Below are 69,804 nucleotides of genomic sequence, written 5' to 3'. Positions count from 1 at the left end.
AAAAAAAAAAAAAAAAAGAGAAGAATTCTAAAAGAATATAAATTGAGACATTTTCTATATGCAAACAATACTTTTGTGGCAACCAGAATTCACAATTAAAAGTAAAAGCCCCAGATTGGATAAAACATTTACAAAGTTTGTAGCTAAATATATGCTTTTCCTTGCAAATTATGAAGCATTGCATTTATAATCATAGCAAGGAGTGCATGTGTTAATTTGTGAGTTTCTTTGTGAGAGCCACAGCAGCTCCTTAGTCTCCTCGTGATCCCTGGGAATTAAAATCCAATCGCACACAATTCCGAGGTCTGTGTCCCTCAGGCCTCTCTCCACCATGTACTTCTGCCGCTTACTTTCTTTGAGGTGGGAATCTTCAGGATTCTGCATTCTCCAGGCCAAGCGGCAGCATTATCCGCTCCATCACTCCTGACCATGGTCTCTAAACAGCCAGCAGTTTCAGATGAACATTGTCTAACCTGGAGTTTATATTCTGGTTTCCAAAGGATCATATTTTTAACTTCATGTAAGTTGTTAGAATCAAAACAGAGTATGTGACTGTGTTAAAACAATCCAAGGCACAATAAAATGTTTAAGAGTTTATTTTAGGAAAAAGCAGTTCCTGAATTGGGGCCACTGCAAACCTGAAGGGGTTCAGGAGTTCCACTTTGTCAGGCTGTTAAGGCATCAATAACTTTTCTATTTTAAAGCAAGATTGTGTTGCTGGAGGAGAATCTAAGGTGTCAGTCTATGAAAACAAAAGAAAAACAAAGGTTCATGTATGGAGCAAATTACGGTCTTATTCTCAGGATCCAGAGGGCAGAGAGTGGAGATTTCTAGACTGGAGCATGAAGCACCTTTTGGTGGTGGAGTGCAGGTGGCAGGTGCATGTCTGGATGTGGTATCAGGTGATGTCCTGGGGAACTCTCCCAGTGACTCACAAAGCAGCACCCGTGAAGATTGTCCATGGGTGATCTGTTGTAGTGAGTTTTCTGATGAAGGTTGTCCATGGGTGATCTGTTGTAGTGAGTTTTCTGAAGTTTAAAGTTATCCACTTTCAGCTTTCAGGGCTTGGGAAAAGGACAGTTTTAATTTCCATAAAACTAGAAAATTCCAGGATTCTATTCAGTTTGCTTTTTAAATCTAGGTTAACCACTTAGCTTGGGCGATTGGTGTTTCGCATGCCAACAGCAACAAACGAGAATCTTTAGTATTTGATTTATTTTTGCCAAAAGGAAAGAAAATTGGTAAACGAATGGTTTTGTCTCTTCCTTATTCGAATTCATTTTTCAGATTTTCAGATTTGTTTTGCTTTTCTTTTATCATCACAACTGCTATGTTTACGTGTGCGTTGTTGCTCTGAGAAATGGCATTGCATCAGAAGCACAGAGTGAGAAGTCTTTTATTGCTTAACATGTTTTCTTTTTCAGGTAAAGAAACACTTTCAAACTAACTCTTCAAACCTCTTGTCCTCCCTCATATTTTAAAGGATTGTCTGAAACGTTCACAAGTAGAAAAGAAGTCTTTTCTGTTAATGTGCCTATGACCTAAACTTATGTTTTAACAGCTTCAACCGTAAGTTAGCCTACTCTTTAGGCTGACTAGTCAGTGCGATGGTTTGGATGTGGGTTGTTTGTTCCCACCAAAACTCTTGTTGAAATTTGATCCTCAATATGGGGGTCAGTGTTGGGACATGGGGCCTAAGGAGAGATGTTTGGGCCATGGGAGCAGATCCTTCACGAATGGCTTGGAGCTGCTCTCTGGGTAGTGAGTGAGTTCTCGCTGGAACTGGATTAAGACTCGATTGGTTCTCACAGAAACGGAGAAGTTCCTGCGGGACCGCGTTGTTATAAAGCCGGGACGCCTCTCAGGATTTCCCAGCTTCCTGGTGCCTGCTTCCCCTCAGACCTTCTCCGCTCTGTGTGAGACAGCATGAAGCCCTCTCCCGAGGCCAGAGTCACACCTGTGAACTTCTCAGCCCGCAGAACCATCACTAAGTAAACGTCTTTTCTTTATCAATCACCCAGCCTCAGGTATTCTTTTATAGCAACACAAAATAACGAAAACCCTCAGAATGTGGCAAGTTGTCACTATGGTTTCATAACAACAGCTGATTTTCATTAAGCACAATGTGAATTTAATTACTTTTAATATGACTAAAGGTGTGTTGGAAAGTTTTTGTAGCAATTTTTTAATTAAGTCTATTACTCCTTCTGTGCCATGGAATTCTGATCACTTTTCATAATCTTCTCTTACAGTCTCATAACCCATGAGTGGTAGAATGAAACTATTTAATAGTAGCTTTTTAACTGTTAAGGCTCTAGCGTTTGAGAAAGTCAAAATTTATCAATTTTTTTTTTCTAGTCTGGCTATTACAATGGGCAATTTTAACTCCGGATGACTCACTTAAGAGAACATTTGTTAGTTGGTGGCAGAAAAATAATTACAAAGAAAGGTCTTTCATTTATTGTGGAAAGACCTCTATGCAATAGGCAGACAAGAAAATGCATTTTCCTGCTCCCCAAAGACGAGCACGGTCAATCAGTGTCTTCTACCATAGGGTGGGCATTTGAAAAAAGGATTGTGCCATGTAGACTTAGTTCTGGGCATTTTAAAAACGTTTTCCTGCTGTGGAAAGATACCATTAATTGCTCACATAACAATGATTCTTCCTTTATACCTTGTCCATGGGAACTTCATTTTGTTCTAGTTTAAAATGTTCCCGGTTAAAACACCATGTTTCCTAGCCTCTATAAAGAGGAGACCGCTGGACATAGTTCTGACTCATAAGATATAATTAGAGACCACTGTGTGTTTGTCGGGCAATATTTTTAAAAGCACTAAGTGCAGAGGACCTGCTTGTTCTTGCCCTTAGTCCTGTATGTCCCCTGCCTGGTGCAAAGATGTGATGTGCAGAGAGCGGCAGCCATTGTGGGCCACTCGAATTCAACCCTCATGTTAAAGAAGTCAGCACAGACGGGGCAAGGGGGGTCTAAGGAACAGATGGCATGACGCAGCTGCCACAACAGTACTGAATGTTCTCCCTCCATAGTTTCTGAAATATGAGAAAAATAAACACTTCCATAAACACATATGCTTCTCCTATTTGAGTTTTCCCTCATAGGCAGCCATATGCAATATCAAGTATACAAACATCTGTCAATTTTAGTATTTCCATGTGCTTGTAAAATGGTCAAAAATAGCAAGTAGGCTACCACTGCTTATAGAACTAAACTGGCTATTGAGATGACCCAATTGACTCCTGACTGAATTTTTTAATAGCGGTTCTGGGAATCTGTACTTTCCCACAGCCTCAGGTAATGGTAATCAACACGGCTGCATTACCATGTTTTTGAAACTACTACAAATAGAATTTGTGAAACTGCTACAATTTTGTGAAACTACTACAAATAGAATTTTCACTTGAATAATATCTTAATGACTGAACTTTAAAATACACAGATGGTAGTGAATCAACAGCTTAGGCTCATTGTGTCCATGCAGTATATTGTTGCTCATGGACTGAGGCTGAGAGAGGGCATAGAATGAGGACAAACATTCTATTGTTCATCACTTCAGATAACATTTGAGCATCTAGTATGGATTAGGAATTGAAGATGGAAAGGTACTCCTCAATGAGTTTGAGATTATTTCTCAAAAAAATTTAAAGTAAAATTTATATCTTTTGCATATACTGTTGGTATTATTGATTTCATTCAATTACCCTTGCATCTAAACCTTGTTCAGACACATGAAATATAAGAAAGAAGCAAGATCTTTTTTTTCTTTCTTTCTTTCTTTTTTCTTGAGTTGGAATCTTGCTCTATTGCCAGACTGGAATGCAGTGGTGTGATCTCAGCTCACTACAACCACCAACTCCCTGGTTCAAACGATACTCCTGCTTCAGCCTCCTAAGTAGCTGGGATTACAGGCATGCGCCACCATGCCCAGCTAATTTTTGTGTTGTTAGTAGAAATGGGGTTTCACCATGTTGGCCAGGCTGGTCTTGATCTCCTGACCTCATGATCCTCCTACCTCAGCCTCCCAAAGTGCTGGGATTACAGGCATGAAACACCACGCCTGGCCAAAGCAAGATCATTTTATGTGTATTTACATGTTGCATTAACAAAAATACTTTAATATCCTATACACTGGATTCATAATTGTCTGTCTCCATAAATTCTTTCTTTCCCTGAAGGAATAGTATATACCCAAGTTAAAAAGTACTTTCTCTTCCAGTCTATAAAACCTCAGCAAGAGGCAAACTAATGTCCAGATGTGTTAAGGAAAATCTGAAAAATTTCAGGTATATCCTGGAGAAAATGATGTGGGTAGTGGGTTGGAGGGACAGCATTACAGGTATTTCACTCATTGTAAAATTATTTCATCAGTATCGACTCAATACCAGGTACTCTTGTAGCATCAGGGATAGAGTAGAAATGAGACAGGTTGTATATTTGATCTTACGTTGTGTCCCTTCTAATGAGGGAGAAAGACAATATATACAAGACAAAACTAAACGTATTAGTAAGGGAATTTCAGATTCTGACTCATGGTTTTTTTGTTTTTGTTTTTCTTTTTTTGAGACGGAGTCTCGCTCTGTGGCCCAGGCTGGAGTGAGTGGCGCGATCTCAGCTCACTGCAAGCTCCGCCTCCCGGGTTCCCGCCATTCTCCTGCCTCAGCCTCCCGAGTAGCTGGGACTACAGGCGCCGCCACTGCGCCTGGCTAATTTTTTTGTGTTTTTTAGTAGAGACGGGGTTTCACCGTGTTCGCCAGGATGGTCTCGATCTCGTGACCTCGTGATCTGCCCACCTCGGCCTCCCAAAGTGCTGGGATGACAGGCTTGAGCCACCGCGCCCGGCCTCTGACTCATGTTTTAAAGACAACAGAGCAGAGCAATTTCAGAGTGAGTGGAGAAGAGTCAATGAGATGAAGTGGGCTGGATGGCTGAGGATGGGAAATTTGAGCTGAGGCCTGAATGACAGAAACCTCCAGCCCTGCAAAGTTCCCTGCGAGGAAATCCCAGGCATGACACCTGTCTGTGATGTGTGTTCTGTTCTACGGTCCTCGGACATCCCGTCTGTGATGTGTGTTCTGCGTCTAACGGGTCCTCGACATCCCGTCGGTGATGAGTGCTCGCGTCTCCGGCCTCGCGACATCCCGTGCTGCTGATGAGGTGCTGTTCTACCGCGGCTCGGACATCGCCGTCTGTGATGAGGGTCTGGTTCTACTGGTCCTCGCGAAGCCCGTCTGTGATGAGCGGTCTGCTTCTGGCCTTCAGACATCCCGTCTGTGCATGTGTGGCTGTTCTACGGTCCTCGGACATCCCGCTGTGATGTGTGTTCTGTTCTACGGTCCTGACATCCCGGCTGTGATGAGTGTTCTCGCTTCTTACGTCCTCGGACATCCCGTCGGATGTGTGTTCTGTTCTCTACGGCTCCTCGACATCCCGTCTGTGATGGGTTCTGGTGCTACGGGTCCTCGACAGCGCCGCTGCTGAGGTGTGTCGGTCTACGTCCTCGACATCCCGTCTTGTGCATTGTGTGTTCTGTTCTACGTCCTCGGACATCCCGCTGTGATGCAGTGTTCTGTTCTACGGGCCTTCGACAGCCCAATCTGTGATGAGTGTCTGTTCTACGCGTCTCGGACATCCCGTCTGTGATGTAAGTGTTCTGTTGTCTACGGTCCTCGGACCATCCCGTCTGTGATGTGTTCATGTTCTACCGGCTCGACCATCCCGTCTGTGCGAGAGTGTTCTGCTTCTACGGCCTCGACATCCCGTCTGCTGATGCCTGTGCTGTCGGTCTACGTCCTCGCGACATCCCGTCCTGGAGGAGTGTGCTGGCTACGGTCCCTCGACATCCCGCTGTGCATGAGTGTTCTGTTTCTGACGGTTCCTCGACATCCCGTCTGTGCATGAGTGTTCTGTTCTACGTCCTCGGACCATCCCGTCTGTTGATGGAAGGCTTCTGTTCTGGTAGCGGTCCGCGACATCCCGTCTGTGATGTGTGTTCGGTTCGACGGGCCTCGCGACAGTCCCGTCTGTGATGGCTGGTTCTGTGTCTACGGTCCTCGCCGACATCCCGTCGGCTTGATGACGGTTCGGTTCTTACGGTCTCGACATCCCGTCTTGTGATGTGTGGTTCTGTTCTACGCGGCCTCGGACATCCCGTCTGATGAGTGTTCTGTGCTACGGCCTCGACATCCCGTCTGTGATGTGTTCTGTTCTACGCGTCCGCGACATGCCCGTCTGTACTGTGTTCTGTTCTACCGGTCCTCGCGACAGCCCGTCCGGTGAGAGGGTTCTGTTCTACGCTCTCGGACATCCCATTGTGATGAGTGTTCTGATTCTACGGCGTCCTCGGACATCCCGTCTGTTGATGTGTGTGCTGCTCTACGGTCCTCGGACATCCTGTCTGTGATGCGTGTTCTGTTCTACAGTCCTCGGACATCCTGTCTATGATGTGTGGGACATTGAAGAACAAGGCTCCAGGAGGATCTGGATGCGCCAAACCGCCTGCCTTTCTCTGAAGATGCGTGTCAGCCTGAGCACAGTGACTCACACTCTTCATTATTGCTGTCTAGGGTCTAGCACCATTCCTAGCACTGCAGCGATAACTGTGAGAAACAGATTTCAAAAACATTAGCCAAACAACTTGAAGGTTTCTTTCGTTGGGGAGGAGGTAAGTCTGACAGAAGAGAAATGACACTGGAAGACCTCAAGGCTGATGCAGGAGATAGGAGGAGAGACTTCCAGACATACTTGTCTAAAAGTTGAGGAGATGATAAAGAAAATGCCAGTACACTCAAGATAATAAGAACAAGTAAAATTTTGATGATTAGCGGACAGTGGAACCCATCTTCAGCAGGTGAGACTCAAATATATTTATGTCACCCTTGGAGCCACCAGAGTTTTCTTATAGTATCTCAAACTTGCTTATCAGAAAGTTGTAATTTCTTTATCTAGGACAACTGGAAATTCATAGATGGGCCAAATGAACTGAAAGTATAAACCCCTGGAAAGACTAATATAAAAGCATTCTCCAAATATTTATCTTCATTGTAATCATGACCCAATGCATTTGAATAATCTTTCATATTTTCAGGATTAGCATTCATACAAAGTTTATTTTTTCAGGTTTAAAGATGTCCTAGTGAGTGGGGCTTTGGAGTATTGGAAGGAAAGTTAAACGTCTGTTCACCTCACACTTACAATCTGTGGGACGGTTTTCTATTTAAATTATCTCATGTAATACACATGAGTCCCAGGAGGCATGTGTGTCACTAACCCTACTTTGAGGAAACTTATTTTGAGAGTCTGAGAGTTGCTCTAGAAGTATGTGTGTGTATTTATTTTTATAGTACTCAAAAATAAATTATTTTGTGGTGATAGATCAGAACTGAAGAATACAAGTTTAGTTTCTGAAGTCAGTGTTTCCCCAGCCGAGGCCCACAGAAAGATCCTCAGAGCTCCAGTTGTTTGCTTTGGGTGGGGATTGTATCTTACTCAGGACCGGGAAGGGTTTGTATGCACAGCACCTGCAGTTGGGTGATAAGAAGTAACTGCGGGCTCTGTGTGGAGGAGTCAAGCTGACTAGGCAGAGGAAGGTATGTAAAAGTTTCCTCTGAAAGGCAGGAAAAAAATTGTTTTAGAAAAATGGTAGTCTCTCCAGAATATTTGGGCTTGCTTTCTGGTTCCATGCCAAACTTCAGAGCATGTGAATATGCTGCTCTCAAATGTAGCATTGTATGAAAAAATGATGGAGATGATCTGATGGTCCTTCTCCTTTAATCCCATAGGAAGGAAAAGATTCTCTCAGTCAATGGGGGAAGGGCAGGGATCGGAATAGATTTTTTAATATTACTGGGAAATATACGTTCTTCATTCTTACAAAATCACTATTTGCAAAAAGCATTGCACTAACCTTTACATCTTTGTTCCTTTCAAATATGAAAATTTAATGGCTATGATGTTGGTTATGATACATTTCATTTGTTAAAATTAAGCAATTTTACTTGCATCTTAAACTGTGATGGAATGGTAATTTTCCTGGCTTTTAGTAGCTCTAAATCAAAATTGGTCAAGTCAATTTAACCATAATTTAGTAAAATAAAACATTTCCCTGTGGTCTGACAGCTTCCATGAATAATGCATCTTTAATAGCTGTCAATTAAGGTAGTTTTTAGAGATTTATGATGGAGGCATAAATATCTCCAAAGGTGATTTATGGCACAGACTCAGACAATGCTTTGGATAAAGCTACTCTGATGGCATATAAATTACTATATGGTGTAAAAATGATAGAAAACACGTTGTAAATCTGTATTTGCTGTTTCCTGTTTCTTTTTCTTCCGTTCTTTCACTTGTCATTCCAATATACAAATCATAAAATTTTAGCGTTAAAAGGCATCTGAGACATTATTTGGACTAACCTCCTTATTATACAGATTACATACTGTAATAGGTATTCTGTATATATTATATGAAATGTGATGTAATTAGAGAGTGCTGTGACTCCTTCGAATGAATTCAGAAACCTATAAACATATGCACCTGAATCCCATAAAGAATCACTATAGATTATGACCAGTTTGCACTTTGGGAGGCCGAGGTGGGAGGATCGTTTGAGTTCAGGAGTTTAAGATCCCATCTCTCTGTCTCATTCTCTCTCTCATTCTCTCTCTCTCTCTCTTTCTCATACACACACACACACACACACACACACACACACACACACACACACACATATATATATTTGCTAAAGGAATACGTTTAAAAGTTTAATGTTCAACAACAGAAGACTGAAAAGTCAAAAAAGATAGGAAAATGACTAATAAGATAAATACTCTGTGGTAAAAGCTGCCATGGCAAACTTCATGCACCAGCAGGCAGATCCTTTGCTATGTGGCTGGACAGAACCCCCCTGTCTCTCTGCCCTGTGTGTATGCACCACCCTCTTGCTAAGCTGGGGGCTCTGTGAATACTGAGACTGCTGCCTTTGTTTCTTCTTCTCTGGTTCACTCTTTTCAGTGCATGTTCTGAGTTTCGTGCAGTCCTCTGAGTTCTTCCCTCAGGTCCTGAGGAATCAGCTCTCAGATCCACGAGAGAGAATATAAAGAGTTTTCATCAACACCATTGTTTCCTGGAGTATGATAAGCAGCTCCCATTCCTGGTCCACAGGTAGACTTAGAAGCTTGAGGAATGCTCATGAGATCAATCGGAAAATTGATAAGATAAAAGGAATTTCTTCTGGGAGGACCCTACGATGCTACATCTGTCAGGGAAGTCTCACCAAGGGCTAATGAAATGTCAAACTTACTCTGGCCCATTTAAATAAACTCAGCATTCGTGCAGAAGTCAACACAGAAATGGTTTACAAAGCCAAGTCAGGCATCTGTATTCCATCTCTTGAAAGTCTCCAGCTTCCTGTCCCGTGTTTGTTACGTGAAATCTGTCTTCCATCTTTTCAGCTACTCTCCCCTTCCCCACTTGATCTTCCATCCATGGAACCTGCCTAGACCTTCAAACCAATGCTCCTTTGTTTGACTTGCTAAGGTGACTCTGACTTGCACCATACTTCTAGCATATGACTTCCTTCTGCATTAACCCACTTACAGCAAAATCCTACATGAAGAGTACTTTTCTGTAACACTGGCGTGACCCACCAAAACACAGAACAGAGGTCATAGATTGCCCATTAATATTGTATTAAATACATCCATAAGCCAGACTGCGAGGGTTTGTAGTTGACTATGCGACTGGAAGTAATGTACTTTCCCCAGCGCATCCTCAGCCGCCTCTTCGGTGGCTTCTTTTTCATTTGCTATTTGCCATCTACTGACACCATAGTAGTATAATTCCACCGGCCCCACTAGAGTTTAGAGCTGCCGTACATTCTATACCTGACTTATTCGTCTACAACTTCCCAAATGAGAAATCAGTGATCAATTCAGAAACAGATTACAATGATATAAAACCCACTTCACATCTAGGAAACAAATGCATGATTCATATGTTCTGCAAAACTACTACTTTTATGTTAAAAAATTAAACTGGCCAGGCGAGGTGGCTCACGCCTGTAATCCCAGCATTTTGGGAGGCTGGGGAGGGCGGATCACAAGGTCAGGAGATTGAGACCATCCTGGCTAACACAGTGAAACCCCGTCTCTACTAAAAATACAAAAAATTAGCCAGGCACGGTGTTGGACACCTGTAGTCCCAGCTTCTGGGGAGGCTGAGGCAGGAGAATGGCATGAACCCAGGAGGCAGAGCTTGCAGTGAGCAGAGATCCCACCACTGCCCTCCAGCCTGGGTGACAGAGTGAGACTCCATCTCAAAAAAAAAAAAAAAAAAAAAAAAAAAATTAAACCAAGAAGGACTAAGTGGTTTAGGAGATAAAATGTTAAAAACCAGGTATAGGAGAGATAAAAGTGGTTGTTGCACAGTGGTGATGCAGGACCACCCTCAGGAGACCTTTCCTCTTTTACCCCCTCAGACACATGAGGACTTTACCTGTGCTTGCATGCTGGTCCCTCAGCTGAGGTGTGTTGGCTGTGGGGGAATCTTCTCCATCACTGGAGGCTGGGTTGCAAGTTGTTATCGTTTGGATTTCTGAGAAGTCTAAACGTGGCCGCTCAAATTGTTGAAGTTTTGGAAAGTTAAATAGGGGTTGGAGAAGCAAGTAGCTATTAAAATTCTGAGCAGTGCTAAAGATCAGGGGAGAATTAAGTAAAAACTTGGTTGGGGACAGGCAAAGAACTGGAACAAGCTCAGGAGAGAAAAGGAAAGGATGGCCCCAGAGCCATCACTGAGCATAAATCAAAGTTGTCAATAGGGTGATGTCTGCAGGAATAGTGTATCAGTTAGCTCTTCCTGCATAACAAACCAACCCAAAATGTGGTGGCTTAAAACCACCACCATTTCTTGAGTTCACACTACTGCTGGTTAACAAATTGGATGGGACTCAGCTGGGGAGATTTGCGGGGTCAGCAGGGTTTATGCAGGCATCTGTGGTCAGATTCCAGGTTGGCTGTGGCTGGGTGGTCTAGCACGGCCCCGTGTGGGATGGTTCCTGTCTTCTCCACTAGGTCTCTCTTCCTTTAGCTGACTAGCTCTGGCTTGTTCATAAGCCCCTGGGCAGGGCTATGAGAAACAGCAGATACACACGAGGTTTCTCGAGGACAGGGGTCAAAATAGCTCACGTGAGCCTCATTATATCAGCCAGAATAAGTCACAAGACCAGCCCTAATTTAAGAGATGAGGAAGTAGACACTCCCTCTTGATGGGAGAGTTGCAAAGTCATTTTGTAAAAAGCATGAATTTAGGGAGGCAAAATGATTGCAGACATTTTTATAACAATATATATCCCAACGAGTGACAAATGGATGAGCAGTTAGGGGCAGCCTGGATCCAGAACACATCTTTAGATCATACACTTTGCAGATGGCGCTCTTGCCCCGAGGCTCTTCTTCAGACCAGTTTTTGAGTGAGATTGGTTTGGTTCCCTGCTATAGAATTAAATGTAAATGAATAGTGGGGGTAAGAGACCAAGCAGGTGTCAGACATCTCCCATGTAAGAGTAAGATGCCTTTGGGGGTGCTGTGGCTAAATCCAGGTCATGTGTGCATCACCCACACTGTGTGCCTGTGAGACCCAGGAACCTGCAGAGTATCCTCTTCTTGGAACTAGAAGCAGGTGCTGTTTTAAAGCTCTTCTCCAAGTCTAAAACTCTTCAACAGTAACACATGTCGTACAACTGGAAGATACATCATGTGTAAGGAGAGATAAGATGTGTCTGCAGCTCCCTCCCATTCTCTCCACACCCTTCCATCCTCGTTGCTGCCTTGACAGGGTTAAGCAGGTGTCACTTCTCGAAGCACCTTAATGCTCCTTGTCCTGAGGGCCTGCAATGCTAGACCTTAACTGACCCATTGCCCTAACTATGGCACTCACCCCTCTGAAGACCTTTCTACCCCGTTATCCTTGCTTTTCCTCTCTCCTGTGAATGCCCCTGGCAGAGGCTGCCTGCATCACCAGGCCCTTGTGTTTTGATGGACAGTCCCAGAGTGGGAGCTCCTCAGGGCTGGCTCCAGCTGTGTGTTTACCGTGTGGGACGTCTGGTACCCCACACAATTCTGAGCTTTGCCTTCCTAATTCAAAAATGAAATGCAGCCAGGCACAGTGGCCCATGCCTGTAATCCCAGGACTTTGGGAGGCCAAGATAAGAGAATCACTTGAAGTCAGGAGTTCAAGACCAGCCTGGCCAACATGGTGAAACCCCGTCTCCACTAAAAATACAAAAATTAGCCAGGCATGGTGGCATGTGCCTGTAGTTCCAGCTAATTAGGAGGCTGAGGCTGGAGAATTGCTTGAAATCGGGAGGCAGAGGTTGCAGTGAGCCGAGATTGTGCCACTGTATACTGCAGCCTGGGCAACAGAGGGAGACTCAGTCTCAGAAAAAAAAAAAAAAAAATGCTTACTTGACTAGTAGTTTAAGTTCTTCTCAAAATAAAACGACTTGCTTTGGTTTGACAATATTATCAAGGATTTTAGTCATTCAAAAAGAAGGTAAAGAGTTCTTTGTTCTACTCGTTACCTCTCATTTTGACTCCTCATTCAAGTGTACATTCAATTCATCCATTTACTTTGAACAATAATAAAATAGAAGTCAGCAGGAAACTGGCACTCTAGAACCTGAACTATCTGAGAAGGCATAAATTCCCTAAAATATAGTTTAACCATGGAGTTCAGCACCAGGTAAAGAAAAAAGCCTTTGAAGATCTTTTTTCAAAAATATATGAATGGTAAAAAACCAAATGCTACTTTAAAAATAATATTTTATTGTGGTAAGAACATTTAACATGATGTGTTCCCACAACAAATTCTTAAATATGCAATATAATAGTCTTTTTTATTAAAAAACAGTAGAAATGGTGTATCACTATGTTGTCTAGGCTGATCTTGAATTCCTGGCCTCAAATGATCCTCCCACCTCAGCCTCCCAGACTGTTGGAATTAATAAGTGTGAGCCACCATGCCTAGCCAGCATTCTTAACTACAGGTAAAAATACCTTTAACTATAGGTAAAAAAATAAAAAAAATAAAAAAGCAGACCTCTAGAAACTTAATCATCTTATATCACTGAAACTTTATACCCCTTGATTAGTCATTTGAACATGAAGAAGATATTTAAATTTCCTACTGGCTTCCAGACTTTCCATCTCGTCTGAACAACCATGTTTTCAGACTATGTTTTAAATGGATAAAATGTTACCACTTCAACTTATATCTTCAAAATAAATTATAAAATCTACTTTTAATATTTTGGATGTTCCTCTTTAATGTGTTAATGTTATTGATATAAATAACTATATCCAACAATTGAATTATGATTTATTAATACATTCAAAATAAGTTAGACACATCCCTAAGCATACTATTTCTGTTTTTAAACAAAAGTCATTGAAAACTCATGCAATTGCTTCACCTCCACTGTAGAAGAAGATTAGGAAAGTAAGTGGAGCATTTACATGGAGGTTGGATCTCATCCCAAATCAACAGGAGTTCATAGCACTTCGTAGCAGTAACAAGATAGATGGCATTTTACCAGAAACATTATTTTTTTTGAAGGAACTTTTCCAGGAATAAAATCCTAGCATCAAAAATACGTATTTTCTGGTGACTATCAATTTCGCTGAGAAATGCAATGTTTTCAAAAGTGCTATCAACTGTCTACTATGAAGTCTACAGCAATTAAGTACAAATGTGCTGTCCTCCCCTCCTTCCTCCAGTGCCATGCCCGCTCTGGACTGACTCCGATGAATGGGGAAGATGGACAGTTCCTCCGGGCTGGATGAAGGAGGTAACTGCACACACTGTGGCAGGGCGATCACCCTCTGGAGGACACAGTTTTCCTCCAGTCCGGCCACAGGGCTGGAAAACTCTCCATTCTGTACTTCTTTGGGGTAAGAGCACAAACACCTCAGTTAAAGCACATCTATCCTGTGTGCACTGAAACGGTCGGGTGCTTTTTGCCTTTCTTTGTGTTACTATGAAGTAGCACATTGATCGATTTGTGTATGTTCAACCGTCCTTGCATCTCAGGGATGAATCCCCTTGATCAGAGTGAACACATATTTTTGAAATGCTGTGGAATTTGTTGAGAATTTATGCATTTATATTCAGCAGTGACATTGGCCTGTGTTTTATTTGTGCGTGTGTGTGCTTGTGTGTGTGCGTGTGTGTGCCTGTCTGTCTGTCTCTCTGGTTGGTTTTGGAATCAAGGTGAAATCAAGGTGAAGCCAGTGGAACAGAAGAGAGAGCTCAGAAATAAATTCACACAATTCCAGACAACTGACTTTTACAAAGCTGCCAAGAACACACATTGGGAAAAGGACAATCTCTTCAATGAATGGTCCTGGGAAAGTTGGATATCCACACGCAGAATAAGGAGATTGGATCTCTACCTCTCATCATCACCAAAATCAACTCAAAGTGGACTAAAGACCTAAATGTAAGACCTCAACCTATGAGGCTACTGGAAGAAAATATAAGGGCAGCACTTAATGATATGAGACAGAGCAACAATTTTAAAAATAAGACCTCGAAAGCAAAAACAACAAAAACAAAACTAGACAAATGGAAGTATGCCAAACCTAAAAGCTTTCACACAAGAAAGAAAAGAGCAGAGTGAAGAGACAACTTGCAGAATGGGAGAAAATATTTGCAAATTATACACCTAACAAGGAGTTAATATCCAGGATACACAGGGAAGTTGAACAACAGCAAAAAACAAAACAAAAAACAAAAAAGCTAGAAAAGGAAAAAAGAAGACAAGAGAAAAAAAAAAACCCTAATTTAAAATGGGCAAAGGACCTTGATGAACATTTCTCAAAAGAATAAATTCAAATGGCCAACAGATATACGAAAAAATGCCCAACATCCCTGCTTATTAGGGAAATGCAAATCAAAACCTCAATTCAACACCACCTCACTCCAATTAGAATGGCTGTAGCAAAAAAGACAAAACAAAAGAAGAGTTGGCAAGGATATGAAGCAGAAGGGACTCTTAGACGCTGTTGGTGGGATTGTAAATTAATAAAGCTACTATGGAAAACTGTATAATTTGTGTTAATTAAAATGCAGTATCTGTGAAGCACAATAAGGCAAAGCATCATAGAAAAAGTAAAGGAACGTGCTGCAGAGATGCAAGCATAACCTTCCGGAGATTAAGAAAAAGCTGTCCAAACTAAAAGAATAAAACATGATCATGACTCTTCTCTAGCAGGAAGTAAATGAAGCTGATATCCCCCCTATTGATGCAGATATTAGTGAGCTGCTGAGTTTGTGCATGTAGTAGCATTAGATGGACTAGAAGTATATAATTTGCTTTGTGCTAGATGTAAGCACAATGACGGGTCAGTCAGCCTTCTGACCTTTAAAATAAAAGATTCAGTGGAGAAGTACAGTTCCAAAACACAAAATAAAGAGCGGTTTCCTCTCTGCCTGAAATGGAGAACACAAATTCAATTCCCATGTTACAGATTTTTTTAAACATCGTGCTTTTTCTACTGTATTATATTAAATATTTAAATGTAACTTTGACAACCTGGTGATAATTAAGAGACCTACTAATTTAGAAAGAGAAAGAAAAGGATTGGCTCAGGTAGCAAGACGGACTAGATCTCTGATTGAACAAGTATCCGGGGATCATGCTGGGAGAGTGTGATAATGAAGTCCTCCTGGGATTAACCAGACCATGCGGCTGTGACCTGACAGCTGCCCTCGTCGTGCCCAGAATCCCACATCAGGCTAAAGCCAGGGTCCAAAGGCACCACCTCCCTTCATTGTCTGCCCAGATGCCGGAGTGAAAGTTCACAGTCCCAGGGCGTTCTCGTTTCTTTTCCTGAGTACCAGCTAGTTCTGACGTTAGAATTGTTTATTCACTTTCATAATTCATACTTCACATTTTATATAATTATATATGTATACTTGGTATGTAATGCGATTTAATATTTAATACTCAAATCCAACTGTTAGTTTATCTGTCTGTTATCTGCATGTTGGTTAGGTTCATGACGTCAGGATCATGAGGTCAGGAGTTCGAGACCAGCCTGGCCAACATGACGAAACCCAGTCTGTACTAAAAACACAAAAATTAGCCGGGCATGGTGGCGCATGCCTGTAATTCCAGCTACTCAGGAGGTTGAGGCAGGAGAATCACTTGAACCCAGAGGCAGATGTTGTAGTGAGCTGAGATCAGAGATTGCGCCACTGTACTCCAGCCTGGGCAAGAGAGCAAGACTCAGCCTAAAAAACAAACAAACATAAAAGGTAAAAATTCAGATTGTGTAACCTGAATTGATGACAGTATGACAGAGCCCAGGAGCGGGGAGGAGCAACTAGTGGGACCTCTCCGGTTACAGAACAGCAGCGAAACACTGGAAAACACAAAGCTCATTCATTCATTCATTCTTTCATTCTTTCATTATTCATTCACATAATAAACATCTCCTGAGTGATGACGCTAAGCCAGGCAGTGCCCTAGGGCTGCAAATGCAGTCATAAACTTAATACAATTCTTCCCATCATTAAATTTATACTCGAACGGGGGGACAAAGATAAAACATCAAGAAAAAAATTCTATTTTAATAAAAACTGTAAACCCTTGGAATGTTTGCAGGAGGGTGTGCTATAAAAATAAGTTAGACTTTCTAAAAAGATTTAGCTGCCTGCTCTAAAATGTGCTACTGGGGAGCAAGGAAGGAAGAAGAGGCCAGGTAGCAAGGAGGCAGATTCAGGGTCCAGATGAATATTTGATGAAGAAAGCTTTTCCTTCTCCATCTGAGGGCTTTTTCCTTCCTTCTCTCCCTCCTTTTCTTCCCTCCTTCTTTCTTTCCCTTCTTCCTTCTTTTCTTTTTTCCCCTTCTTTTCTGTCTTTCAAACAGAAGAAAGAACTTCAGATGCACTGACTTTGAGGAACCAGTTAGACTCGTGTACCCTGCCTGATCACAGGCTATGGCGTTTCTTACCCATGGGATGTACTTTCAAATGGGGAGGACAAATAGGAAACAGCTATACATAGGTACAATAAAAATCCAGGGTTATTTCTGCAGTGAAAAATGCATTATAAGTGCAATGGTAGATGGATTTATTGCTGAAAGAAAAAACAACCAAATCTGGATGGATTCTATCACTCACCTGGCCATTGGGTTGGTGTTCAGGGGAGAGAATACCATGGGCAATTGGGTTTACCTTGGATTTATCCCCACCTTGAATTATTTGATAGAAAAGGGTGATTACCTCGCCAATGCCTCCTCAAGAGGTGTCTTTTCATTTGCATTTTCAGTTTTGTAATAGTTCTGCACAAGGTTATAATTTCTATCTTTATTTTTCCTGGATGAAGAAAACCAATGTATCTCTAATTGGCTGACTTTAGGAGAAAATACATAAAACTCACCAGGCATCAAATGTACTTATATCTCGGAAGTTCAACAAAAGCCACAAGAATGGATATTTTTCATATTTAAAGATGTAAACAAGTGTGATGACAACATATAGGACTCTGCTAGCTATTGTCCACGTGAAGAATATATTTTTAAAATGATCCAATATAAAGTAAAAAAAATGGAATAAAGAATAAAGTCATAATGAAATCTTTGTGCTGGCCTTGCTGGATCTGGCATTGATGTGGAGGTATCCTAAACACATCTGCTTTCAGACCTAAATAGAATCTGATTTGACTAACAAACGCCTGAGCTGTTTGTTTAATTCCTTTTACAAAGTTGAAAGCAAATACTTTGAAAATGTTGGTAACAAGAATCAATCCAACAAAAACTTGCTAAACATTCTACAACACAGAGAAAGGTCTATCTGTATGTTAACCTGCCTCGGAAAAAAACTGAGGCATAGAGTGAAGATTGCAAAGTTTTCATCCATTCACAAAGCAGTCCTCTAAAAAGAATAATATATTAAGTAGTAAAAAATCAGTCATTTTTTTTAAATGGGAAAGATATAAAGATGTGCTTAAACCTCAGGGAAAAATCTTTCCTATTGTAAGGTGTTAACACAGTAATTTCATTTGGAGTCATTTCTTATCTTTCTTTTCCTTTATTACTCCTTTATTTTCTTCTCTTCTTTATAAAGCTGGAGGATATAGCTTTTAAAGAGGCAGGAAATAAATTCAAAAGACTACAAAAGCTTGGCTGCGCTAAGTCATTTAGCAGAGCACAGAGGTATGAATTAAGAAAATAAAGGTGCTATTTAAAGAGACTTTAGTTGAGGACGTGGCCCCAGATAGCTATAGGTAATGAAGGGAAAATTGCTGTCTTGCACAGGGCCTTGAAGACGAAGATGTGAAAATGTGAATGTCAGGTGGAATCCTGCAGGATATTAATGAAAGGATTAGAAGGATTAGAAGTTCAGAAGGAAAAAAAGGTTAATTTTGTAGCAACATTTTGAGCAGGATTAGGAGAGGAAAAATTGAAAACAAGGCCAAATAGAGAAGAATTAGGTCAGATAAAATCCTAATATGAAAGGAAGGAAAAACAAAGAAAAATTATACCTGCAGAAATTAAGATTATATTGGGCATTAAACATTGTGAAATGGGCATTTCTGTTGATATATTATCTGGGATTTTATAATCCTTACTGGACAGAGTCAAGATGTGAATCTGCCTCTGTGTGGTTTCAGATCTGGAATATTTTCCAGCTTTCGTCTTATCGGTACACACCACGTCCAACATTGTTATACATGACAGTTTCCCAAATCCAGTGCTTACAGACACGTTAATATTTAAAAAGAAGTGTTTATTCTTTGTGAGTCTCAAGGGACTGGCTATATGTAAGATCAACTAAGAAAATTAAGGTCATGATTGTCTAATTCAGTGATGACTTTATCATGGGCATTGTGAGGTTAAATCCCCTTCAATTCTCAGGTGAGCTGTGAGTAATCTAATAACGAAGGCTAGAGAAAGTCATTGTCAACAAAGCCGTTGGGTAGAAAAAATAGACTGTTACTAGTATCCTGACCTTATCATTTGGCCTGTTTTTATAACCTTTTGTTTTTGTATGAATTGTCTTTATCTCAATCTATTTGTAAATTATATCAAAGAATTACACCTGTTCTTCTAATGATATATTTTGTCTTGTTGTAAAAATTCATTTTAGAAATGAATTATTAATTTTTGTTTATTTTGGATAATTTGCAAATTATCCCAAGTCTGCAATTCTAGGGACTTCACATTTCAGTTTATCCAAACCAGAACCCAAGGCTGAGGTTAGACTGGCATCTGCTCCAAGCATGCAGGGGACTCCTGGCCTTGCCTGATCACATGATGTCCTCTCTTTTAGGCATAAAGCTTGGTGGCTTTGGAACTTCCGCACTGAGAAGTGACCCAGCTTTCTCTCTTCAGTGACCAAAGGAATTTTCCAACAACTTTTGTCAGCTATTTCTTTTATAAAAGGGCATTTGTTTGTAGCAATGATTTTTTGGTCTTACCTGAGTTCCTATTTTGTCTTGAAGATATTTTTTCACATTTAGGTTGTTCCAGCTATTTGTTGCATACGGAGCTCTTCATATTTGAGAAGCTACATCTCAAGACCTGGAGAATACGTGCATTCATGGATATCTGTGTCTGCAGCTCCTCTGCATAGCTTCCCACATGTTGTAGAGAAGAGTAAAGCCTCCTCAAACGCAGACTGCGAAATCCTTAGGACTTGGTTGGCAAATGAACGCTTGTGTCCACAGCTACAGTGTGGTCCAGCCACATTCTTTATCCAGTTCAAAATGACAACAGGTCTTGAAGAATCAGAGTGTTAGAAATCACAGAAGATATAGACCGATAGAGGCATGAATTTTACTCCAGAGACTCTAGTGTACAATAAAAGACACATTACTTTATGATCTTCATGAATTCTTCTAGGATTCTGACCTGGAAAAACTGATGAGGGATTCAGTCTTACCCATTTGGAGTGGAGGGTGCTTTACACGGGTCAGGGAGGTCTATCAGGAAAAGGGATTTCTTGTGTTTTGGCCATTCTTTATACCTTCTCTAGTCCCTGGCCCCGGATGGCTTTGCTTTTGCCACTGGCCTCTTCCAGCCTTGCCTGGTCCTGGATGCAGCTCCCCTGAGGCCTGCAGCTGGGAGGCCACGTGACTTGGTATTCTGCAGGGCTGAAGAATATTCGGGGGGGCCCATTAGGCGGTGCAGGAGATCCCCAGCATGGAGGTAACGGGACTCCCCAGACAGCAGCCCAGGCGAGCCACAGAAATGCAGCAATGCTATTCATAGCTACAAAAAGAGAGCAAGGAAAACCCTGAGAAAGAAGAAACCAATCTTCCGGAATTTTCAGCGGGTCAATCAACCCCTGACAAACAAATAATCTATATGTCTCTGAAATAAACAGGGAAGAGACTGAACAGAGAAAGGAAGGAGGTGGTGAAGGCAACACAAACACACCTTCAGCCAGTGAGAAAATATCTGAGAGCTCCCCGTGCGGGAACGCTGGGCGGTCAGATGGCAGCTCATTTATTCATGTGCGTAATTAAATATTAACCCCAAGTATTTAGTTCATTCAATCCGTGTGTCATTTATATTGGTGACAATTCAATATAACCATTGTTTAAGGATTATGAAGATCTCAACTGCATGATAGTTAAATTTTCTGTCTTAATTACTTCGTTGGTAAAATGAAGATAATACTAGGAACTACCGCACAGCGCTGTTTTGAGGATTAAACAAAGTAGCACACACAGGATAGTGCCAGGGACACAGAATGCTGTGAGAGTTGTAAAGGTTATGTTTACCTTACACCGTCAACCTGGTGGTCCACAGGACACCTGCCTAGAGCTAAATGTTAGGAAGGTTGGCAGAACTTACTGACCTTGGGAGATGGTGGCTGAGCGGGATCAGGGCAGCCTCACAAGGACGCATGGTCCCTGCCGATGCAAGTGGAGAGAGGAGAGGACTGAACTCTGTGAAGGCACAGCTGGATACAGGGGCCGCAGATTCCCTCGCCTGCAGCTGGACACAGGGCCTGTGGACTCCCACACCTGCAGTTGGACACAGGGCCTGTGAACTCCCACACCTGCAGTTGGACACAGGGCCCGAGAACTCCCACGCCTGCAGCTGGGACACAGGGCCTGCAGACTTCCCACGCCTGTAGCTGGACACTGGGCTGGAGGACTCCCATGCCTGCAGCTGGACACAGGGCCCGAGGACTCCCACGCCTGCAGCTGGACACAGGGCCTGAGGACTCCCATGCCTACCTCTGGACACAGGGCCTGCAGACTCCCACGCCTGCAGCTGGACACAGGGACTGCAGACTTCCATACCTGCAGCTGGACACAGGGCCTGCGGACTCCCATGCCTGCAGCTGGACAAAGGGCCTGTAGACTCCCACGCCTGCAGCTGGACACTGGGTCTGCGGACTCCCATGCCTGTGGCTGGACACAGGGCCTGCAGACTCCCACGAATCACAGCTGGACACAGGGTCCGAGGACTCCCACGCCTGCAGCTGGACACAGGGCCTGTGGATCCCCACNTGGGCTGGAGGACTCCCATGCCTGCAGCTGGACACAGGGCCCGAGGACTCCCACGCCTGCAGCTGGACACAGGGCCTGAGGACTCCCATGCCTACCTCTGGACACAGGGCCTGCAGACTCCCACGCCTGCAGCTGGACACAGGGACTGCAGACTTCCATACCTGCAGCTGGACACAGGGCCTGCGGACTCCCATGCCTGCAGCTGGACAAAGGGCCTGTAGACTCCCACGCCTGCAGCTGGACACTGGGTCTGCGGACTCCCATGCCTGTGGCTGGACACAGGGCCTGCGGACTCCCACGCCTGCAGCTGGACACAGGGCCTGCAGACTCCCACGTCTGCAGCTGGACACTGGGTCTGCGGACTTCCACAACTGCAGCTGGACACAGGACCTGCAGACTCCCAGGAACACAGCTGGACACAGGGTCCGAGGACTCCCACGCCTGCAGCTGGACACAGGGCCCGTGGATCCCCACGTCTGTCTCTGGACACAGGACCTGAGGATTCCTGTGCCTGCAGCTGGACCCAGGGCCCACGGACTCCCAGGTGCACAGCTGGGCATGGGGCCTAGGTTGGGATTTCAGATGCTAATGAGACATGCTGTATGAACAAGGATGGGCAGTGAACGCACCTATGCACCAAGATACCACCCAGAACATGCTTCCGGCAACACCTCTTCCCACCCCCTTATGGGTAACCATGTGAGACTCCCATAATGGGAGTTTCTCCAGCAGTCATCACTACTGTCTCATCCTCACAAGCGGCACACCCTGAATTCTCTCTCTCCGGGTGTCCTGTCTATTCTGCACCTAAGTTTCAAATCATTCTTTTCCCTTTGCAATACATTCCTCTATGCTGCATCTCCTTTGCTGTGTGTCTCTTGTTTAAATTATTTTAAGCCAAGAAGACAAGAACCGAGGTATCAGAACAGCTGTAAACACACGTGCTGAATGTGTCTGCGGCCCGCTGGATTGGGGTCCCATATCTTTACCGTTTCCTGCATCCACCACATCCAGGTATTTTGCCACTGACCCCACAGTTCCTCCCATTAGAAGAGGTTACTTCCCTTTTCCCTCTCCCTACCCACACTTTTTGACTAGGGTTCTGGCCATGCAACTGATTGTAGTCAATACATAAGGAACACAGGTGCTGGGTGCGGGCCGACCCCAGGCATTTAAAGGGCACATCTGTGTCTGCTTGCTTTCATGCCCTTGCGGTTCCCATGAGAAGAACAAAACCTTCGCCCACTCCACCAGCTTGCAGGTGTAGGGGAGAGGAAAGGCATGCAGCACCATCCTCAGCCATCCTGGAGCTGAGAGCCAGCCCCTTAGCCCGGCTCACTTGGACAATCCCCAGATTCGTGCAAAATAAACATTTACTGAGGTGCGTGGCTGTTACCTGGCAACCGCTGGTGAATGGACCTCTAAGGCCCTTCTCCATAAGTTCCACCCAACCAGTTTTCCTCCTTTTGCTGATGTGCTTTTGGTGTGGTTAAGCAGCTGAAGAGTTACCAACCTTGCACTTGACTCTCCTTATTGTAACTTTAGACCTGGTGACTCTCAGCCTGTGTGATGCTGACACAGAAGGGACTCCAGGAAGAAGGAAACGGAGACCCCATTAATGGAGCAGAAGGCCCAGTCCTGCATAAGGCTAAATTCAAAAAAGTAAACGTTCTTCTGATGTGGTGACATTGTATTCACTTTTTAAAGATTTATATATGTTTAAAAATCTAAGTCACAAAGCAGAAGGAGGAAATTAAGAAGTAGTTGCTAGAGACAGAAATGCTGAAAAATCTGTCGAGGAGAAAGATAAATGGGAACACATGTTAAAATGGACATAAGAACTTGTAAAATGGCATTGCTGTTTGGAAATCTTTATATGAATATTGATGGCCCTCAGTCATCCTGAAAAACTGAAATTATGTTTATTATTATTGATTAGAATGACAAAGCATGAAGGCATGTAAAAATGTCAGGAAGCAAATTCAAATGACTAAAATAATAAAGATTTTGCTGTTGAAGAGCACTTTGGTTATATCGAGATTTCACTTGTGTGGAACTCTCGCAGTCACCAAGATCGGCTGAGCGAAGCACTGAGTATGTGGATTTACTCTATTTATTTTTGTTAACAATGACCCGTGAGTTATGTCTAATTTAAGCCCTTGTGGATCATCCTCATGAACCTAGGGTTCAACTGGACTCACACTCTTCTGAGAGATAAGGACTATAACTTTCTGTTTTTTTACGTATAAGTCAATCCAACACACAAAATTGTTTTCTTCCTCTTGATTTTGGTAAAAATAATCTATGAGCCCTAAAAGAGGTACAAAGCTAGCAGTCCTCCACATTCTTAGTCTTGTGCTGATGCAGATATTGACTTAGAACCACTGAGAGACGCACCTGGCTTCACATGTCCCACAGTAGCCCAACCTTTCCTGTACGTGCACTTGTTCTTCTTTCCCCGGTTACCATCGTTACTTGAAAACTCAGTTAACACTATGAGTGTCAAGGAAAATAGATAAGAACAGTTAAAAAAATAATTACATACATTTACATTGTTTAATTGTAGAACATTTAGGACACAAAGATTAGCAATAAAAATAAGAAGAATCACTTATCCTTCAACATCCAGAAATGACCAGGCTGACATTTTGTTAAAAATCCGTCTAGATGAAGCTTGCTCAACCCATGGCCTGCAGGCTGCACATGGCTCAGGATGGCTTTGAACGTGGCCCAGCAGAAATGTGTAAACTTTCTGAAGACATTATGAGTTTTTTCTTGTTTTTTGCAATTTCTTTTCCCTCCCCCCCACCTCCTCCCTTCCCTTCCTTTCCCCCTCCCCCTCCCTCCCTCCCTCCTTCCCTCCTTCCCTCCTTCCCTCCTTCCCTCCTTCCCTCCTTCCCTCCTTCCCTCCTTCCCTCCTTCCTTCCTTCCTTCCTTTCCTCGTCAACTATCATTAGTGTTATAGTATTTTACATATGGCCCAAGACAATTCTTTTTTCAGTGTGGCCCAAGGAAGTGAACAGATTGGACACCGCTGCTCTAGAGTCTCACCTCATGCCCACAAATATAACTTCTGAAAAGTGATAGGCATGACATAGATTCCTCCTCTTCCTCCTCCTTTTGCTCCTTCTTTTTTCTTCTGACATTTTTTCTCATAAGGGGAAAAGTTTTACTTTAAAATTTAGAAATTTTCGGGCAGCAAAGTCTATCCTAAACAAAATAGCAAAGGTTAAAAAAATTACAAAACAGAAAACCAAATGTTTTCAAAATGTAACACCACTAACTTAATGTATGAATTTAGTGCAAAACTACTAACGTACCATTAAATGTAGCTGGGGTGCTGTTGTTTAATTTTTTTTATCAGTCACTATTCAGTAAGGTAATATTAAATTATAGACTTCTAGTAACAACTCATAGCATATAGAAATGATCTTCGCTGTTTCAAATGTCTCCACTGGGTCAGGTCAGCCTTCGATTACAGTTTAAGTCATAGTATACCTTTTATTTTAATCAACATATGATACACTGTCTAATCCTAGAAGGCCTGATAAAGTGGAAACAGTGTATTCATTAGAATTATATAAACATCATCTATATTCCAAAACAGTATCTTAGGAATTATAATTTTATCAAACAAAATTTAATGAAAGCAAACGTAGCATTGGTTAAATACGAGCAGTTAAATAAAAGAGACAAATCAAAATTACTTTTAAGGACACATCACGCCGATGGATGTTGGCTGTCGTTGTGGATGTTCAGGGGTTAATCTGCCCTTCTCCTCTTCCCCTGGGGACCTGGTGGTCCAGCGGACCCCACCCGTCCCGGCCTCTGCCCCGGGTTGGCTGCTCGTTGAATAGCCAAGGAAAAGATGACACTTAGAAAATCCGAAATTTCAACTCTGGTTGAGCCAAGTCTTGCTGTTGTGCGACTATTTTCTTTTGTGGCCGGTTATGATTCTTCCTCGTTGACAGGGATCCACACATCCGGCTGGAGCGTTCCTGGGACAGGAAGTGATCGGGTTGCTCAGAAGGAGGCGGCTCCTCCGGCTCTCTCCGGGCCCCTGCCCGTCTCCCTGCATGCGCAGGGCTTCTGATGAGCGTGGCAGAGGTTTCCACACGCTTTGGACGTTTCTTTTCTATTTCGAAGTGGAGAGCTCCCTCCTCAGTGGATTTTCTGCAGGGTTGCATTCCATGTTCCTCAAGGGGTGCAGGCAGCCTTTGAAGTTTCAGCTGAACCTCTGGACTCTTACTTTCAAGCTGTGAATTTTCAGACTGCAAAGATGCTCGCTGGGTTGGGAGACTTTTCCTTTCACCTGCAGACTCTTGGATCATTTGATTTTCTTCACAACTATGCCGAATATTTTAAAATATGCCTTATTTATTTCCTTAACATTTTCTTAAAAAATGAATATGCTTTATTCCTAAGAGCAATTTTAGGTTTACAGAAAAGCCGAGCATAATATCCTTCCTCACCCTAGGCCGCTGTTACTAGCGCCCTGCATTGATGCAGCACGTGCCTACACTGATGAACCTGTATTGACACGTCATTGCTGCACATACTGTTAAAATGTAGCCAGGAACGAGGTTTTCAATCTGTGGGTGCTGATTGGGTTTCCCTAACATGCACAAGGCTGCCTAGTAAGCAATGGCCAAAACTATCCTGCAAATCCAGACCTCTCTGACTCCACAGCCTCTCTGCAGCATTTCCCACCAATCATCAGGAACCCCAGATCTAGGGACGAGGAGCTGGCTTATACCAGCCTCTCCAGAGCCTGCTTACCGCTAGTGTTTCATTGAAGCTCTGTGTTCAGTGGTCCCATCTTGGTGGCTTGAATTTGGCCATAGTGGGGATATGGTTGGCCCTTCATGTCTCTGGCTTCCCCATCCCTGGATTCAACCAACCTGGGATTGAAAACATTCTCCAAAATAGTTACGTCTGCTCTGAACACGCACAGTTTTTTTTCATTGTTATTATTCTCTAAACAACACAATATGTCAACTCTTTACATATCATTTGCATAATGTATTCAAAGTACTTCAGAGATGATTTACAGTATGCAGGAGGGTGTGTGTAGGCTCCCTTCAAATATCATGCCATTTTATATCAGAGACCTGAGCATTTTGTATTTTGGTATTCGAGAAAAGTCCTAGAAACCCTGTCTCTCATGGATATCGAGGGACACCTCTGTTTGTACCATGAAAACCTACACACACCTCAGAGCAGGGCCTCCCTGCCATTCAGAGCCTGTTACCTGCATACCTCTGAGAGGAAGACTCAAGGGAAAGGTTTTATTTCCCATGAGGACCAAGAAAGAGGGGAAATCTCCATGTGCATAAATTAGGATGTCTGGAAATGACGAAAATACATACTTCTGGAAGGAATATAGATTAGTGGAGTTTTCCAAAACCAACAGCATTTGGTATCAATCAGTTCCAGAATCTAAGAGGGGCCAGAACATTCACACCTGCATGAGGTCCGGCCATCCGTCTTCCACAGTGGAGGTAAGCGAGCTTGGCTCCCACCCCGATGAGGTCCCNTGATAGGCATGACATAGATTCCTCCTCTTCCTCCTCCTTTTGCTCCTTCTTTTTTCTTCTGACATTTTTTCTCATAAGGGGAAAAGTTTTACTTTAAAATTTAGAAATTTTCGGGCAGCAAAGTCTATCCTAAACAAAATAGCAAAGGTTAAAAAAATTACAAAACAGAAAACCAAATGTTTTCAAAATGTAACACCACTAACTTAATGTATGAATTTAGTGCAAAACTACTAACGTACCATTAAATGTAGCTGGGGTGCTGTTGTTTAATTTTTTTTATCAGTCACTATTCAGTAAGGTAATATTAAATTATAGACTTCTAGTAACAACTCATAGCATATAGAAATGATCTTCGCTGTTTCAAATGTCTCCACTGGGTCAGGTCAGCCTTCGATTACAGTTTAAGTCATAGTATACCTTTTATTTTAATCAACATATGATACACTGTCTAATCCTAGAAGGCCTGATAAAGTGGAAACAGTGTATTCATTAGAATTATATAAACATCATCTATATTCCAAAAACAGTATCTTAGGAATTATAATTTTATCAAACAAAATTTAATGAAAGCAAACGTAGCATTGGTTAAATACGAGCAGTTAAATAAAAAGAGACAAATCAAAATTACTTTTAAGGACACATCACGCCGATGGATGTTGGCTGTCGTTGTGGATGTTCAGGGGTTAATCTGCCCTTCTCCTCTTCCCCTGGGGACCTGGTGGTCCAGCGGACCCCCACCCGTCCCGGCCTCTGCCCCGGGTTGGCTGCTCGTTGAATAGCCAAGGAAAAGATGACACTTAGAAAAATCCGAAATTTCAACTCTGGTTGAGCCAAGTCTTGCTGTTGTGCGACTATTTTCTTTTTGTGGCCGGTTATGATTCTTCCTCGTTGACAGGGATCCACACATCCGGCTGGAGCGTTCCTGGGACAGGAAGTGATCGGGTTGCTCAGAAGGAGGCGGCTCCTCCGGCTCTCTCCGGGCCCCTGCCCGTCTCCCTGCATGCGCAGGGCTTCTGATGAGCGTGGCAGAGGTTTCCACACGCTTTGGACGTTTCTTTTCTATTTCGAAGTGGAGAGCTCCCTCCTCAGTGGATTTTCTGCAGGGTTGCATTCCATGTTCCTCAAGGGGTGCAGGCAGCCTTTGAAGTTTCAGCTGAACCTCTGGACTCTTACTTTCAAGCTGTGAATTTTCAGACTGCAAAGATGCTCGCTGGGTTGGGAGACTTTTCCTTTCACCTGCAGACTCTTGGATCATTTGATTTTCTTCACAACTATGCCGAATATTTTTAAAATATGCCTTATTTATTTCCTTAACATTTTCTTAAAAAATGAATATGCTTTATTCCTAAGAGCAATTTTAGGTTTACAGAAAAGCCGAGCATAATATCCTTCCTCACCCTAGGCCGCTGTTACTAGCGCCCTGCATTGATGCAGCACGTGCCTACACTGATGAACCTGTATTGACACGTCATTGCTGCACATACTGTTAAAATGTAGCCAGGAACGAGGTTTTCAATCTGTGGGTGCTGATTGGGTTTCCCTAACATGCACAAGGCTGCCTAGTAAGCAATGGCCAAAACTATCCTGCAAATCCAGACCTCTCTGACTCCACAGCCTCTCTGCAGCATTTCCCACCAATCATCAGGAACCCCAGATCTAGGGACGAGGAGCTGGCTTATACCAGCCTCTCCAGAGCCTGCTTACCGCTAGTGTTTCATTGAAGCTCTGTGTTCAGTGGTCCCATCTTGGTGGCTTGAATTTGGCCATAGTGGGGATATGGTTGGCCCTTCATGTCTCTGGCTTCCCCATCCCTGGATTCAACCAACCTGGGATTGAAAAACATTCTCCAAAATAGTTACGTCTGCTCTGAACACGCACAGTTTTTTTTCATTGTTATTATTCTCTAAACAACACAATATGTCAACTCTTTACATATCATTTGCATAATGTATTCAAAGTACTTCAGAGATGATTTACAGTATGCAGGAGGGTGTGTGTAGGCTCCCTTCAAATATCATGCCATTTTTATATCAGAGACCTGAGCATTTTGTATTTTGGTATTCGAGAAAAGTCCTAGAAACCCTGTCTCTCATGGATATCGAGGGACACCTCTGTTTGTACCATGAAAACCTACACACACCTCAGAGCAGGGCCTCCCTGCCATTCAGAGCCTGTTACCTGCATACCTCTGAGAGGAAGACTCAAGGGAAAGGTTTTATTTCCCATGAGGACCAAGAAAGAGGGGGAAATCTCCATGTGCATAAATTAGGATGTCTGGAAATGACGAAAAATACATACTTCTGGAAGGAATATAGATTAGTGGAGTTTTTCCAAAAACCAACAGCATTTGGTATCAATCAGTTCCAGAATCTAAGAGGGGCCAGAACATTCACACCTGCATGAGGTCCGGCCATCCGTCTTCCACAGTGGAGGTAAGCGAGCTTGGCTCCCACCCCGATGAGGTCCCGCCATCTGTCCTCTGCAGTAGAGGTGAGCGAGTTTGGCTCCCACCCCGATCATTCTCCAAAGAAACAGCAAGCGGATGGGAATTTCCTCTGTGGATATTCAATGAGTTCTCATCACTTATTTACGAACTGTGTGCTGTGTGGCACAGGCTGAACCGGGCACAGAGGACAGAAGAGAGAAAGGCTTCTGTCCTGCCTTCGAGAACCTGGGGTCTAAGACAAGTGGGAAAGTCTGTGTTAGGATTTAAGTCAAGGTCTGATCAAACCAGGCTCAAATTAGTTACAAGTTTTGGTATGATATTTAAAAAAAATCTGAAAGAATTTTTGTGTTCAGACGGAACACATATTTCCAGCTGGGACACCTAGGCCTGCCTAGCACTTCCTCTCTCTACCCTTGGTTGCTTCACCTATCAAATTAGGACACTAATTCTGCCTACCAGTCCCATAGTGCTGTGTGAAGATCAAGTAGGATTGTAAATGCATAGGTACAAGTATTTAGTTTTCACACACACAGGCTGCATTCAGGATAATTCCTTTTGAAAATCATAGTTCTCTTCTTTGGAAGGAGCTTCTATCCAGAGCTAGAGATTTTGTAAGTGCCTGGATTTAATTCATGCTTGTTTTAAGACAACTATCTCAGAATATTGGTTGTAATCTCACAATTTCTTTTTGCCATTAAATAATGAACCAGTGGCTTCTTTTATTTCCTGTTTTCCCAACGCAGTGCTTTCCATGGAAACCATAGCACTACACCCCATTCTTGATTTTAATTCCTGATGCTCCGGCTACCTCGCCTGGGCTTTGTGAAGATTAATGCCTCTTTGGTAATTTAAATTTGTAATATTATTTGAGTTCCTTTGAGGAAAAGTTTTAAATAAATATCTTATAATGGTTGTAATAATAAGAAAGAAACCGAACGGTAATAAAACAATTAAAGTGAGACAAGGAGAGCCGTTTTCTCTGTGAAACCTAAATACACCAAACAACAAACAAAAAGGAATCCCTGAATCAAAACCATCTGTCATACCTGAATCTAAAATGCCGTGAGTATCCCAATTCTCTTTCTGGCACAAGGGAAACTATATGTTGATTTTATTTTAGGATGAAAAGAACATCAGATAAAGAATATTCGTCATATCCACTTTCTTCGGAATATGGCTTGTGGGAGAAATGTGTATTGTGAAATAATTGATGACTATGGGGAAATTAGAAAGACGTTATCCTGAGTACCACATTCAGAGTATATCATGAAAAGTAGGAATTTGTGTGAGTAAAATGAACGTGTGCTTGTGGTCATTTAGTGTCCTCAACCTTGTCCAGAATCATTTCCCTTGACCTTTCTTTGCCTGTATGCAAAAGGGACATGGTGCTGACATCCCTCTGCCTAAGCCAGTAACTCCACACTCAGGGGCTCTCTGTGTGCACCGTTTTACTAATTCTCTCCTGCTTGATTTCCATAAAGATTTGGCTAACTCTGCTACCATCAACCAAGAATGAACAGTGGATGGATTCATGGAGAGGCTTGACCCCCTGAAACAGTGCAAACTGGTGAAAATGAAGAGAAAAAAAAACAAACCCTTGATAGGAAAGATAATAGGTACAAAGGACAAAAGATACAAAAGATCCATTTTGTCACCATTTTATTTAAATTCCTTATTTAACTTTTTCTCCATGTAAGCCTCACTATTTTTATTCTTTGTACATGTTCCTTCGATGCCTGTCATTGTGTTTGAGGGAAGTATGGACAGTTTTATTGCAAAAGTCCACTCTTTAGAGGTCCTCAGACACACACACTCTGCCTCAGCTTTGCCCCCTAAACACCTCAGGCAAGGAATCGAAAAGTAAAACAAGCTTACTATGAAAGTGTTCCTGAGACTTACCTATCACGGTTGGAAACTCCATATCCACAGCGAACACAGCTCCCGTGGGATGTGGCTCTTCTGTCCTGCACAGCTTCTCCCATCCTGCAGGTCTCCATCTGGATGTTCCCTCTTCAGAGAGGTCCCCCTGCCCATCCGCACCAAGGGGTCCTCCTGCCGACCTTCCTGCCTCTCCCTCGCCCATCACCCTGGGTGTCCCTCACAGCCACGTCTCCATCCGGGATTCCGCCTGTTGTCTGTCTTTCCTGCTTGAACAGATGCTGTATGGTATAGGGTCATCTTTTCCTTCTGTATCTGAGTGCTTGGTGCATAGTCAGTGTTCAGTAAATATTTAGCTAGTGAATAAAAATCAAGCTTGAGCATCCCAGATGTGATGGTCAATGTAACCAAATTAGTTAGTCTGTGATACCCAGTTTTTGGCCTAATGCCAGTCTAGATGTTCCCGTGGAGGCATTTGGTAAATGAGATTAGCATGGAAATTAATGGCTTTGAGTAAAGCTGACTTTGTGAGGGTCTCTCCGTGATGTGAGTGGCCCTCATCCAATCAGTTGAGGCCTTTACGAGAAAAAGACTGAGGTCCCTGAAGAGAATGTTCTGCTTCTAGCCTGTCTTCAGACGTGAGCTGCAACACCATCTCTGTCCTGGATCTGCCAGCCAGCTGTGCAGATTTTGGACTTGTTAGCCCACACAATTGCATGAATCAGTTCCTTAAAATCGCTGTCTATCTATCTATCTATCTATCTATCTATCTATCTACCTACCTACCTACCTATCTGCCTACCTATCATCTATCTACCTATCTGTCTATCTATCTATCTATCTATCTATCTATCTATCTACTTATCTCTCTCTCTATCTTCTACATATCTATCTGCCTATGCAATCTATCTGTCATCTACTTAATCTATCAATTATCTATCTACCTATCCTGCTACTTATTTGTCCTATCTATCTACATATCTATCTTCTACCTATCTGCCTATCAATCTTTCTGTCATTAATCTATCTCTATCATCTATCCTGCCTATCATCATCTATCTACCTATCTGCCTGTCTATCATCTATCTACCTATCTGCCTATCTATATTAATCTGCCTATCTGTCTATCTATCTACTGTCTAACTATCTATCTTCTACCTATTTGCCTATCTATCCCTTTATCTGTCTATATCTATCTACTTGTCTATCTATCTATCTATCTATCTATCTATCTATCTATCTATCTATCCATCTATCCACCTACCTACCTATATCTATATCTATCTACCCATCCATCCCTTGGGTTCTGTTTCTCTGGAGAGCCCTGCCTAATACAGCAGACCACAATGATCTGATCTTCTACTGCTTTTACTTGTTCACTCATTTCGCACTTACTCCACTACTGAGTCATTATCACTAAATATATGACCCACTTTTTCAACTGATCTTTAAGCTCCTAGGAGAAGGGTGTATCTTGGTTTCCTTTTCTATCCCCCGCTGCCGTCTGCCTGCCTGGCTCTGGCATTTACTGTCAGATATGGACTCTGGGGTAATATCCGACTGCAGGGGTCTTGGAGCCAGCGGGAAGGCAAATCAGTGAATGCAGAAATAACTTTTGGAAAAGTAGCTGAAAAAAGGTTTCTCCAGGATTTTTCCTTATGTTTTAACACGGGGTTTCAGATTCAAAGACAATTTATATTCAAATTGATTAGACATTTTTACTTTAGAAGCAAACATTTTGTGAGGAATCTAAAAAATAAACTTGGGATATACTTTCAAATAATCAAGTTTTTTTTTCTCAGTCACAAGCTCTAATGTTAGTTTATGATTTGATGAAGATTTTGCCATCTGAGCTTGATCAATGATGAGTGAAGTGTTTGAAATATATCTCCATTAATTGATTATTTTGGAGATAGTTAAAAGTTATATTAAAGTAATTATTCAAATATATTCCCTTCTAAACCTCAAACGGCAGGCAAAGAAAATGACTCAGAGAAAAAAAATAAAAACTCAACAGAAAATTATTGTGAAATTTGCTAACCAAGTGCCAATTTTGATCTATGTGAACACAAACCACTAAAATATATGCAGAAGTTTCCTTAATTAAACACTTCAATGGAAAAAAAAAAAGAAAACTCTATGTAATGTCTTATTCTTCACACATCTTGGAGTTGGCTTGGAAAATTCTAGAATACTCTAGTGTTGGAAAATTGGTTAAGGAAAAAAAAATAGATTCCAAAATTAGCTCCATCAGTTTCTCTTTCCAGAGGTGTCACTTAGCTCTTCTCCATCCTCAGTTCCATCTTTTAAAGTGGGACGCACAGAACTCCTCACAAAGGTAACCTTCCTAGTGGCATATGCAGATTTGGTGGTGACACCCCAGAGTTGGTGATGATTCACTGATCAGAACAGATCCACGATGTGGCTGACCATGAACGCATGCTGCAAGCAGCCTGCTATCCTCTCAACTAGATCTGTGCAAGACCCTCAATAAATATCACAAAATAAAGTCTTAAAAACATTGTTCTGGGGAAATCGATCTGAAATATTGTCCTCAATCCTCGTAAAGAAAATGAAGTTATGTTCAAAGGTCATCTCAGGAGAGGTCTCAGGAAGACACTGGTATGTGGTCATCAGATCTGTTTCCTCCTTTTCCTGGGCACAAAGTAAGGATAAGTTTCCAGCTTATTTAGCAGCCAGACATGGCCCACGGGCTGTGGTCAGAGCCCTGCAGTGGGGCTCCTGTGAGAGGCATCTGCCGCTGAGCCCATACGTGTTCCTGTGTGACACCTGCATCCTTCCCCACCAGCTGTCTCGTTATTGAGCCACAGGCCGCCTTGGACACATGGGGTAAAGACAGCAAAACCATCAGCCAGGGTCCACCCACAACCACGGAGAGAGGCACCGCCACCCACACATACCAGCACATGCATGACTGCAAGTGAGAAAGCTTTATTAAGAAGGAAGAATTTTATTATTATTATTATTACAAATGTTACCCTTACCTTAGCCAATACAAGTTTTGGGGTCAGGATCTATCCAGCACAGTGTGGTGAGAGAAACAGAACCACAAAATGATGGATGTGTGCGCAGTTAAGAGGGCTGGTTAACTAGGATACAGGACCTTTAGGCTCCTATTTTTGCATCTGTATCGAAGCTTGAAGTCTGCAGAGCTCCCCGTCAGGGAGGAGAGGTGGATCTGCAGTGAGAGAGAATGAGTGCAGATAGGACAGGGCCTTCCATGCGTCCCACTTGTAGGATGTGGGTATCTGGAAAGAGAAGGGGGTGTCTTCATCCTGGAAGTGAGTACAGGCATCTGGCCTCTGTACTGAAGAAGCAGAGGCAGCATCGGGCGGCGTCTGGGAGCTCAGGGTGCAGCGAGAGCCTCCCATGCTGGATTCAAGGGTAGACAAAAGACAACCAACACAAAGCACCATGGAGCAGCCATGCTTGGTGCCTGTGCCTCTGCTCCGGCCTCTGAACTTAAAGGCCTGGATTGTACTTCATGTCCACCTTCCAAACACCATGCATTAAGCCTCTATCGCCTCCTGCTAACTCAGAAAGTATGGTGTCATGTTGGATTTCACATGTCAGCTTGGCCGGGCCCTGCTTCCCAACTCTCACTAATCCATAAATTCTCCTCTCAGCTGAGTTGGCTCAGCATAAAGCCCCCACACAGGGCTGCCCCGTCATGACTAGACTTAATACCTGCTAGTAGGAACAAATCTCAGGTACTGGAAAAATGAAAGTGGGTCTAATACACATTCATTTTTAATCTCTTCAAATCCGTTTATTTAGCCTCTGGCAGGAATCACACAGGAAACCATACCTTTAAGGATTTGTCAGAATAAGCCTGCTCTGTGTCTACTTAAAAACCAAGTGGATTCGATTCTAATCAGGAATGTGGTCTTTTCTCTTTCCTCCTATAGACTCCAGAAAACATGTCAATACTTGCCTAAGTTGAGGAATTGCATTAACTATTCTTAACAGTTGTATTTTAAAAAGGAGGGCTCTGAAACACAACAGGTTGATATTTTGAATTAGGAATAATTAAAAACAGTAATAATTCATTTCTTATGCTGTTTATAGATAACTTACACAAACACAGCACAAGGTAGCATATATTAAAAGAGGAGTTAGAACAGATAAAAGGCAGGCGCTTAATAGCCCTTGGAATACATCTAAAATGCAGGCCACTATGATGTACAAAGTGTTTGCTTTGGCTGCATGTGTGGCTTCCAGGAAGGGTCAGTCAACGTTTCCATGAAGAGCCCCCTCCCCACACAAACGCTCATGGTCGGTATCTGACTTAGCACAGCCTTCCTTCCACTCCAGTGTGGACTTAGAATCCCTCATATCAGGCCGAGGCAGGTGGATTACGAGGTCAGGAGATCGAGACCATCCTGGCTAACACAGTGAAACCCCGTCTCTACTAAACATATAAAAAAAAATTAGCCAGGCGTGGTGGTGGGCGCCTGTAGTCCCAGCTACTAGGGAGGCTGAGGCAGGAGAATGGCATGAACCCATGAGGCGGAGCTTGCAGTGAGCAGAGATCGCGCCACTCACTCCAGCCTGGGCCACAGAGCAAGACTCCGTTTCAAAAAAAAAAAAAAAAAATCCCTTATATCAAAGTAGCATAGGCCGGTTCCCAACTGATAGAAATTCATTTGAGGTAACAGCTCCCCTTTCAAATTCTATGTTGTTTGAAGTGGTGTATTCAACTCAGAAGAGAGAAATTTAATCAGTTGCACGATTCCAGTTGTCCAACACCCTCACATTGCCTCGGTGACAGTTCTCCCAGGACCCCTGCCCATCACGTGCTCTGCCCTGAAGCACCCCATGGACCACAGGCAGTTCTGTAGGAGACGAGTTCAGTGTGGCCCAAGCATCGGGATTTCTGTTGGTGTAGCTTGATTTGGTGATTGCTTTTGAAATATCTGCAAGTCTGGAGGAATATGTTCTCCTTTCAGCAACACTCTCAATGTGTTTACCTTTAGAGATTAAGATGTATTAATTTATTAATGAATAGATTAATTAAGGGCTCAAGGTTTTCTCCTTTATAAATGTCGTATTCTTTAGTGGTACAAAACTTTATGCTTAACAGAAAATCCAATCGAGTTGCTCGTGGGGTCAACATTCTTTCCTTGAATGACTTTTTCCTTGAGCTGAAAAAGTCAGCCACCTGAATGCAGCGTGAGTAGAGGCAGCACCTTTGACAGGTCAGGAAGCCCTGCAGGAGTGCAGTCTACACCCACACTAGCACGAGGAAAATGGGCAATCTTTCTTTAACTTTAGGACATTTTAAATGTTAAAATATTTTAAGGTTTAAATTCTAATTGTTACTATTAGAAATTTAATTCTGTTCATTGATTTTGTGTCCTGCAGCCAGATTGTACTCACTCGCTAATCAGGAATGTTTGTCAGATAGAACTACATTACATTAATTATGCATTAACCTGACAACAAAACTCTGTCCTCAAGTCACAAGCCTCGATTATACTAATCTCTTCATTTGAAAAACTGAAGAAAAGATGCCAAACATTTACAGAGAATCTCAGGATCTACAGGGAATGAAGATTTTCAAGTAACTAAAGCCTGTGGATTATTATTACTAACCTTAGAAAAATCAATAAATCACAGTAGCTGTGACAATGATCAATTATTTTTTATGTTAAAAATGTAAATACGTATTCTCAGGTGCTTATTTGGGTAATATGTAAAAGGAAATGATACATGTAATGCAAATTATTATATTCTATTTGGTAGCTTTTACTCCCCTGGGCAAAACTGTGCAAAGGAAGTGAATCCCGGTGATGCTGAGATGAAGTGATATTTGAGAAGCACCAAGCTACACTTTGACATGAATCAAGCATATTCCATCAACCGTCTCAAGGATGATAGACTGGGAAAAATCCAGGGATCGCTAATTTCTCTTGGAGGACAAGGCTTAGAGTCAACATCGTCCATGACAGGATGCCAAGGCTGAATCAGCACTGGAAACCAGAGGAGCATCTCTGAGCTTCCAAGGACCTGGCCTGAGATGGAGATATTTTCTAGGTGTCTTTCACATGATTTCTTATGTTTAATTCAAATTATCTAAAATATACTTCTGAGCCATTTCCCATAACTCCTGTTTCCATTGCATTCAAGTTCAGATATATCCACCTTACCTGTCTGAGGATTTAAGCTAAGTGCTATGGGCTCCTTGATATTGCACTTTCAATTATCGTTGAATTACGAGTCTGTCATTTTATATATGAATTCTTTCATCAAAAATTTAAATTTAAAATTAATTAAACATTAATTCCTTCAAAAATGATATTTGTTACATTTTAGCAATGTTACCTTGTTACCTTTACCATACTTACTAATATTTAAAATCTTGAATAAATAGATCCAGAAAATAATTCTTTATAGAAAATGTTACCATATGTATTGATTTCTCAGGATAGCGATGGTTCATGCTTCTCACACTGGCTTAAACATAGTCTTCCCTTTCAATGACAAAAATGTCCCGGTTTGGTTGTTAAATAATATGGTCACTTTGGGTTGGGATTTACAGGTTGGACTTAAACATACCTTTAGCATACATCTTAACTATAATTTTAAAACCAATCTAGAAATCTCAACCTAAATAGCATATATATTCACTAATATTTTAATATGTCAAGAAACAAAGCATACTTTTACTAAATGTAAGGTTAGATAATTAGACATTGATTTTAAAGTTATAAATTATTTTCAGAAGATAAATCTGTATGAGATAATTGGATCAATTAGAATAAACATATTGGGTAAGAGAAAACTTAATTCATATGATTATATAAGGACAAAATACTCATTTCATTAAATAATGAGTCCGAACAAAATCTATGTAAACACATATTTTATAGTGGAAAACTATATGTCTTATAGTCAATTTACCCAATTTACAACAGGATTGAGCATAAAAGAAAGATGTCTATAAGCGAGGTATTATGATTGAGACATGTTAAAAATGAATCATCACTTTTACTATACACATAATTGAAAAAGCAAAATATCTTTCCAAATGTATCCATGTAAGAACATTTTATTTCTCATTATTTTGTGGAGCGTTTTTTTGCCTAGTAATTGACCAGTGAGAAATAATCTTCATCATTTTGTTTTCACTTTCAGCCTGTTTAACTTTTATTGATTTTATTTATTTTGGATTTTTAAAATGTTTTCCAGCTTTATTAAAGTCTGCTTGATGAATAAAATTGTATATAGTTAAGGTGTCCAAGGTGATGATTAGACATGCATATACGTTGTAAAATGATTAACAGGTTCAAGTTAACCATCTATCACCATGAAGTTACATGTAAATATGATTAGAAAACTTAAGATCAACTCTCTAAGCAAATTTCGAGTGAAATGATACAATATTATTGGCTGTAGTCACCATGCTGTGCATTAGATCCCCAGAACTTACTTTTCCTGTGTAACTGAAACTTCCTAACTCCAGCATTTTTTAGACTGGGTTCCTAGGAGACTTTTGAAGTTTTGAGTGCAAACAAAATGTAGCGCAATCTTTGACAAACTTCAATTCATGCACCTCCCACATGATAGGTGATTGGAAGAAAACAGGGGGCCCAGCTGATGTACTTTTAAAACAACACAGTGTCTGTCATTATTTCATACAGCGCAAGAAAGTCAGCCAGGCGCGATGGCTCACGCCTGTAATCCCAGCACTTTGGGAGGCCGAGGCTGGTGGATCACGAGGTCAGGGGATCGAGACCATCCTCCTGGCCAACATGATGAAACCCCGTCTCCACTAAAAATACGAAAAATTAGCCGGCCGAGTTGGCAGGCGCCTGTAGACTCAGCTACTCAGGAGGCTGAGGCAGGAGAATGGCGGGAACCCAGGAGGCAGAGCATTGCAGGGTGAGGGGCCGAGGACTGCACCACTCACTCCAGCCTGGGGGGGACAGGAGTAAGACTTTGTGTCAAAAAAAAAAAAAAAAAAAAAGCGAGATGGTGGCTGTTGTTTCCAGCAGCTTGCTCAGGACGCAGCTTCTCCTCAGCTCAGCTGTGTCTAATCTGTGGTTTATCCTGTTTCTTGAACTGATTTTAGTTAACATTTTATTTCTAACTTACATACATGTTCTTGCTAATCCAATCTGAACAACCTCATCAAAACTGTGGATTATTTTATGATGGGATTTTATAGTATTCCTACGACCAAAAAAATTGTTTTATTGCAGAAATCATAATATTTAAGATTTTAAATTTAGAAATGATTATTTGGAATAATACTATTGTATTACATTTCAGAAATAAACTTATTTTCCTGCTTCACAAAATTGTTACTCAGTGTTTTCTGTAAATTTGGATAAGTATGAAATTCACACAACATTACATAGAAAAATACGTATACAATCTCTTGAGCTCCTACTAAGTGTCAGAACCTATTCTAAATGTCTCATTGATATTATCTAATTTAATCAAATAGCCATGAAACCAATTCATAGCAAAATTAGATTTAAGGTAATGTGATAAAACACAGAGGCATGCTGATTTCCTATTACACACTTGTATCACTTAAGTCATCATTTACATGTCTTTGTTATGTCAAAAGAGGTCTTGATTGTCATATTCAAGACCAAGCTATGAGATTGAACTTTGAAAGAGAAATGCCGTCCCCCAGCAACAACATTTCTGCTTTCCATGCACCCATCTGATCTCTGCATCAACCCTGAGAAAAAGCTCTGTACTGTGAATAGGGAGACAAATTCATCGATTCTCGCTGTCAAGTAATAAACAGCGCGGGGTTTCATGGTGCCATCTGCAGCAATTTTTAAAATGTCACTTGGTGAAAGTTTGAAAATAAAGCTATAATTACTGTGGCAATGTCAAGGAAAGGGGCTTAGAGCTGTCAAGATAAGGCAGTGAGCTCTGGGCTGCAGGGGACCGAAACAGCGTCTGTACGACTCTCAGGTTGCTGACCCCCCTGGCTTGAGCCACGTCCTGGGCTCGGGGCCAGCGGCGGAGAGATGGCCCTGGCACAAGCAGGGCCTAGGAGTCCTCTTAGTAGAACTCCACTGTCTTCAGACTTTGGACAATCTCTTATATTCATATAGATGGCATTTTCTATTGACTGTGTTCAGTGCCACTGGGAGGTAATTTCCGTACTAAGACATCACTGCAGCAGAAGAGAAACGGTGCTGGAGTTCCCAAGAGGGCCCAGATGAAACCAGTTAAGGTGAAATACAAGCAGGAGTGTTCCTGATGCATATTTTTAGGGCAAGCTTTCCTCCTCAAAACACAGTGAGGAATTGTGTTTTATAATTTAGCACTTAAAACTGTTGTTTCTTACTGATCTGCTACTAAGTATATTTACATTAATATCAGCATCTGCAGGGAAATTGCAATATCATGAACATGAAAAATTCATGACTCATGTCATTGCTAATAAAGAAAGACCCTATAACCACAATGCTGAAAATATTTACAATCGAGAAAATAAATTAATATTTTAGTGAAAGCAGAGAGCGGGGGTACATTTGAGATCATGTTATAATCAGTGGTCATGTTTCATGTTTAGGTCGCAAAGTTTACAGTTGTCAAAACTTGCTCAAATAGTAAAGAAATGGCTCTAATAATTGAATTTGGCAATTTAAACTCAATTGTAGTATATTAAAAAATTATTTCCAGGGAGGTCTTGAAAGATAGTTTGTGCCTAATAGGAAGGGTAGCATAATTTTAAATCCTGGGCAGAATACTTTAAAAATTATTATGCATGGGAAAATATTTAAATCACTAGGATTAAGAAACAGGCAGTCGAAATAAAATTTGGTTTAAATTATGGGCACATGAAATTTGAAATGCAAGGAGGGAAAAAGCTCATTTTTTATAGCCTGGTTTCTTAGGAATGGTTTTAAGCAAGATTTATAGTCAACGTTTTCATTGTGAAATGTTAATAAAGCATCAGATATTTGAAAGATTTAATAGAAGACAAATGACGTGCCTTGTTTTTTGAGCCCACCAGTTAAAACTTTATGTTATTTCTGTTCAGTAAACCTTTATGGAGTTTCTACTCTGTATTCAGCTTATGTCACTGTGAGAATTCAAAGACAAGTGATCAGTTGTTCTTGGCCTCAAACCCCTCATAAGGCAGTGCAGGAGAGGACCCAGAATGAGGGCTGCAGAGGACAGGTGGGCAGACGGGGGCCATGGGTACTGGGAGGGGCACCTGGGCTGTTATCCACAGTGGTGGAGAAGGGAAGGTGGGTCTCCCGGCATAGGTGATGGTGTGGAAAACCAACCCAATCATTCCATCTGGACACTTCCTTCAGTCCCCCATGGGGAGTCACTGATATTTATTCAAACCATCTGTGTGCCTGCTTCACATGCCTGCTGTGAACGCTGCAGGTCTGCACACGGCTTGCTAAGAATGTGTGTTCTGCCTCAGAGAGGAGACTCCCTGGTATTGTGGATCGGTGTGCACGTGACTTCTCCACGTCAGCCTCACTCCTTGGCGTGGGGCAGCAGGACCTGGCGTCCAATCCACTCATGATGTTGGCCTTTTGGGGAGATTTAGGACAGAGATTGTGGTGTCAGCTTCATAGACAAAAAGCTGGGGTTCTAGGAGACTGTAGTGACAGAATCAGCATTTCAGTAACAGTTTTCTGACCGCCTTTCCACCAATTTGTCCGTCTGAGTTATGGAAGTCTGTTAAGGAATGCCTGAAGAAGGAATCGGAATAAAGTTCTCTATTGGAGTCCTGCACCCTTGCTGGTGGATAAACAGGCTTTATACTTTGAAGTGGCTGAAAAGGTGAGCTCTCACTTTTGTAAACATTCCGTGTTGTTTTGTTTTGTCCTTTTCTCTCTCCCGCCTGTTACTGCTGTTCTGATCGTTAGAACGGTACAACTGTTGCTCATGATCATTTCCCATCAGGAGAGATTTACTGATGTCTGAACCTGGAAACTCTTGAGAACAAACCTCCAACAGCATGAAGTCTCAGGAAAACAGGCTGCTCTCTGCAAAGATGGAGAGAAGTCCCCCGGGGCTGCCCTGGGAATATGTGTGTCTCCATTCATGAAAACCAGAATGATTTAGAGCCAGAATGTGGCACACCCTCATGTGGCCCTCCCCTTTTGGCCCTGTCACAATGCACAGTCCCCTTGCTGGTTCCCACTCCACTCCTGTGGAAGGTTCCAGAACCCACAGAGCCTTGCCAGCAGTCCCGCCAGTGCCCACGGAGCTTCCTCGCTGCTGATGCAGGGCCTCCCTGGCACTGGCATCTTACCTCCACGGCCCTGATCCTTCCCTGAAACATGTCCCAAATAGAAGCAAGAGGAAGCAGCCTTCCCCTCCACACTCTTGCCCCAGCACAGACCACAGAGGGTTTTGTCCTTTACCAAACACACCAGGATACTTTCTGCCTCTAGACCCCATTTTATGTTCTCTACCTGTGGGATTTGTTTTCGAAACAGGCCTTTCATATCTGGGCAGCACAACTGTCTGCCTGACTCCGTCCCACCAGGGCGCTTGTCCCAGGAGGGTGCTTGTCCAGGAGGGAGCTTGTCCTAGGAAGGAGCACTTCACTGGTTTGGTGGGGACTGATGTCTCTCTTTCCTCCCAGCTGGGAAGCCACTTGAGGGCAGCCTCTGCCTGAACAGGGTGCATTCCCAAAGCCCACAACAGCACTGTCCTATGTGCTGGGCTCTGAAATTATTTGTTGAAGACATAGATATTTAAGTCAGATTTTTTAAAATGAAAGCTTAACAGAACATCATGGAGTACACTGTTAAAGTCCTTTAAGTCACCTGTTTAAAAATATGAGGGCCCCACATTGCTGGATGCCAATCCATAAAGACACATAGCACAGAAGTCAACACAGGACTTTTCGGAGAGCTGCTGGCCTGGCCTCTGTCCTGCATCCTCCCTCCTTACCTGCCCGGCTTCTTTAAAGCAGAATGCACTAAATTTACAGACCAAGCGGAGCCCAGCTTCCCTGAAGGAGATTGCACCGAAGTCATAGACCAAGTGGTGTCCAGCTTCCATGAAGGTGATTGCATGGAGTTCACAGAACGAATGGTCCTGGTTTCCCTGAGGAGAATGGAAAGAGGTCACAGACTGAAAGGAGCCTTGTTTCTCTGAAGGAGATTGCACCAAGTTCACACACCAAGTGGTGCCTGGGTTCTCTGAGGAGATTGCCCCAACTGAGGTCACAGACTGAGTGGTGTCCAGCATTTCTGAGCGGAATACACCAAGGTCACAGACCAAGTGGAGCCCGGCTTCCCTGAAGGAGATTACGTGGAGTTCACAGAGCGAGTGGTACCCGGCTTCTCTGAGGAGAATGCACCGAATTCACACACCGAGTGGTGAGGGCTTCTCTGAGGAGATTGCACTCAGGTCACAGACTGAGTGGTGTCTGGCTTCCATTAAGGAAAATGCACTGAGATCATAGACCAATTGGCGTCTGGCTTTCCTGAAGGAGTTGGCACGGAGGTCACAGAGCGAGTGGTGCCGGCTTCTCTGAGGAGAATGCACCGAATTCATACACAGAGTGGTGCCTGGCTTTACTGAGGAGAATACACTGAAGTCACAGACGGCGTGGTGCTGGGTTCTCCAAGGAGATTGCACTGAGGTCACAGACCAAGTGGTGTCCAGCTTCCCTGAGGAGAATGCACCAAGGTCACACACTGAGGGGAACTTTGCTTCTCTGAAGAGATTGTACCAAAGTCACAGTCCAAGTGGTGACAGCTTCCCTTAGGAGAATGCATGGAGTTCACAGACTGAATGGTGCTGGCTTCCCTGAGGAGATGGTACCGAGGTCACAGACCGAGTGCTGCCCGGCTTCCACGAAGGTGATTGCATGGAGTTCACAGAGTGAGTGGTGCTGGCTTCTCCGAGGAGAATGAACTGAAATCACAGAACCAGTGTTGGCTGACTTCCGTGAAGGAGATTGCAGGGAAGTCACAGGCTGAGTGTTGGCTGGCTTCCCTGAGGAGAATGCAACCAGGTCACAGACCAAGTGGAGCCCAGCTTCTCTGAGGAGAATGCACTGAATTCACCCCAAGTGGTGCCCAGCTTCTCTAAGGAGATTGCACTGAGGTCACAGCCTGAATGGTGTCCAGTATTTCTGAAGGGAATGTACCCAGATCATAGACTGAGTGGAGCCCGGCTTTCCTGAAGGAGATTACACGGAGTTCACAGAGCGAGTGGTGTCCGGCTTCTCTGAGGAGATTGTACCGAATTCACACAGTGAATGTTGCCAGGCTTCACTGAGGAGATTGCACTGAAATCACAGACCGAGTGGTGCCAGCTTCTCTGAGGAGAACGCACCGAGGTCACAGACGGGGTGATGTCTAGCTTCTCTGAAGGAGATTGCTTGGAGTTCACAGATGGAGTTTTGCTGGCTTCTCTGAGGAGAATTCACTGAGGTCACAGACCAAGTGGTGCCGGCTTTTCTGAAGGAGATTGCAGGGAAGTCACAGGCTGAGTGTTGGCTGGCTTCCCTGAGGAAAATGTAACCAGGTCACAGATGGAGTGGTGTCCAGCTTTCCTGAAGGGAATTGCACCGAGTTCACAGACTGAGTGGTGTCGGCTTCTCTGAGGAGATTCCACCAAAGTCACGGACCTAGTGGTGCACAGCTTGACTGAGGAGACTGCACGGAGGTCACAGACGGAGTGGTACCTAGCTTCCCTGAAGGAGATTGCACTGAAGTCACACCACTGTCCCCCATCACCCCCGGATGATACCATCTAGTTGCAGGAAAACAAGCTCAGAACTCCCACTGATTCTGCTTGACAGTGAGTTGCATACTTATTTTATTATATCTTACAATGTAATAATAATAGAAATAAAGTGCAGATTAAATGTAATATGCTTGAATCATCCTGAAATCATCCCCCATACCCTGTCCATGAAAAAATGGTCTTCCCTAAAACTGGTCCCAGGTACCAAAAGGTTGGGGGCCACTGTCCTAGGGTGCCAAAAGTTTGGGGGCCGCTGCCCTTGGGCGTTGTTTGTGAGCTTGTCAATGGCTCGATGGTGCTGACAAAGGTGACAGTTCCTCACAAACAATCGGTGCACACTGATTACTCTGTAGAGCCCTGGAGGGTCTTTAAGTGGTTTTACATGTGCTGAATAATAATAATAGCAATGAAAACTTCAGATGGATATTGTAATATTATATTGTACAATATTATATGATGTACCAGCTGAATCAATGAATTCAGTGCATGCCCAACTTAAAATGCTTTTACTTCTCTTTCATACTCAGAGAAAGATCATGGATATTATATTATTTAGAAAAATGATTAAACATCTAATATAAACCTAACGCATTAAAATAGTTCGTAAAATGTGTTCTGATGATATTTCTCATAATAATATGATTGAATACCTACTCTGCTAAAACAAAGCAAAACGAAACAACAAAAGCAAAAACCACAAATAAGAGGAAAGAAAGAGACAAAGACAAAAGGAAAAAGAAGGGGAGGAAAGAAAGAAAGAAGTGAGGAAGGGAAAGGGGAAGGAAGGAAAGAAAGAAAGAATTAAAAAAGAAAAGAAAATGGAAGATTTTGGCCTATGCACAGCTCAAAGTTTCATAGATCACTCTGGTTACAAACCACTTACAGAGAAACTTAAGCACCTCTGAATTTTATGACTAGTCTTTAAAAACTACAATTCGACAGAAGCATTACCATTTTGGCTGTGCTAGAATTGCGTGCAATGATAATGAAAACATTAAAAAGTAAAATTAAATGCTATATTTTATATAATGTGTGTGTGTGTGTGAGTGTGTGAATCAGCCATTAGCTTTTGGAACTTAAAATATTGAATAGAAGCAAACCATGTTGTATTTCATCATACCGAGTAAATCTGTTCTTAAGATGAACAATTGTGATTATGACTTGGTGTCCTATGAAAGCAGATAATTTTTACCAATGCCTAAATTGATTTGTTAATTCTTGATTTTATTTCTTAGGCAATTGAAGCGTAAGTGACTTTGTTTGTGTTGAAGAACACGCTGAAGGAATTCTTTCAGACAGCACAAAACTCACTTTTTTTTTTTTTTTTTTTTTGGTCGTTGGTAGTCTTGTGGGTCAATTGATAGAGCTTGCTTCTTTATATAAATAAAAATGAAATCAGCTCAGACACTCTTAAATACTGCTAGTAAGTTACATATCCCACTGTCTTTAATGTTTTACATTAGTACAATCTGGAAGTGACTACAAGTGACTTTTGAAAATAATTCACTAATAAACTCTTTATCTTAGAATAAGATTGTGAATTGTAGCATTTAACTTGGAACTGAATGTTACTGTTTAATTTCTTTAGCAGGCAGATGCTGAACTTTTCTTATTCCAGTCTTCAAATATCTGACCTCTAAAACTCACCAGCTCAGAAAAGATTATCTAGGTATTAAAAGATTTGTTAGCTCTATTTAAAAGGTCTATTTGCCGTGCTCACTGCATCTGTAAGGCTCCTGGGTAGGGGATTGTAGCTTCAGCGACTCTCTGACCTGCGCCCCTCGCTTCTGCCCTCTGGCTGCGATGCCACTTTGACTTCATCACATAGAAAAATTACCACATGACCTGGACCCAGAAGGTCATAGAAATGTCCTGTGTTCAACTTATTTTTCTACATCAGTTCTAGCTAAATTCCTTTGCAGTAAATCTTTGAATGACTACTCTGAGAATTAATAGGGGGCACGTTATATTAAGAGATAGAGTTCTTCCATTTCAGTCTGGTATATTTGTGTACAATTGACTGTTCAGAAGCTTTTGCAAAATAAGGACTGATGAAGCTTCTGTTAGAATGATTTTTCCCTTGGGAATCATTAGAATTTAGTATAATTACTATTAATTTTTATCATGTGCTTTGTTAAAAGTAGACAGTTTTAGGCCATGGCCATTTATTTTTTTCTTTAGTAAATATGGGCCGGGCACTGTGGCTCACGCCTGTAATCCCAGCACTTTGGGAGCCTGAGGCGGGCGGATCACGAGGTCAGGAGTTAGAGATCAGCCTGGTTAAATGGTGAAACCCCATCTCTCCTAAAAATACACAAATTAGCCGGGCATTGTGGCACACACCTGTAATCCCAGTTACTAGGGAGGCTGAGGCAGAAGAATGGTTTGAACCCAGGAGGCGGAGTTTGAAGTGAGCTGAGAGAGCACCACTGCACTCCAGCCTGGGTGACAGAGCGAGACCCTGTCTCAAAAAAAAGAAAAAGAAAATATGTTAAATATATTCTTAAATTTAATTAAAATGAAAGAGTCGAATTAACACTCCTTTTTCTCAGTCAAAAAACAAGCCAATTTGATTAAATATAGATAGGTAAATGGAGACAGATAGATAGATACAGGTATAGATATGGACATCTTAGCTACATAATCCAGAAACTACAGAGATTTGGCCAACTCTATTCCCACAATGTCCTCAGTATGTTTGCAATTAACTAGTGTACTAGGAAGCATTAGAGTATCACTTATACAAAGTTCTACTTTCCAAACCAATAGATTAGATTAGATCTGTGACAGAGTGACCGTAAGACATACTGAAGAACATCGATAACTGAATGGAAAACTCAGAAAACGTGGGTATTAATTCTATGCTTTAAATAAGGTCAATCGACGGAACTCTATTCATCTGTTTCTTCTGAATGCTTTTCTGGGCTCCTCGGTTTCTGATGCTGTCTTAGGCAGTGTGTAGAGTAATGAGTAAGTTCCACAATGTCTACCTACACTGCACAGAGGAAGACAATTAAATCTAAGAGGACAAGGAAATGTCTGTATGGATGGCTCTCCCCAGGATGAAACGTTAGGGATCAATCCAGGAACCCTTTGTGGATCCAGACCCCACTTGTTCTCATGAGAGGCCATGTGGTGGAGAGAATATTTATCTACCATGTGGGGCACTGAGCACTGACAAGGTCAGAGTGAACAGCACAGGTCACGAACCCAGGAGAATCAACGGGAACGAAGACAGGGATCCCAGCACCCAGAAGGGCCTAAGATGGATTCGTTTGCTACCTCTGGTTACTCTTCTCGAGTCTCATTTTCCCAGCCATTCTGTTGTCGTTTCTGTTCCTTACACACATCAAGCTTATGTTAGCCTACAAGTCTTTGCACCCATTGTTCCCTATGTCTGGAGTCCACTCTCCAAATATCTATAAATTTAAGCCATTTTCATAATTTAGGTCTTAGCTCAAAGGTTATCTCTTCAGAAAGCTCGTCACTGACCTGGAGGAAGTTCTTCCTGGTCTGTCATCATCACTTCTGCCACAACTTAATCATGGTACCCCAGTGTCATTCCACACTTTTACATCATAAGCAAACAAACACACAGACACACACATGTAAATGCCAGAGTGGTGTGGTTGAAATATGTATACGAGTGTATATATTTGGAGGAAAAGTATTTTGCAAAAATACCTACTACACATAAACTTTGATATATTATGTTCACAAAATGTTTCATCCTATCTCCTTCTAATCTCTTCTGTCATTTCTTTATAACAACAACAGCTGGTTGTGACCCAGTAAGTTGATTCCACAAAACAAAATGGGTCCTATTAATAATCTGAAAACACTACTCTCTCCTGCCGGTATATATTACTTTGTAATACTTTTCAATTTCTTAAGAATTTGTCTTTCCACAGGTGGATATAAACTCGTGAAGGCATTAACTTTATCTTTTCCTCCTTTATATTCCCTACATATAAAAAGGCCTGTGACCCAGAATAGGTAACCAATAAAGTTGGACAAGTAAAAGAATTAATAAATCAATAAAGGAAATATCAGGTGGAAAGTGCATATATAATCTATATAATACTTACTATGCTACGAATGACAGTAAGTGTTACAAAATAGCTAATAGAAAATGAGTCCTAATTGTAGATAATCTTTTTATCCATACTAGCTTCCTTCATAATCATAAAGAAATGTTGCATAAGAAAAGGCATTTCAATAAAAGGCTTCCCATGTTCTCAGGTTTCTCATTGACCTTCAGTCAACCAGAACCATGCATGAAACTGGAAACATGCATCTCCAGGTCTTAGAGCTCCCAGTGGGGACTCTGTATGGAGACTTCAACCCAACACTTCCCCTTGGCATTGCCCTAGCAGAGGATGTCTGTGAGGGTTCTGCGTCTGCAGCACGCTTTTGCTTGGGCACCCAGGCTTTCTCATACCTCCCCTGAAATCTAGGTGGAGGCTGCCAAGCATTCTTCATTCTTGCATTCTGCATACCTACAGGCTTAACACCACATGGAAGTGACCAAGACTTACGGCTTGCATTCGACAATGTGGCAGCCTGAGCTGCACCTGAGCCCCCTTGAACCTCAGCTAAAGCTGGAGCAGTCAGGATGTGGGAAGCAGTGTCCTCAGGCTGCACCAGGCAGCAGGGTCCTGGGCCTGGCCCACGAAACCATTCTCTCCTCTTTAGGCCTCTGGAACCGTGATGGGAGGGACTGCCATGAAGATCTCTGAAATGCCTTCAAGGACTTTTCCCTGTTGTCTTGGATATTAGCACTTGGCTCCCTTTTAGTTATGCAAATTTATAATGCAAGCGGTGGCTGCACAGCCAGCTTGAATTCCTCTCCCTAAAAAGCTTTTTCTTTCTCTGCCACGTGGCCAGACTGCGAATTTTCCAAACCTTTATACTCTGCTTCCCTTTTAAACATAGTTTCCAACGTTGTCACTTATTTGCTCTTGCATCTGAGTGTAAGTTGTAAGAAGAAGCCAGATCACGTTCTGAATGCTTCGCTGCCTAGAAATTTATTCCACCAGATACCCTAAGTCATCACTACCTAGTTCAAAGTTCCACAGATCCCGAGGACACAGACGCAACACAGCCGAGTTTTTTGGTAAAGCGTAACATGCATGACCTTTGCTCCAGTTTCCAGTAAGTTCCTCATTTCCACCTGAGACGCCATTACCCTGAACTGCACTGTCCATATCACCATCAGCATTTTGGTCATAAATATTTAACCAATCTCTAGGATGTGGCAAACTTTCCTTCATCTTCCTCTCTTCTTAACCTTTCAAACTCTTCCAGCCTCTGCCTGTTACCCAGTTCCAAAGCAGCTTCCACATTTTCAGGTATCTTTATAGCAATGCCCCACTCCTTGGTACCAATTTTTTGTATTAGGTTGTTTTTGCATTGCTATAAGAAATACCTGAGGCTGGGCGGGGTGGCTCACGCCTCTAATCCCAGCACTTTGGGAGGCCTAGGTGGGCGGATCACCTGAGGTCAGGAGTTCGAGATCAGCCTGACCAACATGGCAAAACCCTATCTCTACTGAAAAGTACAAAAATTAGCCAGGCGTGGTGGTGTGTGCCTGTAATCCCAGCTACTTGGGAGGCTGAGGCAGGTGAATCTTTTGAATCCAGAAGGTAGAGATTGCAGCGAGCCAAGATCGTGCCACTGCACACCAGCCTGAGTGACAGAGTAAGACTCCATCTGAAAAAAAAAAAAAAGAAAAGAAAAGAAAAGAAAGAAAGAAATAAGTGCCTAAGCCTGGGTAATTTATAAAGAAAAGAGGTTTACTTGGCTCATCAGTCTGCAGGCTTTACAGCAAGCATCGTCCCAACATCTGCTCAGCTTACAGGGAGGCCACAGGAAGTGCCAATCACGGCAGAAGATGAAGGGGGAACAGGCACATTACCTGGCAAAAGCAGGAGCAAGAGAGAGCAAGAGAGGAGGGGATAGAGTGTGTTAGCTGAAGGGGAGGTGCCATGCACGTTTATATGACTAAATCTCGTGATAACTCACTATTGCGAAAACAACCATAAAGAATCCACCCTCATGACCCAACCACCTCCCACCAGGACCCACCTACAGCTTTGGGGATTACAATTCAACATAAGATTCGGGTGGAGACAAATGTCTGAACTGTATCACCACATGTCTCCTCTGCTACACCTTATAGTAAAGTAAAACATGCGCATCATTGATTCTTCCCATTGAGGACATCGTAACTAGTCTGTCAATTCTAAAATCTAGGAGTTGTCTAAGCTATATCTTTGCTTTTTGGCCTCAGCATCAAATCAGTTAACAAGTGCTATACGGCTCCATTTTCTCCAGTTCCAGTACTAGATCCTGATTCAAGCCATCAGCTTGTCTTGATCAGAATAATGTAAGAATCTCTAATTGTTTAACTTTATTAAACTTTTGTGCATCCTACAATCCTTTCTCTGCATTAAATCCTGAGTGGTCCTTCAGAAATGAAATTAGACCAAAGCATAGCCCTATTTAAAACCTTGCAACAACTCCCCACTGACTTCCATTGTATTTCCGTTTGTGTGTGTGTGTGTGTGTGTGTGACATTCTCTCCTCTTCTGATTACTTACATGTCCCAATGTATTGCCTCCGTCTCAATTTTAAAAACATGTTCATGTTTCTCCCTAATAGAATCATCTCAGTGTCATGCCATGCTCTAACTTCTATGGTTATTTTTCAGAACTTACCTTACTCCACCTCTTTTCTGCAAATGCAACATACAGAGACTCCATTATTTTCGAATATTGCTACTGCTTTTCTTTACTGGTGAGCTTTCCAGTTATCTTCCTTCTCTGCATGCTCCTTCTCCATCTCTTCTGATTCTTCTCTCCTTCATTCATAAAATGTTTTCAGTGACATTATCACCTCTAATCATTTCAACAATGGCATATCCACCCTTGCCTCCATCAGAGGTCCCCATTTGAAAGGTTACACATCCTACATCTATGCACCTGGTGCTCTGTGTTAGACCAGCCCCGAACCAGTCTAATTCAGTCATTATATGAAAAGAAGTAGGGTGCTACCTACTGTATCAAAAACATAATCAGTGCATCACTAGGAGTGAGAAAATAGATACTATTCTCTGCAAATCAGAGACCTGCATTACACGAGGGTAAAAAATTTGGAAAAAGTTTTATCTCCAGTCACACGGAAGAAAGACCCGATATTTATTGAACTTGTAGCTAGTGAAAATGATGCAAAAGAGACTCAGTGTTGTCTTCTATTAATATCTCTTGGCAACTTATTAATATAAAGAGATGCACTCAGGGGTAAACTGATAGAAGATGGCTACTTTCCTTGTGCTTGTGCAAACGAATTTACGTGTTTAAAAATATAGAAATGTAAGAAGAATGGTAAGGGTTGAAATACAGCAGGGGAAGTAAGCAGAGGGAAGGAAGGGAAGACTGGGTGTGAATCACACATTTTCTTATCTAATATAGTGAGGAGACTACAGATGAAACAAGAAATGGAGGTTAAGACAGGCCCGTCAAGCTATCTATGTCATCAGTAAAATATCTAACAATGCAATTATTTGTACATCTATCAGGAGAGAAGTGGGTGGATTAAGTTGGGTAAATTCTTTGTCTTTTACAGAGACAATTAATAGATATTTTACAATCAATAAATCATACATTAGAGGTGAGACACATTATTTATACTTAAAAGTATGCATCTGCATAAAAGTAAACTGAAAATCGAGACTGAAAACAGTTACTTCAGGAAGAAGGAGGCGTACAATTTTCATTTTATTTCATTCTAAACGTTTTCTCTAAACATGTGGCAGTTTCTTCATATCTAATTTTCTCAGATAAAATGAGATCATCTTTCATTTTATAAATACTAAGGTAGCATTAGCATATCATTAATGCATTTTTGATTCACATTATTCATATTTGAAAACTAGATATTTTGACTCTGTTCTCCATCTAATTTGGTCTCCAGATCTTGGGCTGTTCTTATTGGCCTTTTAAAAACATATTTAAACTTACTAAATAATATCTCATTAAATAGAAATCCCTATATTCTAGCCCAAGAGATCATTAATTTGGTGGCGAAGCTGCTCACTCCCCACAGCTTCATCCTTTCTATGATATTTGTAAATTCTCTGCTATATGTGTATCAGTGTCTGAAACACATGCGTAACAAAATGCATAATAAACTCTCTTTAAAATCCTGGTGAATGCAAACAGTACTGATACTTCTGACCATTTTTTTTTCCTGGCTTAATTTTTATATTGCACAAGAAGGATAGAAGGATGGAGTGTGGGGTGTGGAAAGACGGTGGGGCTGTAATTATACCTCTGTTGCTTACTCAAATCCAAAGCATAGCCATGCCAAACGCCAACTCTGAACCTGTCTCTTCATTTGCAAAGTGAGGTTAATGGTTCTTAAGGGACCAAGAGAACTGGGTGGGAGGATTATATGAGACCACACATGGATTTAGAAGCAATCAATACATATTAGCTTTTCTTCTTCCTATCTTGACCTAAATTATTTCAAAGTCATGTAATAAGATGCTGTGTTGATAAGATTATTCATAATTCAATGGAAAATACCAATGTGGATTTCAAATCACAAAACTTTTCTTTGCTTGCTAATATGGACAAGATCTATTGAATATCTTATTCTAATATCATATTCTAATATAGGAATATTTCAAAATGTCTTTGGAGAACTATGACTGTAATGCATATTTTAAGGGAAAATGAATTAAGTCTGCTGTGAGAATAAAAATGTGAAGAGTCCATTTGGACAAAAAAAAGACAGTAGGAAATTTTAAAAAAATGAATTATAGAAATAAAAGGAACAGGTAGTGATTTTTGTTTCAGAAGAAGCAAGACTATATTTCAGTGAAATTAGAAGAAAGTGAAGGCAATTATATACTCATCAGCAAAGGAATGCTTCCCCAAAGAATTCCAAAGTGAACAACACCAGCCACATGTCACTGAACAGGATTTTATATCACCATAAAGCGAGTCCAGAGGTAACAGGTGCTGCACACATCCCTGAGGTGACACCCAGCAGCAGGTACATCCCTAGAGGAATTATCTATCAGATGAGGAGAAAAGCGAGCCCCAGAGCTGTCAGGATAGCTGCAGCCAGTAGAGGTGCATGAAGCAATGCCTGGTTTGTACTCGTGACACTGGGCAGGCAAGCCCAAAATCAGGGCTCAGCTGGGAGGGTTCTTGGCTTCATCCAGGAAAGAATTCAAGGGTCAGCTAGTGGTGTTGGTAACAACTTCTATTGAAGTGACAGTGCATGACAGCAGCAGAGGTCCTGCTCCTTGTAGAGCAGGGCGACCCCACAGGCCGTGTGCCGAGGGGCAGCTCAGAGGCAGTGCTGCGCTCAGAGGCATGTGCACTCATATTTGCGTTTTTGCTCATATTTCACGTGACTTCACTGAAGAGGGCAATATCTGAATGCGTGGTCCCAGTGTGGCATTAGGATTTCTGATGCTTTACATTAAAATGTTTATTTGCTCTTGATTCATATTTTCAAAACAATTGATGTACTCTGAGACTATTTTGAGTAGAGAATGGACCCAGAAATACTTTTCCCAACATTCAAACTGTCAATTACATGCAAATTAAGGGGTGAATTATGCAGAAATTTCTAGACAAAGGGTGGTAACTTTCAGGTGTTGCCCTGGAAAGGGGCAGCAATTTGCAGGTGTCGCCATGGCAACAGCAAACCGAGATGGCACTGGTGGGGTGTCTTATGGAGAGGTGCCTTTGCCTCTTCCCTGTTTCTGGCAGCTTTCAATCTGGTCCGGAGTCCAAGCCCTGCTTTCAGATTCAAGTTCTGCCTCCTACCTCACTAGGGGTTTGATAAATACTAGTTGAATCTTTGAATCAGTGGATAGGTGAATTACTACCTCCAAGGCTAAACTTAAGCATTGGGTTAAGGCTTTACACAAGAATATCGGAGGAAAGATTTGTACTGAATTTAATTAGAAAAACAGAAAACAACAGCCCCATGTGAGCACTCCCCCAGGGCACAGACAATCTGCAAAAACTAATAACGAAAGCTCTGCCCAGGAAAATTTGCTGTAATTCCTGTAAGTATTTGTCTCAGATAAGGCAAGGTCTAATGAATCTTAAGAACTCAAATGGGACACTGAGATGAGGCAGTGCAGGGCGACTCACAGAGCTTGGTGCGCAGCCAGGGTTCTCTTGGGAAGATCAGGCAGATAGATTTGGATAGGTAGGTATATAGTTATAGACAGAGATAAGCAGGTAGCTGTAGATACAGTTATAGAATCGAGTCAGATGTTCAGATAGGGACAGAAATAGAGACACAGATATTTAATAGACACAGATACAGAGATGGAAATAAAATAGAGCTGAAGGTACAGGCACATAGAGATACAGATGTAAATATACATACAGCTATTCATTTTCAGATTCTCTCTCACCAGCTTCCCCTGCTTATGCCATTTTTCGAAGTACGGAAGACAATCGTGGCTTCGTTTCTTCAGGTCCTTTCTTGAACCACATTACAACACCTGAGACAGGCAATTGGAATTCACTCTAGCAATGCCCTGCTGTCTGTTTGTCTCTCTTGTAGAAGCAAAAGGCTGCTGCGTGCTGTTCCAGGCTGGGGCACCTGTCACCTGGACTGGTCTAGCATGTGAAGGACTCATTGTGCTGGAACAATTTCAAAACCTACTTTTTAGGGTACCAGAAGGCCACAGCCTCCGGTCGTTAATGTGTCCCCAGAGCACAGCAGGCATTGGGAGTTCACAGTGAAGGGTGTCCACCTATGTGATGGGGATGTGGCTGCAAGGCACAGAGGCCTGGGGGAGACCCTGGGAACCCCCGAGTTGTGTGACATAAGGGTTAAAGCTGTGGATTCCTTAGTTGTATAATAGAGACCAGCATTAGTATCTCTTGGAATTGTTGTTAAGCTGAAACAGCGTAATTGCTTAGACAATATTTGAGTGCCAACTCTTGACTTCTTATCTGACTCCCTGTCCCCGCATGGGCATGAGAGCCTTTGTCATAAAAGAAAATACGGGAGGGGCGGGGCGCGGTGGCTCACATCTCTAATCCCAGCACTCTGGGAGGCAGAGGCGGGCAGATCACTTGAGGTCAGGAGTTCGAAACCCACCTGGCCAACATGGTGAAACCCTGTCTCTCCTAAAAATACAAAAATTAGCTGGGCATGGTGGCAGATGCCTGTAATCCCAGCTACTCCTACTCGGGAGGCTGAGGCAAGATAATCACTTGAGCCTCGGAGGCAGAGATTGCAGTGAGCCGAGATCATGCTATTGCACTCCAGCCTGGACAACAAAGCGAGACTCTGTCTCAAAAAAAAAAAAAGAAAGAAAGAAAAAAGAAAATATCGGAGGGACCACGGTCATTTGGAAATTGAAACACGACTGTGGGAATGATGTTAATGGAGCTTGGAGCCAGGAGAAGAAATGAACAGCGCAAAGGAGGGGAGAAAGAGTACATTCTTGCCAGAGGAACCCGTGTCCTAAAGGGCCTGTCAGGGGAAGAGGCACAAGGTGTTCAGGAAGCACCCAGTGTGCATGACAGGCCGCTCACCAGGGGGTTGGGGAGTACACAGGCCCCACCACCGACAAGCTTGGCAGGGCCTGGCACCGTGATGTGTTGTGCCCTGCTTAGCAGAGCGACAGGAACTTTAAACCACTTCATAAAATGTTGGAAGCGTTCTGAAATGAGGACCGTTGAGAGGAAAGGCACGGAAAAAAAAAAGACTATTTCTTGTCATATCATTAAAGCTTTCCAAGCGTCTCCAAAATATCAAATTATTTGCATTGTTTACTGAGGGCCATGGTTCACACCTGTACTCCCAGCTTTGGGAGGCTGAGGCAGGTGGATGTCTTGAGCCCAGGAGTTCGAGACCAGCCTGGGCAACATGGTGAGACCCCATCTCTATAAAAAAAATGCAGAAATTAGCCAGGTTGTGGTGGTATGCACCTGTAGTCCCAGCTACTGGGGAAGCAGAGGTGGGAGGATCGCTTGAGCCCAGAAAATCGAGGCTGCAGTTAGCCAGGATGGCACCACTACACTCCAGCCTGGGTGACAGAGAGAGTCCCTATCTTCAAAAACAACAAAACAAAACAAAACCAACAAAAACCCCATATTCTCTGCATTGTTTCTTTTGCTATTAAAAAATATTATACAACACAATTTTATAGTTGGAATATATTTTTAGTTTCTTATAAATATTTCTTACAAATATTTGAGTATTTCTGCATTTGATGAATGCAGAAATTTTTTGAGTTTGAGTTTGCAAAATGTTTTGAGGATATTTTGAGTTTGCAACATTATTTAACACCTTAGCCAGTTTCAGTGTTTTATTTTCCAAGTTACTTGCATTTTTGTTCATATTTTCCAGTTGAAGAGGGTGACATATCTACGGATAGTCCCAGGATGGCATTAGGATTTCTGAAGCTTTAGTTGTTTTTTTTGTTTTGTTTTGTTTTGTTTTTGTCCTTAATTCACATTTTCAAAACAATTCATGTGCTCTGAGATTATTTATTTTGAGCAGAGAATGGACCCAGAAAGACTTTTTTCCAACATTTTAACTTGGAATATCTTTGGAATCACCCAAAATCTTCCTATCAGTTAGCAATTACTTCCCAAAAGATTAAAGAAAATCCTAGAAAGCATTTATTTCCCCAAAACCTTATTGAGAGACTTGCATGTCTTTAGTTTTTTAAAAATAATTCATGAAATCATTTTTTTTTCCTGTGATTCTATGCATTTTTACCTTTACCACACATTCATGTGAAATAAACTGGCACTTTTACATAGCCTGCAATCTTAAAAGTATAATGGCAATACAAATTAATCAATATTTAAGACATATAGCCATATGTATACATGTAACGTTTTTCAAATTTAATAGAAACAGCAGTAATGTTATACAACATTAGTTAATATTAAAGCATGTCTTGTCTTCTGTTGCTAAATCCTATTACAGGTATTAAAATATTCATCTGATTTACTTAAGAAGGACTATTGATATATGTGTTTTCAAAAGAAACCTTTTTGTCTTGGGAAAATGTCCACGTGGCCTGGCCCAGTCAGCTTGTCATTGTTGAGTACGACTAGCTGTGTGTGGATGGGCAGTGGGGTGTAATTCCATGTCAGATGCAATGCAGTCTGGGAGATCTGCCACTGCATTGCAAACCTGCCCTTATGGGTTAGAACAAACAGACATGCATCTGTGTCTCATCTCGCTCAGCAGTACCAGGATACTCCATGGGTTCCGTATCCCCAGGCTGCCCTGGGATGGAGGTGGGGGCCCCTGTGGTTCAAGGAGAGCTTGCAGCAGATACAAGCTCCTCTGGCTTCTTCCTGTAGTGGGGGCTGCCCAAGGGGCAGGTCAGTGACTAATCCCCGGAGAAAATTCCTGGACTGTTACGAACGGCCTGTCTATAACCATTTTTGAGGGTCTCTTGTGGGGAATGAGTGGGGGTACAACTTGTCCCTAGGTTTATAAACAGACCCTTTTGAAATTACAGACATGTTTTCAACCTCTTAGAACATCATCACTATTATTTTTTTTGATTTTGCTTCATTGAGTATAAGTTTTCTTTTGTTTTATAAATTAATACTGCTCTCCAATTTTGTTAATATTCAGACATTCAGATTTTGTGGATAAAATAACAATTTTGTGCACTGCTTATTGTATTTTTGAAAAAATGATTTTGTTCTTAATGGGAAGTTTTGCTTTCAAAGATAAAAATAATTTTCTGTGGAAAACAAAAGAAATGAAGAATTCCCCAGACATTGTGATGGGAAGTTAAGTTTTACAGAATGAGGACTCTTGGAGCTGATTTCAAGCCACAGAAGCCGGTCGCTTATGGGCATAGGTGACAGCCGGGGATCTGCTGTTATCGTGAAAGGAGAAAAGATTCTTTGGACGTGAGCTGCTTCTCAGGTCTAGCTGTTTAAGGAAAATAAACGTTGCATCTCTTGTAATAAATATATGAGTTATGACAGAATAATGACTTTTATTCATAGCTGTGGTGTTTCCTGTAATATAAATAAGCAACAGCATGGCACTGCGGTCTACTTTTTGTAAAATATTTCAATAATGCATCTTTGAACAATCAGTTGGATCAAATCTTAGCATGTATCAGTCTGATCTAATATATTAAATGTGGCTTATGCATTTTTTGTAAAATAATTCCTTTTGATTATATTTTAGAAATGTGTTCCAATCAATCATAGGATTTTAGAAAAAGCTCAGTAAATCGTTAAGTCCAACATTCTCATGTTAGAGAGTATGAAATTGAGACTTGGGTCACATAACTATTAATAGAAAATTTCAGATTTAGTAGTTATGTCACAATTACTTGCCTCCTAATTATTTCATCTCTTACCATCAATAATTATGATGTTCTTGAAACAGATAAATGTCAACAATGAACTCATATGATTGAGTTATATTGACTGAGAACATGTAAGGATCTATTTAATTGTGAATTATTGATATGAATGAAAAGTTATACTAACAAGAAAATCTGTGTCTTCAGGAAAGGGAACATTCACACACCGCCTTTTTTGGGGGCAGCGGGGAGGGATAGGCATTAGGGAGACCATACCTAATTAAAATGCTAGTTAATGGGTGCAGGCACATCACAATGGCCACATGGACATACATATGTAACAAACATGCACGTTGTGACACAATGTTTACCCATAGAACTAAAGGTATAACAATAACAAAAAAAAAGGAAAATCTTGTGTACTTTTAAAATTTAAGGTGCAGTTTTGTTCGGCTCAGGTATTTTTCAGGCCTGGTCCTCCATTTTCCATTTTTTTAAACACACATAATTTCTGTGCTTAATCATTTCACTATAATTTAATCAATAAAACCTTTTAGTTCAAATTAAATCATTTGAATGTTTTTTCTACTTTAGGACTTTAGATGAGGGAGGACATCTCATCCTTTATTTAGGATATGTATGTATAAAATTCACATATATTTTATAGAATACCATATAATTAATTTACATATTACAATACATCATTTTATCAATATTTTATGAGCTTCCTTTTGAAAGATTAAAATCATTTCTTCCAAATGAGTACTTTTTTAAAAAAACACCTTATAATTCCTCTGACAGCATTAATTACTCTTTATACTTAAAATTAACCCTTTAATAATACATAAAACATTAGTAACAATAGTTGACTTTGAGGAAGTAAACTGGGTGCCCAGATCTCGAGGGTAATCGTACATCTTTTGATACTTTTAAATGTTTTATGTGCATTGATTACCTTTCTGAATGAAATCAATTTTTACATTAAAGTGAAATGCTTTTTAAGTAATTCTGTTAATAGTTGGTTCTTTAATTCCACCCCCTCTACATCCTCATTTCACAGTTTCACGTGGAGAGAATAATGGCTGTGAGTGACTGACTCGGGATGCTGGAGGAGAGTGTGGGTGACAGGTTGTGTTAGACACTTCTCAGTGACAGAGCCAAGGGTCCAGGGCCAGGCCCTGGGAGGAAGAGAGGCCTCTGCCCGTGCAGGGGACCAGGCCTCCTCCTTCCTTCTCTCCACCCTGAGGTGTGGAAAACTGACCTGGGGCTCTGGGCATTTAATGATGAGGAAAAGAGGACCCATCACCTCAACACACCTATGGACGGGAACAGGAACCCTGCACAGGACCAGCCCGTCTGTGTTCCTTACCACTGGGAGCCTCCACACACCTATGGACGGGAACAGGAACCCCGCACAGGACCAGCCCGTCTGTGTTCCTTACCACTGGGAGCCTCCACACACCTATGGACGGGAACAGGAACCCTGCACAGGACCAGCCCGTCTGTGTTCCTTACCACTGGGAGCACGGGAAGTATTTTCTGTTACAAAACAGCGTGCGCTGGGATTGGATGTGTTTTCCCCAGCTAGGAAAGCTGGCTTTGGCCCGCAGCGGAGGCTGTCAGGGTTTCGCCTTCTTCCTGCTGGACACCTCTTGCCCCACAGATTTTCTGAGGGAGGAACAGCAGGACATATTTATCTTCACAAAGGTCACAACTCATTTCTGAGTGAACGTTGAGGTGAAATGGAAAGCGCTTCATTCTCATCATCCCAAGTTCTGAATGTTTTTCTTAACTCTCACTACTTCCTTATGAGGATTTGCCGTGTTGATGGTTATGTTTAGAAATAGCAAGGCCACTCGTCTTCCTGTGCACTTCTGCATTATTATTCCTATGTATTTCTATTTTGTATGAATTAATTTTCCTCCTTAAAATGCATCCATCTCAGCCTGCAGAGGAAACACGATGTTTACGTACCTTTCATTGCCTATATATCCCTCGCCCCGATCAGAGTTCAGCTGTTGACATGGAGTTACCGTGTAACAGTTCACCTGAATTGCATCTTTAATCTCCTGGACTGCAAAAATAAATAAATACATAAATAAATAATATTTCCATGTAAACTTTTGTTGTTAATACAGCTTCCGGCTACTCAAAGTTATATTGGTGACTTAAAAGAAGTACTGGATGATGAGAAATCACTACACAATACTGTGATTGAAGCTTGTGGTCTGTCAACAACTACAAGGCACAAAGAAACCTGATGGAGGAATTCTGAACTGCTGGAGGGTGTTGAGAGTAAAGCAACACTATTAATCATTGCATGATTCTGAAGTTATTTGAGGTTGGGATGGAAGTGTTCATGTGTTTCGAATGACTTCTGAAATTAAAAAAAAAAAGTTTATTATCCAGTATTTTAACTCTCCTTTAAGGCATGAAACATATTTTAATAGAAATAATTTATATTTCAAACACCAAGATCCTTTTCAATATTTATAACTTTTAAATACCTTGCAAAATTATAAAATAAGAGTAGGATCAGGAAAAGAGTTAAAGCATTTCTAACTCTGAATCATTAAAATATGTTTACTTGGAGATCAATGAGCTCCACAGAAACTCTCTCTAGATATTAAAAGCTTTGAAGATATTATTAGCTACGAGGCACGGTGAAAGTATGCAGTACCTGTTCAATTATGGACTTGGCTCCCTAACAGGTCCTTATTGAAGAATGTTGATTTCATTTTCCAACCGTCACATTCATCTCATACCATCAAAAGGTAGCACCTTCGGCAGCTGCTTTCAGAAAAAATGCCAACAAATGCAAAACAAATCACAGTTTTGATGAGATTTTATGCAGAAATTCTTAGGGCCGCAAGAAGACCTAGAGTAATTGTGGGTGGCATTTAGCTTTAAAAATATTTCTTAAAGTGTATGATAATTTTTGCAAAGTAAGCGAAACATTTAGTCTTCAGTTATTATGATAAAATATAAAATATGGGCATAAAATGGAACACGTTCAGTCTCACAAATGTGCAATGGTACTGACAATTGAAATGGAGCTATTACCATTTAGGATTAGTGATTGTAAACAGTGGTGTGTTTTGACAGTAGTTTTGTTTACCTTTCTCTTTTTAAGAATGTTGCTTGTTTTGTTCTTTTTTTCTTTTGTCTCTTCAGAATATTTATTCATTTTCACATAGCATATGAAAGGGAAAGTGACTTGAATTTACAAATGAACGTTTTAGGAACGCTGAAGTCTTTCAAAAGTTACTGAACATGTATTATATGCTAACTTCTGAAAAACTGAAGTTAAATCACGTATGACCTTTATTACTATATTTCTGTTTCTAGCACACAGACATATATAAATACTTATAAATACTTATATATGTCTGTGTGTGTGTGTATATATATATATAATCACTTATTTCTTTAAACACTTACGTTTGTATATATGCAATGTGCTGAGCTGGACATTTAAGCAGCTCTACAAATAATGATATATTCAATAGTTCTATACACAAAGAAGTATAAATTATATGAACACACAAAAAGGTTAGCTGGCAACCCCTAGAGTGAACATTCCAACCAAAGATTTATTATGTTAATACAGAAAACTTCTCAAAACAATGCTATACCTTATTATGTCTCATATAGCAACTATTTTTTCCCCAAAAACTATTTAGGCACCAGTAACAAAATCTTTCTTCTCTTCCTCTTTTTTACTGTCTTTCTCTCCTCTATCTCTCCCTCAGAGACCCCTCAGTGTAATGTCTCCTGAGATCCAGGGCAAATGAAAGACGGGAAAGCCCCCAAGCCTTGTGGTCTGTGTTGAGGCTGCCTCAGGCGTGCAGAAGATGCAAGTAAATGCTGTGGCAGGTGCAAGCTCCCCACCAGGTCTGCTCTGGCATTAACAGAGCAAGGTTCTCAAGAAAGGAATTCTACAAGGATGGAGAAAAATACTGGCTAACACACTTAAGACTTTGGTTCAAAAAGCTCTCACATATTGGAGTTCCTACCGGAGATCTCTAGTCTTCTTGGTTGAGAATAGTTTGGTGTTGGGATTGATGCCAGGCCAGTCACTGAACTGGGTTGTGGGCAGAGCTTCGTTCCAGTGGGATCGGCCCCGATGTGCGTCTATCTGTTCAGTGCTGGAGGCCCCTGCTTGGTCGGATCACGAGATTCCATTTTTCTCTTTCAAGCTACCCTTAGCTTTTAAGACACTGCCTTTCCCCATCAACATCTTGGGCTAAAATGGAATTTACTATTGAAATGTTGGTAGGTAAACATGCATATGTTGTTCTTAAATCAGTGACTTTCTTCATAATGGTTTCCACGTACACAATAATCTTTTCCTATAAACTACATTTATCCAAAAGGCACATACAAGTTTTTCTGTAAACAGAAATTGGGGCTGAGGTTTTGAAAAAAAAAAAAAAAAGACATGGCCCTTCATCTTTCTTTCATTTCGTGCTTCCAAAAGGACAATCATATCTCTTTATGTCTGCCTCACGGCGTCCTGTATTATTAACATCTGTCAGAAGTCACGGCTGTCTGTGTTCCATGCTTTGTCCTTTCGTCTCTTCCACGTCTGCTGGATTCAGCCCACAGTTTATAGGTGCATTCAGGCGCCCCACCCTAACAGTACAGAAACAACAAAATCACCTTCATCTTTCTTAGTCATGCAACATTCTTTCTAGTTAGCATTTTATTCCTCACTTCTAAAATCCAGATTTCTTTAAAGAATGGCCAATTGCCATTGTCTCTATTTTCTCATCGATCCCTAATGTATCAACACACTGAAATCAAGTCTGTTCACTTTAACACGCCAATCAGATTTCCTAATGAATACCCTCAAGACTTTTTTTTTTTTTTTTTTTGAGATGGAGTCTCGCTGTGTCGCCCAGGCTGGAGTGCAGTGGCGCGATCTTGGCTCACTGCAAGCTCTGCCTCCCGGGTTCATGCCATTCTCCTGCCTCAGCCTCCGAGTAGCTGGGACTACAGGCGCCCGCCACCACGCCTGGCTAGATTTTGTATTTTAGTAGAGACGGGGTTTCACCATGTTAGCCAGGATGGTCTTGATCTCCTGACCTCGTGATCCACCCGCCTCGGCCTCCCAAAGTGCTGGGATTACAGCCTTGAGCCACCGCGCCCGGCGAAGACTTCTTAATACAAAATCCAATGGAATGCATTGGATGTTCTTAGCATACAATCTTGTTGGAGTATACGACTTTGTAAAACATCTTTACTTGAACATTTCTTCTTCCTTGCTTTCAAAGACACAATTCTACTACTTTTGCTACAATTTCTCTGGGTATTATTTTCCTGCCTTTTAAAGTTTCATTGATTTGTAGCAATGGCACAAACATAAAGTATATACCTTTATGAGTTTCTACATATTTATTCACCATAAATCTAGAAAATTAACATATTTATCACCCCGAAATCATTTTCTCATACCTATCTTCCTTCCCCTTCAACCACAGTCTTATTTTCATGAGTAAAAATGTATTTGCATTTTCTAAATCTCATATAAATGCAATTAGACAGTAAGGTGCTCTTTTGTGTCTAGCTTCTACACTGACTCTATTTACTTCTGGGTTTATTTATATTGTTGAAGATATCACTAATTTGCTCCTTTGTATTTTTTAATAGTATTCTATTGTATGGATGTGTTATGGAATTTTAATCCACTTATTTGTTGACAGATCTTTGGGTTGTTTCCTGGACAGTAACTTTTAAGGCTGTCCTTAATCATTGACCTCATCTTTGAAAATTTCCCTTATTATTCCTCCTCATTGACATGGCTCTGCTTGGGTAAGCGATCCTACACTGTAACCCACACTTTTTAATTTGCACAACTGCCACTTTTCTAGACTAGGAATTTCTTTGGTTTAGAAACAAATTGTTATTTATATTTGCAGTACCAAGCTAAGCTGACACTGTCTGCTCCAAAATGTGGATGTCCAATATACGTTTTCTGAATGAATGGATTCCCAGATTGTTGGAATGCCAGACAAATGACTACACTCACATGTAAATTACAAAATGAGTGATGGGCTGGCTGGTGACTGGAGCCATATAGGGTTTCCCCGATGGAGTTTTGTACCATCTAATTTAATGTTTCTGGATCTGAAGAAGGATCCCTAGAAGAGAAAAGTAAATAATTCTTTGATGTTTTTGAAATTTTAGAGCCTCAAGGGCATGTCTCTTTTTAAAAATAGTTTGGAGTGCCTTGTCCTCAACAGACAACGATCTTGCTGGATCTAGCAGAACTGCCTCTCCCCCAGGCCATAGCTGAGGTGCCCCTGCCAACCCTGAGTCAGCATCTCATCCTCTAGGGATGCTGTGGAAACTCTTACACCATTCCTGAGTCAGCAACCTGTTCCTGAGTCAGCAACCTGTTCCTGAGTCACCAGCCTGTTCCTGAGTCAGTCACCCGTTCCTGAGTCACCAACCCGTTCCTGAGTCACCAGCCTGTTCCTGAGTTACCAACCCATTCCTGAAGTCAGCAACTCCTGTTCCTGAGTCAGCAACCTTTTCCTGAGGTCCAAGCCAACCCCGTCCTGAGTCATCAAGACCCCGTCCTGAGTCAGTCACCTTCCTGAGTCCACCAACACCGTTCCGAGTCAGTCACCTGTATCCTGAGGACCACCAACCGCCGTTCCTGAGCAGCAACCGTTCCCTGAGTCACCAGCCTGTTCTGATCAGTCACTTGTCCTGAGTACCAACCCATTCCATGAATCAGCAACCTGTTCTGACGTCAGCAACCGGTTCCGAGTCAACCAGCCCTGTCCTGAGTCAGTCACGCCGTTCCTGAGTCACCAACGCCGTTCCTGAGTCCACCAGCCTGTCCTGAGTCAGTCACTTGTCCTGAGTTACCCAACCCATTCCTGAAGTCAGCAACCTGTTCCTGAGTCAGCAACCTTTTCCTGAGTCCAGCAACCCGTTCTGAGTCAGCCAACCAAGTTCCTGAGTCAGTCCACCCCTTCCTGATCACCAACCCGTTCCCCGAGTCAGCACCTGTCCTGAGTCCACCAACCCGTTCCTGATCAGCAACCCGTTCCTGAGTCACAACCCTGTTCCTCTGAGTCAGCAACCCGTTCCTGATCACCAACCTGTTCCTGAGTCACCAACCTGTTCCTGATCAGTCCACCCATTCCTGTACACCAACCCGTTCCTGAGCACCAACCTGTCCTGAGTCAGCAACTCATTCCTGAGTCACCAACCTGTTCCCTGAACAGTCACCCGTTCTGATCACCAAACCTATATCCGAGTCAGTCAACCCATCTCCTGAGTCACCAACGCCGTTTCCGCGAGTCACCAACCTCTGTTCCTGAGTCAGTCAACCATTCCTGAGTCCACCCAACCTGTTCCTAGTCAGTCACCCGTTCCTGAGTCAGCAACCTGTTCCTGAGTCAGCAACCTGTTCCTGAGTCACCAACCTGTTCAGGTTTTACTATTTTTCAGTCATATTGTTGGTGGTCATCCCTGGAAATTCTGCTCTCCAATTCAGAGGGAAAGAAAAAAATTAAACCTTTCAAAGTTCTTCTCTTCATAGTCACAATCTCAAACCTCCTCCTCCTCTGAGATTTTGTGTTTTCTTCAAGATCTCTATGGTGCGATTTCCCAGTCTCCACCATCCTTCTCTACTGGAATTTTTCCCACCCTAATGTTTGTCTCTCTTCCCCCTTCTAGTGCTGCTGGAACATAGCAATGCCCAGATTTGCGTTTACACATTCATATGAATTCATCCAGATCAGTGCCATGGGAGTCTGAAGAGGGAGAGTTTCATCAGTACCATTCAAAGAAATCCTCCATGAATCAATGGTGCATTAAATGTATTTATTTTTCAGCTCTGAGAATGAATACAATGTCTAAAATTCATCAAGTGTTCTTCATAATATTGAAATTTTTCTTAATGTCTCTTAGGAGTAAACACTCAAAAATGTATAACATTGCCTGGAAAATGGTAGCGTTAATCCATATGTGTGACTAAATTTATTAATGCAAAATGCAGGGGAAGATTTGTGACTCTCTGAAGGCTTCACTCCTTCCTCATCTTACTTCAACAGTCTCAAGAACAGCAGAGAAAGAGCCCACACCGGTTTCTTTACTCATGGCAAGGAAAGAAACAATTCTGTTAGTGATGGTAGAGAAATCCAGGAAACTCTGGGAGTTTTGCACAAGTGAAGAACAGAAATACTATGGAAGAAAGTTAAGGGACGACATTATCTGTGAAACTGAATCAAATTTATTAATTTGTTCAAAGATTTTCTTCCTTCAATTCATTGGGTGTGGGCAAGAAATGGGCCATCATATCCAAAGCCGTGAACCTCTGAATCCACCCTCTAAATCCTGATTTAGGATAGCAGTTCAACTTCATTGTTGATTCAATAAATGTTTATTGGGTTCCAGTATTTACAGGGCATTGTCCTAGATGTTGGGGCCACAGTGTGAATGAGACGAGGTCCCTGTCACGGCACCTACTTGAGAGGCAGAATAAATAAACATCACACACCGTTATAGACATGGAACATGCTTTCAGCTTGGTGGAAAATTCCATAAAGTAAAATAAAGCTGGGTAAGGAAATAGAGCTTGAAAAGCTTTGGGGTGTGTTGTAAACAATATGGGTGGCTTCCTCTATCTCTATGCCTGTTAAAGTTCTTGCTGGTTGGCTGTTGTCCCTGACATTTCAGAGGTCATCTAGTTCCACAGTAAAGACACTTTGTTAGATTGGGGCATGGAGACTCTGAAAATATTTAACTGGTCTGTGTTTCTTTCATCTAGAAGAATTCCCAAATCAAGATTGGCCAAGAGCAATTGAATCAGTGGTTTCATATCAGCATTTCCTCAAAAAGATGTTCGGATTATTTCGTGTTTGTAGGTAAATTACACAATGTCTCAATTATAAATTCAGCTGCTTAAGTTATGAAGCAGTCATTGAAAGTCATGCTACTTAAGGAACATTAATGGAGTCTAATCAAACACGATGCCACTAGGAGGGGACTCTCACTATGTTTAGGACCATGGTGTGTGAGGCAGAAACCAGCTCAGGCATGTTCAGTAGCCAAGGACACTAGGGACATACACCACCTTGAGAATACTTCCTTGACCTTGTTTTATTTTATTTTCTTGCAGTGGTGAATAAAGTACAATTCTCTCATGCTTAGAAACAGATCATCTGGTTGTCAGAAAAATGATGAAAATGATTCCCTTTGCTTCATGAATTAACAACGTTAAAAACATATGTCAAGTACTTTCTTGTTTTCTATGGGCTTTTTCTTACAGTCCTCACACAGCACAGTAGGACAGGTATCACGGGTTCCGTATCCTGAGAGAGTGACACTAACAGAAATGGAGCCCTCGTCCAATTTATTTAGCTAAGAAAAGGTAGAGACAACTTTTCCTCAGAAGTAAAAGTAGTACATGCTTGGCAAATATTAATAAATTGATGCTAATAACATCAAAACTGTATTTTCCTAGGATCACAACCATTACCACTTTTGCATGTGTATATTGTTACACTCACTACATTCTATCACAATCATATATTTCATTCCTGAATTCCTTTATAATTCTGTGCATCCTTAGTGTCTAGTCTAATGTTTGGCACAGATAAATGTTTGCTGAGTGATTGTGTGAATGACAGAGACTAAAGACCTCATGGTAAAGTGAACCAGATATAAAAATAAATAGGTGCAATGCAAAGTGATTTGTGATGTTACAGTGGAATCCTCAGAGTGTGTGTGAGCACTGCTGAATTATCTACTCTATGGACAAGGGCCACAGTGCTTCCTGTAAAACAGAATGGTTTAGGGACTTTAATTCCAATGTGTCCAACCCAGTTCCTCTGCTCCCCCTTTCCGGTTGGAGCAAAGGCTGCTTGATGGTTCCATTCCCCTCCAAGTCAGAAGTGCAATGTGGTTTTGCAAAAGTTGTTTAGGTTAGAAGACAAGCAAGACATACTTGAATTGAGATGACCTGACTTTCATTTTTTTGTAGAATTATCTCAGGCAGATTGCTTAACATTTCTAACCACTGACCACATCTACCGAATAAGCTTGAATTGTGAATGATAGATTGTCTGGTTAAGTTCATCTTGGGTGTCTTCTATGTGTAATTGATGTAGCATCAATTTATCAGAGCATTGTGTGAGATAAAGCCTGTGAATGCATTTTGTAAACCATGAAGTGATATGTACATACGTTAATATTGTTAGAAATGTGTGGGGAAGAACATGAAGAGAGACCTCCAGCCTAGAGTTAAATTATGAAATTCTAAGATGTAGTCTCTTCATTACATGATTCCAAACTTCTGGAGAGGTGGGGCTGGT

The 69,804-nt window shown here is 41.8% G+C and overlaps 2 long non-coding RNA genes across 2 annotated transcripts; both read right to left on the bottom strand.

The window, feature by feature from the left end:
- Nucleotides 1-16,262: 16,262 nt before the first annotated feature.
- LOC108539265 (uncharacterized) lies at nt 16,263-21,289 on the bottom strand. The gene is made up of 3 exons (XR_001888314.1): nt 20,880-21,289; nt 19,495-20,287; nt 16,263-16,304 (listed from the first exon to the last, which is right to left on the bottom strand). It is a non-coding gene; the product is annotated as an uncharacterized LOC108539265 (long non-coding RNA).
- A 2,807-nt stretch (nt 21,290-24,096) lies between these two features.
- On the bottom strand, nt 24,097-25,340 carry LOC108539268 (uncharacterized). Its single transcript, XR_001888316.1, has 3 exons — nt 25,248-25,340; nt 24,592-24,750; nt 24,097-24,292 (listed from the first exon to the last, which is right to left on the bottom strand). It is a non-coding gene; the product is annotated as an uncharacterized LOC108539268 (long non-coding RNA).
- Between the last annotated feature and the right edge of the window lie 44,464 nt (nt 25,341-69,804).

This window comes from Rhinopithecus bieti, unplaced genomic scaffold, assembly GCF_001698545.2.
Source record: "Rhinopithecus bieti isolate Rb0 unplaced genomic scaffold, ASM169854v2 scaffold_15838, whole genome shotgun sequence".
In the NCBI taxonomy this organism is placed as follows: Eukaryota; Metazoa; Chordata; class Mammalia; order Primates; family Cercopithecidae; genus Rhinopithecus; species Rhinopithecus bieti.
This window is presented reverse-complemented; position numbering and strand designations above follow the sequence as displayed.